We start from the raw sequence: 72,089 nt of genomic DNA, 5'->3' as shown, positions 1-72,089 counted from the left end.
CTTGAGAGTGGTATGTGGTACATGCAGCTGACGGTCCATTGACTTTCCACCGTGGGCCTGCTGCCTGGGCTGTTATACTTTACTATTCCGTATGTCACCGGTTATCAGGGAACTTTGTGAGTTGGGAGTGGACAGCCTGTGTAACGTCCCAGTTCAAGACTATGGGTGCCAAATGGTGAAAATCAAGGATATTATTGCAGCTTCTCCCCCAGAATCTGGCAAGGCCTGGTTGTTGTGGTGGAGCCTAGGCTGCCCATTGTCTGCAAGGGTTGAGTTGACTCCCTGTGAGGACAATGAGAATGATCTAAAGGCTTACACTTCATTATTGGAGCAACGTGTACCCTTTGTGGACCAGGACAATAACTCTTTAATAACTACTACTGAAGTATTATTTGATCCTGCGCCTCGACTGTCTGGTCTCCTTCATTGTTGGAGTTAGACCTCCTCGATGAATCGCCTATCACTTCAGAGATGGAATGGATAGATTCAACTACTCTAAACAAACCAAGTTCTACTAGCAAGCCCTCTCTCCCTATCCCCATATGGGTACAGCCCATATGGTGCACTCCCATGCAGAAGACCTGTTGATGGTATTCTGAGTTGAATGGTGAACCCAGAGTGGGGAGCACCCTAACAAAATGAGTTTGGCTTTAAGTGGTCATAGACATGTGAACTTTTCATTAACTTTACAAGTCTGCATAAATTCCTGGGGCATTGCAATATACAGCAACAGCAGAATTTTACAACAAAAAAAAGCTGTACCCTTTATGAATAACAAGCAGCCATTGCGCTCCAGTGAAGTGACTGTGTCTAGGTTAAGAGGAGATAATCAGTCTGCTGTAGGCAGAAGGAAGCATTTCCTCAGACTTCTCTTTACCACTGATCAGAATGTAACATCTAAGCCTGCAGCAAGTCACGATGTTAGAGGCAACAGCAAGGAGATGATCAGTGTGAGGGCAACTAAGAACTGCACAGGGACCAAGATTACAACATGTAGCGCTGAGAAAATACCCCAGTCCAGTAGGTAGATGCTAAATTTGGATGATGCTTAAACAAAAATGGATCTATCCTAGAGAAAAAAGCATAAGGAGTTGTTGTCAAGGAGGGGGCACTGTTATTTGTGAGAGAGGTTATAACCACCTGTAATTATTGAGCATAGATACAGGTAACATGAATAAATGTATCTGATGTTGAGGACATTTAGCCCTGGTTCACATTGCATCGATTTGACATATTAAATTTCATTCCAAATTGGCGGCTATTGCCGGCAATGACACCGTCCGATTCGGTGCGACTCCGCACTGGTTCCCATAAGTAGTTTCTGTACTACTTTTGGTGACTTCGGGTGCAATTTCAATAGACATCTTTGCAGAAACCCGCACAGATGTCTCTGAAATTGCCCCTGAAGTTGGGACTGACATGCGGGAATTCAATTGTGCGAGTTCAGCTGAACTTGCACAATTTAATTTCCGCTGTATTTGTGAACCTAGGCTTAAAGTTAGAGCAGAGCAGTGCTAATTTGGAGCAGCTGATGAAGGAACTTTTCAAACTGAGATCTTATGGTAAATCTGTCCTATAATCTTCCTAGTTGATTCTGTTTAAACTGCCTTGTTATGCAGAAAAGTTGACACCATTTCCACACTGTATTCTCCTACTGAGGCCTAGATTTTCATGCCACATAAAAAAAAAAAGGGCAGCACTTGAATTTTTTTTTAAATCCTGTAAAATATAATGACTACTATCATATAAACTCATCAGCCACATTGTTAGTTACACATTGCTAGTACTGGGTTCAGTGGGTTGGATCCCCTTTTACCTTCAGAACTGCCTTAATTCTTCATGGCATAGATTCAACAAGGTGTTGGAAACATTCCTCAGAGATTTTGGTCCGTATTGACATAAAATAATCACACAGTTGCTGCAGATTTGTCCGCTGCACATCTATGATGCGTCTCTCCTATTCCACCACATTCCAAAGGTGCTCTATTGGATTGAGATCTGGTCACTTTAAAGGCCATTGGAGTACAGTGAACTCATTGTCATGTTCAAGAAACCAGTTTCAGATGATTTGAGCTTTGTGACATTGTGGCATTATCCTGCTGGAAGTAGCCATCGGAAGATGGGTATGCTGTAGTCATAAAGGGATGAACATGGTTAGCAGCAATACTCAGGTAGGTTATGCCATTTAAACAATGCTCAGTTGGTACTAAGGGGCACCCGCAGGTAGGGGCAAGGGGCCAAGGGCCCCCCCCGGAATCCGGGATCAGTTTGGGGGTTCCCCACTCAGTCCTAATCATAGCACTGGCTGGCCCTGCTCGCACCTGTACACAGTTTAGCAGGGCTGGCAGGGTGACATCTCCTGGTCTATATAGTGCGAGCGAGCAGCCCAGGAGACAGATGCTGCGGGAAAGGAGAGCAGCAAGATGCCAGAAACAGTGGGCACAGCATCCCTGGCGCCTCCCAGAGCCTGGAACCCCTGAATTACTTAAACCTCCACACTGCTCCCAGGCCTGAAGGACAGACTGACCGGGGGGTACAGAGAACAAAGACAAGTAGGAAATGCAAGCAGCCAGAGACCGCTCCATGTCACATCATAGATCCGATGGAAGGAACAGAGCACCTCCTGTCCTTACCCAGAATAAAAACGGGTCTTACCAGCTGCTGGCCATCATAGACATCCTACTGGCATGCAAGGTACCATACTGAGCATTACACACACCAGTCTGGGACATAGGGGCACTAGGGGGACTGCAGACAGGGCTAGGGGTCTCTCTGACCCCCCGCTCTCTCTCTCAACCCTCTCCGTCATCCCTTCTCTCTCTCTGTCACCCCCTGTCTTTCTACCCCCCCTCTCTCTCTGACACCCCCTTCTGTCTCTCTCTGTCACCCCCCTGTCTCTGTCACCCCCTCTCTCTCTGTCACCCCCCTCTGTCTCTCTGTCATCCTCTCTGTCTCTCTCTGTCTGTCACCACCCCCTCTCTCTGTCACCACCCTTTTTTTCTGTCACCCCCCTCTGTCTCTCTCTGTCACCCCCCCGCATGTATGTAGTCTCCTACAATCTTTTGTTCCATGTCCACAGGCTCTGTTCATCTCTTGTGCCATGTCCACAGTCTTTTACAGTCTTTTGGGCCATGTATGCAGTCTCTGATAGTCTCTTGTGCCATGTCCGCAGGCTCTGAAAGTCTCTTGCACTATGTATGCAGTCTCTGATCATCTCTTGTGCCATGTATGTGGTCTCTGACCGTCTCCTGTACCATGTCCACAATCTCTGACCATCTCCTGTACCATGTCCACAGTCTCTGACCATCCTCTGTACTATGTCCACAGTCTCTGACCATCTCCTGTACTACGTCTGCAGTCTCTGACCGTGATAATGACATTGTCAAAAAGGGTCAGAGCTTGAAAGGTCCCAACTGAAAAAAGTTCTGTGGGCACCCATGGGCCCAAAGTGTGCTAATAAAATATCCCCCACACCTTTACACCAACGCCACCAGCCTGAACTGTTGATACAAGGCAGGATGGATCCATGGTTTCATGTTGTTTACGCCATATTCTGACCCTACCATCTGAATGTTGCAGCTGAAATCAGGACTTATCACACCAAGCAACGTTTTTCCAATCTTCTATTGTCCAATTTTGGTGAGCCTGTGTGAATTGTAGTCTTTTTCGGCTGTAGCCCATCTGCTTCAAGGTTTGATGTGTTGTGTGTTCAGAGATGGTATTCTGCATACCTTTGTTGTAGCGAGTGGTTATTTGGGTTATTGTTGCCTTTCTATCATCTCAAGTCAGTCTGCCCATTTTCCTCTGACCTCTGGATGCCTCTCACTGGAAATGTTCTCTTTTTCTGATCATTCTCTGCAAACCCTACAGATGGTTGTGCGTGAAAATCTTAGTAGATCAGCAGTTTTTGAAATACTTAGACCAGCACGTCTGCCACCAACAAGCATGCCATGTTCAAAGTAATTTAAATCCCCTTTCTTCCCTATTCTGATGCTTGGTTTGAACTTGGTTTAAACTTCAGCAAGCTGTTTTCACCACGTCTACATGTCTAAATGCATTGAGTTGCTGAAATGCAATTGGCTGATTAGCAATCTGTGTTACCAATCAATTGAACAGGTGTACATAATAAAGGGGCCAGTAAGTGTATATCTGTATTCATATAATAAACATATACAAGCAGTCCCTGGGTTACGAACAAGGTTCTGTAAGTTTGTTCTTAAGATGAATTTGTATGTTAATTGGAACAGGAACATTTTTTTTTAAGTGTAGCTCCAGCTCAAAAAAATATTTTTAAGTTTAAGTTAAGTTAAGTTAACTGTCCATGCAGTAATGTGGGTTTGCTGACAATCCGCCGAACAGTAAGTGGCAGCATGCGGTGAGCAGCAACATAGTTTCCGGGACCAGCGTGATGTCATGCTGCTTCCATTCTTAAATACAAGTCGTCTGTAAGTCGAATGTTTGTAACTCGGGGACTGCCTGTACATCCTTATTCATTAAACCGTTCCGGTTTGATGATGTCATTTTAACCTTCCTTTCCTTTCTCTAGCACAAGCAGAGCTGTGAATCCACACAATGTAGTAGAGGGGCTATTGCAGACACACAAGGGCTTGTTCGAAGTTCAGTTTAATTTTTGCTTCACTGCTCTCCCGATTATTTCACAGATAAGGGCTCCTTTGTTTTATAAAAGTTTCTTGAAAATTGCAATAAAAAAAGTATGAAACTTTTTTTTCTAGCACCCCTTGTTTATGGCAAAAAAGAAACCAGGAATTGCTCAGAGCAGTTTTATAAAAGGCACAATTTTTAGAAGTGATTGCTAAAATTTGAAGAAGCCAGTACCTGATTACTTCAAAGGCAGACCCATATTAGTAGAAGGGTAACATAAGCTGTGGCCTTAGATGGCAAGTAGTCACGGAAGTGCTATATGGCTTCCTTGTGTAATTCTTCAGAGAGAATACATTCCCTTTCGATTATTAAAAATGTGAGGCCACAAAGATCAGTAGTTATAGCAAAAAAGTGACCTAGTGAGACATAATTTGAAGTGTAAATAAAGGCAGGGCTTTTTTTAGTTTAATACAGTTTGGATAGAGTGGAAAGGGATTACAACACCTGTCAGTTTTTATTGCTTTCTGAATCCCTTTTAGGGAAATTCATTCTCTCTATTTGTCCCGTTTTACCATTATCATCAAAAGTGAAAGTAAAAGAAAATCCCAAATTTTGGGTTGACCTCAGAACAGTAATAGAGGGCAAATCTTCCAATGGGGATACTAGTATGGGTGACACCCTGGGTTTCCTTCACTTTAGAGGGACTTCCTCACTTCCTGTGGGACAGAAAGTAAAATCTTATAATCCTCTCTTACTCTATCCAGGATGACTAAAAAAATGTTGCCTTTAGTTACAGTTTAAGACTTTTCTAGTGGGAGGAAGGAGGACAAACTGCTACAGGTATGAAGTGCAAGTCCCTACAGGCATATACCCGCAGCAGCCCTCTAAGCTTTCTTTTTGATGCCTGCCACATTCTCCCTCCTGTGTATTCCTATTGGCCATTGTGGCCATACCTCCCAACTGTCCCTGATTTTGAGGAATTTTCCCTTATTTGGAACAAAGTTCCTCTGTGCCTCTTTGCTCCTCATTCGTCACTCATTTTGGTCTGATCTATATAGTTTTATATAAAATGCACTTTTTATCTTTCAAAAAGTGTTTTGCAATTATAAAACTTTCATCCAATTTCTAAATGACTACATTTGTAAATTTGAAAAGCAAATATAAAGGAATAGTAGTGGTAAAAAACTCCATGTAACCAGCTAAGCTTGTAAGTACAACATTGCAATTCAGATATTATTGCTAAAGTTTTGTATTTTTACATGCTAAAGCAGAGACACATTTTTTGCTGGTTTAACAATACAACCTTCTATACTCCCCTTTGTCTCCAGCCTGACAATGAACCAGCATCTTCACTATTTAGAAGACAGAATATCAACTAGATAGCATCTGATTGCTCTTCCTGACTGTGCAGTATGATAGACGTGTATAAATCATAAGAATGGCTAAGCAAAATTTTAAATGGTTTGACAAGTAAGTAAAACTTATATGTAATTTCACTGTGCAGTTAGCTGCCTGGAGTCCCACTTTAAAAAATGGTCCTATGGGAAAGGGAGTCTTTTTTTGTTTCTGCATTACAGATTTAAATATGAGAGTCATATTGTTGCTTGTCTGACTCATTTCCTCTTACTCTGTTAGGCTGTGTGAGCGGGTTTAGTCTAAGTGTTGCAGTTTCCCTCCTCTCTGATCATTCCAGTCTGGATTCCAGATGATGTATGAACAGTCATGCTTGGAATGCAGCAGTTGTACAGTCTCTTGTCCTACAACAAATTTTTGCAGGATGCTTGTAATACTTTTTGACATGTCTGAATGTTTAAGTCTCCACCTAATTTATTGTGAAGGATAAATGGGTAGGGTTTTCCTGTACTGCCCCTGCATGAAGAATGGTAAAGCTAAAGTGCTTTCTACATGCCATTCAATGGTTATTGACCTCCAAGGTTTATTACTAGACATTTCCTGACAGCCAAAAGTGAATGTTCTGTGAGCAGGAATCAAATATGGTTGTTGATAATTAATGACTTTAGCAGCTAAAGACAAATATATTATTTATCAATAACTTTATTGGTTTCTTATTCATAAAACATTTACTTTTGGCTGTCAGGAAATGTCTAGTACCAAATCTTAGGGGTCAAAGACCATTAAATGGTACATAGAATGTACTTCAGCCCTAAACTAACCTTTGCTACCGTAGTAAATGTACTCAATGAAAACTTTTAGGTGTTCAGCCAATTCATAGTTAAAGCGGGAGTCCACCGGGACTCCGCGTTTTTTTTTTTTTTTAAAAGCCAGCAGCTACAAATACTGCAGCTGCTGACTTTTAAAATAGTGACACTTACCTGTCCAGCGCGCCCGCGATGTCGGCACCCGAAGCCGATCTCTAGGTCGCCTGTCGGGTCCTGCCGCCGCCATCTTGGGTATGGGAATCAGGAAATGGAGCCTTTCGGCTTCAATTCCCGGTTCCCTACTGCGCATGTGCGAATCGCGCTGCGCAATAAGGACGCTCCCCGCTGCCTCTGGGATCTGTGTGTTTCCCAGCAGGCAGCGGGGCACTTGCGGGAAGGGGCGGGCACTTGCGGAAAGGGGTGTAAGTTACGCCCCTTTCCGCAGAGAGCTATCCCGGAAGTGGGTGCAGTTACCTGGATTATCCAGGTAACTGCACCCCCCTCCCCCCTGAAAGGTGCCGATTGTGGCACCGGAGGGGGGGAGGGTTCCGATGAGCGGAAGGTCCACTTTAGGGTGGACCTCCGCTTTAAGTTAATGAGCTATGGTAAGAGATATGATCCCACAAATAGTTGGTGAAGTCTTTATCCCCTTGTTTATGCAGTCAGCTATCTCTGCTGTGGTCTATGAAATTTTCAATGTTTGGTTGTATAATGGCTAGTACTTACTGAACTGTCTATATATACATATTTAATTTGCAACAAAAAAAAAAAACCCGTTGTTTAATCCAAAATGTATTGATAAAATCTATAGAGGCACCCAAAGATACTGTATGAGATGACAGTTGCCTGATTTGGTGCTTCTTTGGTTAGATTTGATAATAAAGAAGGATAGCCTCTATCTGGACAACCATTACCAGGAAAAAGATGCTCATTCATCAGGTGTATTTGAAAACCAGCCCCGATTGATGAGAATGTCTACAAGTGCCCCACACCACTTTTCCCTACTCCTTTACATTCAAGTAAACAAATGCCGCATACACACGTATCAGACTATCTGGCGGACTTAGTCTGGCGGACAAACCGTCGAACTGTCCGCTAGACTTTCCAAACGAGCTACCTGCCCACACACGGCACATTTTCGGCAGACTAGGTCCATATCAGACCCTTATCCGAGCACGCTACCCGGCTGGCCAGTAAAGGGAGTGGGGACGAGCAAGCGCCCCCCCTCCTGAGCCTTACCAGGCTGTGCCCTCAACATGGGGGGTGCCTTGGGGAAGGGGGGGCCCCCATCCCAAAGCACTTTGTCCCCATTTTGATGAGGACAACCCTGGCCATTGGTTGTCGGGGTCTGCGGGCGGGGGGCTCATCGGAATCCGTGAGCCCCCTTTAATAAGGCATGCGGCGACATATATAAGGACATCACCGGATGATGTCCCCGCCCATTATGATGTCACAGTCCCAGCAGTCCCAGTACCCCATACTCATTCACATAGGGTGGGGGGCCGGTATCCGGGGGCCCCCTTACTAAAAGGGGCTCACGGATTCCGATAAGCCCCCCGCCCGCAGACCCCAACAACCAATGGCCAGGGCTGTCGGAAAGAGGCCCTTGTCCTCATCAACATGGGGACAAGGTGCTTTGGGGTGGGGGGGGCCCTTCCCCAAGGCACCCCCCATGTTGAGGGCACGCGGCCTGGTACGGCTCAAGAGGTGGGGGGCGCTCGCTCGTCCCCACCCCCTTTCCTGGCCAGCCGGGTAGCGTGCTTGGATAAGGGTCTGATATGGACCTAGGGGGGACCCCCATGGCGTTTTTTCAGCGTAGGGATTTCCCCTTTAAGTCTATACCAGGTGACGGGACCAGCGACGCTTCCTTCGCTGGTCCCGGATACCTGGAGCCGCGCTCAAATTGAGCAGACTTTTCTTAGGGCGGGAAAAGTCAGTTCATTTCAAAGGTACGGTGGACTGGCACACACACGGCCGTACTGTCCGCCGAAATGCATGTCCGGCGGACAGATTGGTGTGCAAAACTCCAATCTTAGTCCTCCGGACTTTTGAGTAAAAAAAGTCAGCCGGAGCCTACACACGGGCGGATTGTCCGGTGTACTTGAGTCCGCCAGACTTTTGCACTGGATTGTTTGATCGCGTGTACGAGGCAAAACCGTTTCTATTTCTGTTTCTTTGGTATTTTTTGAGGTTTATATAAAATCCAAAACTGTTACAATGTACAAAATATAAAGAGGTAAAGTAAATCACAAGGCATACAGTCAGGTTCTTTTTACCACTCAGCTGAATAATCCAGGGGCCTGATACACCAGCTCTTTAGTAACATAGGCTGTCTCCCAGGGACAGAGGCCCCAGAAAAGAGAGAACTCTGAACAGACCATTTCAAACCTTTATCTTCTAACCAGACACAACTTCTGGGTTTACCTCCCAAGGATTGGCTGAAATCAAAATATTCATAACCCAGCGCCTAACCCTCCTACTTCATTTTCAGCTTGCATAAGAGCAGTTTGAACAGCAAACTTTGAAGCTTTTAAAGTACCATTCACTAAATGCAGGGGCGTAACTAGAAATCACAGGGCCCCATAGCAAAATGTTGTATGAGCCCCCCCCCCCCCCCCACACACACACACACACACACACACACACAAAAAATGAACTAATGCCATTGAACAACAGACTACCACAGACTACCACACCCATGTGGCACAGTACCCAGTGTGACAGAGCGAGGCTCTGTCCCTATGAAATTGGAGGAAAACGAGACACAGACACAGAGTTTGCATATCTGCAGGCTGCAAGACTACAGAGTGTAGCTTTTAAATGGAGAAAACTGCTATGTCAGTTTTCTCCAGGTTTTGCTAGTTTTGGATGGGATTCTGTAGTCTGGAGATCCCTGAGAGTCATGGGTGGGACGGGATCTCCAGCCCTGTGTCCGGGTCTTGATGTTAACGAGCAGGGTGTGTGCCCAGCTGCATATAAGCCATATAAATGAAGGGCTGTTGGTGTAGGATGGGGGAGTGTGAGCAGCTTGCTGCTGGTTGAAGAGTGGTTTGCCCTGTGGGAGACTGTAGTCCGTGTAAGGGACTGGGAAAGGCTGACAACCTTGAGAGTCAGGAAGACTAAGGAAGCCGGTGAGTCCAGGGGGCTGGAAAGAGTTGACAAATCTGTTGGGAGCAAGCAGAGGAACTGTTGACAATTGAGAGCCAGGTGGCTTGGTATGTTCATTTGTGTGCTGAATGAATTTAAACCCCTGTGTGGGATTACTGGATGAACTAATATTTTGTTTTCTTATAATAAACATGGGCTACCAGGCCCTTAACCATAAAACGCCTGCCTGATGTAGACTAAAACGTGCATCTACCAATTGAGCTAATCACCCCAATGTCACAAGTGGTGCTCGAATGCGGGCATGTAGACGGTGGAATCCGGGTCCTTGCTCCATGGTGAGTCGCATCAGGAACTACTGCTAGCTGTGTGTGGCAGCCAGGCGAACAGCATTGCGTATACGTTTATTTGATGGACTGTGTTGCATGCGGGTTGTGTACCTGTGAAGGAAGAATCAAACATCAGATTATTTTTTTTTTCTTTCTCTGCTGAGAACTGTTACAAGCTGCTGTGTGCATGTGATTGCAAGGATGGGACGGTCAAAGCAAAAAAAGGAAGCAATCCTTGCTAAAGCCAGGGAGCGGCTATTGTGGCTAGAGGGTATTTCACCACATGCCCCAGCCACACCAGAGAATTTGTCTGAGTCTGACATCGCTGTGATCTGGGGTAAATTGATCATGTCACCCCGAGTTAAAGGAGAAGTGAAAGAGGATGTTGTTCCTGGCAGCCTGAGCCCAAATGTGCCACAGCATGACGCAAGGAGGCCTCTGCGCTGCATTAGTTGTAGTGAGTGGGGACATGCTGTTGCCCATTGCCCCTTGTCACAGGAATGTTTGTGGAATAACCAAGCTGGATGGGAGGTTGATGAATTCTGGAGCTCATCTACTAATGATTGTGATCAGCTGTGTCCTCAGAAGTGGTATCCAATGGCAACGAGTGAGAGCCAGTCATGGAGGAGATGCCAAGAAGTGAGCTCAGCATGGCCTGAGAAGATGTCTCCACCTTGTAGGACCAGTAAAAAGGGGCCAGTGACATGTGAGACAGCGAATGAATGGTTCAAGCGGAATCGCAAAGAGTCGGGTGCACTGCAAGGGGCTGAGATCTTGGCCTCTGACTATGTGCAACCCATGCTGCCTACAGAGGAGGTGGGAGACTTCCTTGTAAGATTTGAAAAAGTTGCTGTAAAGAGAAAATGGCCTAGGGACCAGTGGCCAAAACTGCTGCAAACCTTATTGCGGATAGAGTTCCGGTCGGTTTACCATTTGATGGATGGGGACCAGGATGACTATCGCAAGTTTAAAGAGGAAATCCTTCTTAGAGGAGAGTTCCATCGTATCATGGGCCGCCAGCAATGCTCCAGGATGGGAGAAGTGTCGCCGGAAGTCCTAGGAATTGGAAATCCAGAGAAACATAAGGTTTTCTGTCATGGCCGCTTAGGCAAAGGGGTCAGTCCAGAAAGGAGAGTATATCAGCCTGAATCCTGCATGAGGTATAGCCAACCAGCTTTGGAGTGCAAGTCTGCAGTTACCCCTAGCAACAAGGATCTTGAGTTACCTACAGGGGGCGTCAGTGGGTCCAGAAAGGCTGCAGTTTTGCTCCATGGCCACATGGGGGAGTCAGCCTATGGAGACACCACACCAGTGAGACAACGCACTCAAGTGAAGGCTATGACATCAGCTGCAGGAACTGGTAAGACTGTTTCAGTTTATGATGCTGAACCCAGTGAAGTGGGAGTATGTCCAGTGGGGAGATCCGCGGTACAAATGGACATAGACTTTCTGCATTGTGCTACCCAGAGCAGTGGGGAGGCGCAGCGTAAAGCCCAACTAGACGCAGGGCTAAAGACTGAAAAGGACATGGGGACTCTGCATATGCCTGCTATGATCCAGCAGATGGCTGGGAAAATTGAGCTAGGGGTGACCAAAACAGTGCTGGTACCATGTTCCCTAGTGACAGCTGCTGCAGGGTTGCCCAGGGAAACTTCCAAGGAGCTTGCAGTGTTGGAGCAGAGAGTTTCCCAGGTCAGCTATGGAGCTGCCCAAATAGGCAAAAGTGCCCCTTTACAGAGAGCAGGTGCTGTGAAGAGTCGCTCAGAGGTTATGGTGGCTCATAAACAAACCACAAAAACAGCAGTTGTGTCTACATGTAATGAGAATGCTAATGATCGTACTAACAAAAGTGATACTATTGCTAAACGTGATGAGTGTAATGACATTGAAACATGTATTTCTTGTAATGTCATATCTGAGAGTGAGGTTGGTAATGTGTTCACTACCAGTGATGAGAGTAGGAGATCTCCCATGACAGGCAGAGGCACAGGATTGTCCATGGAAGTCTCATGGGGTCTCCATGTGTTGGAGTCAGAGGCTGTCCAGGATGGCTCTGGTGCTATGCTGGTGGAACAAGGGGGGACTAATTCACACAGTGAGAGAGTGTGGGCGCAGCCCCACAACCCTACGTGTAGCCCAGTGGGCAAGGGGTTAATTCAGCCTGCAAAAGCTGAGTGTACAAAGCTGGATGTGTCTGTAATGCCACCAGAAAAAGGTGTTCAGAATGGTGTGCTGCACCAAGCTTTAGGTGATGAAGCATCACCCCAATGCAACGTTGATAAAAGTATGGTGTTACAAAATGATGTATATAGAAATGACGAATGTACAGTTAAAGCTAATGAATCCCAGGGTTCTGTGTGGCTTTCTACAGCGGGTGATGCAACACTGTGGAACGCCCATGGTAGAACCACAATGGACTGGGACAGCTGGGCCAAACAATTGCTAGCCATGCTGAGTAAGGCTAGCTTAAGTAACAAGGGTGTGGACACAACTGCTATGCCAGACAGGGGGATCGCAGAGCCGCCGGTGGTTGAGGGCGTCTTGGTCCCTGCAAAGGTTGCTGCCCTCCACTCTGAGGAAACAGTTCAGGGCACTGGCATCGCAGATGTGTTGTCCACAGCCCCACAGCTAAATGATATGGAGTATCAAAGTGATAGTGTGACTTATAATGACCTGCAGAGGCTCACCAACACTGGTGCAGAAGGGATAAGTGTGAGACATGTGTCTGACAGCTCTCCAGGGGAGAAACAAGCTGTGATGATGAGTACCTCCAAGGAGGATGAGGTCTCTTCAAATGTCTCACCCTCTCAACCTGCAGTCGCTGAGCCCCTCCATGTCTTGGACAGGGTAGAAGACCCTAGAAAGTTCTGGTGTTTAGACATGGGATGTTTAGAGATGACAGAAACTTTACTGGAAATGCTAGAATTGGTAAAGATGAACTTACTGTATACTTTGGTATCTCCGCCGCAGTTGGACCAGGTGGTGCTGCGTAGCACCAATGGGTGGAGCCAAGTGGTACAGGCAGTGCTGGGAAACCTTGACCAACAGTGGAATTGGTGGGACCAATGGTTACCCATTTGGCACAGGATCTCCAGATTCTCTGTGAGCGTACTTCTAGTTATTGATTGGTATGGAAGGCACGCGAGAGAACTGCTTGAGATATCAGAGGTCTCTCCGTCTGATGCGGTGACTAGAAACATCTCTGCTGGTGTGGTCCGAGGTGCGGCGGAGCAGTTGTCAGTAGAGGGCGCAGATACTGCCTTACCCGCTAGGCCTCATGAGAAGGAACGGCCCAGAATGGACTCAGCAGTAGCAGAGATGCTTTCTGTCACTGGCCCAGAGGTACAAGTTAAGGTGCCCGGAGACACTATGGGAGAAAGGGTTAATGTTGGTTGCCATAACAATGTAATGTGTTCACATGGAAAAAATGGTTTATGCTTGGGTCAGGGTAGGTTGTTAGAACAGGTACCCATGGAGTGTTGGACAACGGGTGAGGTGGAGCTGTGCTATGGTCCCATCGGATGTAGTCCCTCCTCGGGTCTTCTTCTAACAAACACTGAGTTGGAAAGCACTGATGATATGGAAAGCTGTGATCTGTTAAGAGTTCGTTCTGTAAACGATGATTTGGTTGCAGTGGGTACCAAGAAAAACTGTTTTAAACCTGAAATACCGATGGTGAAGGGTAAAATGGGTATTTGTAAGGTGAAAAGAAGGCTCAAGGAAGGCAGAGTTCCCCCAAGAAAAGTGAATAAGCCCAGGGACCCCAAAAGAAGAGGAAGGCTGAGTATAGGAAAATATAGGAACCTGTTAAGATCCAGGGGGGAATGTTCCTGGAAGCGCACCCGGAAAAAGGGTTGGGCCTACGTGGCTGACAGCCAGCACAGAGGTGTCCCAACCATCGTGATGGGTGCTGGTGTTCCTCCCTCCGAATCGAAACAAAGGGGGGGGATATGTGACAGAGCGAGGCTCTGTCCCTATGAAATTGGAGGAAAACGAGACACAGACACAGAGTTTGCATATCTGCAGGCTGCAAGACTACAGAGTGTAGCTTTTAAATGGAGAAAACTGCTATGTCAGTTTTCTCCAGGTTTTGCTAGTTTTGGATGGGATTCTGTAGTCTGGAGATCCCTGAGAGTCATGGGTGGGACGGGATCTCCAGCCCTGTGTCCGGGTCTTGATGTTAACGAGCAGGGTGTGTGCCCAGCTGCATATAAGCCATATAAATGAAGGGCTGTTGGTGTAGGATGGGGGAGTGTGAGCAGCTTGCTGCTGGTTGAAGAGTGGTTTGCCCTGTGGGAGACTGTAGTCCGTGTAAGGGACTGGGAAAGGCTGACAACTTTGAGAGTCAGGAAGACTAAGGAAGCCGGTGAGTCCAGGGGGCTGGAAAGATTTGACAAATCTGTTGGGAGCAAGCAGAGGAACTGTTGACAATTGAGAGCCAGGTGGCTTGGTATGTTCATTTGTGTGCTGAATGAATTTAAACCCCTGTGTGGGATTACTGGATGAACTAATATTTTGTTTTCTTATAATAAACATGGGCTACCAGGCCCTTAACCATAAAACGCCTGCCTGATGTAGACTAAAACGTGCATCTACCAATTGAGCTAATCACCCCAATGTCACACCAGGCAACAGCTTATATTAATTTTGAACAACAAAGTATGTAGTATACTGTATGCAGCCCCTGAAGGGAACACATTGCAGACCTCCATGCCTACTAACCAATTTCTGTTCTGTTATATAAAACAAAATAGTTCAACTCACCATAATGCAAAATCCGTGGGATCCCTGAGCGTGTCACTTGCCATCATCGCCTGCCACATGTTGCAGATTGTCCACTTGCCACATCCCAGATTGTCACTTGCCAAGTCACCTGCCACACATTATGGATTGTCACTTGCCATGTCCTGGATTGTCACTAGTGATGGACGAACTTCCGACTGGACGTTTCGCGAACGCGGAACGCGAACGTGGCCGATAGTTCGCGAACTGGAACGTTCGCGGCGGGCCCCATTGACTTCAATGGGAGGCGAACTTCGCAAACCTACAGGTCAAATTTGCAGCCACAAAATAATTAATAGCTGTGCAAACATAGTCCCACCACATGGCCAATGACATAACACATGTATGAGGTGAATCTGGGATCGACAACTACAAGCATTCTTTTTTATATGGGAAATTGTTGTGACAATTCAGGACTGTGGAGCGCATGAAGGCAATGGAGGAGAGGGAAGGTCAGGGACCAGGGTAGGCAAAGAAGAGGGTGCAGGGGATGATCACCAGCAGCGTGACATACAGCAATAACACCTGCACCATGATAGAGTCATCTGACAGCAGCACCGTGATAGAGAGCACTGACATCAGCAGCGTGACATACAGCAATGACACTTGCACCGTGATAGAGTGATCTGACAACAGCACCGTGATAGAGAGTACTGACATCAGCAGCGTGACATAAAGCACTCACACCAGCACCGTGATATACAGCATTGACAGCAGCACCGTGATAGAGAGCACTGACATCAGCAGCATGACATAAAGCACTCACACCAGCACCGTGATATACAGCACTGACAGCAGCACTGTGATAGAGAGCACTGACATCAGCAGCGTGACATAAAGCACTCACACCAGCACCGTGACAGAGAGCACTGACATCAGCACCGTGATATACAGCACTGACACCTGCACCGTAAGCAGCCCCAGGAGGAAGTCAGCATAGCACAGGGATGGTGGGAGCCCCTCATAATGAGCATAGCACAGGGATGGTGGGAGCCCCTCATAATAAGCAGCCCCAGGAGGATGTCAGAATAGCACAGGGATGGTGGGAGCCCCTCATAATAAGCAGCCCCAGGAGGATATCAGCATAGCACAGGGATGGTGGGAGCCCCTCATAATAAGCAGCCCCAGGAGGATGTCAACATAGCACAGGGATGGTGGGAGCCCCTCATAATAAGCAGCCCCAGGAGTAAGTCAGCACAGCACAGGGATGGTGGGAGCCCCTCATAATGAACATAGCACAGGGATGGTGGGAGCACCTTAAAATATGCACAGTAGAGGTACAGCCCCAGGAGGAAGTCAGCACAGCACAGGGATGGTGGGAGCCCCTCATAATATGCACAGCAGAGGTACAGCCCCAGGAGGATGTCAGCACAGCACAGGGATGGTGGGAGCCCCTCATAATAAGCAGCCCCAGTAGAAATATGACACCGCTCAACCTCTTCAAAGAGGAGGGTATGGGCATATAGTACGGTGTGCTTTTTTTGGACAAGGAAGTGAGCCAAATGAAGAAAGAAGGTCTCTGTGCTCGATTAAAAAAATTGTTTATAGACATATACATGGTCTACTGGTCACATGTGTTGAATTCCTCCGAGATCCATGCCTCATTCATTTTTAGAAATGTGAGGTAGTTAACACTGTCGTGAGCTAGGCGAGTACGCTTATCGGTCACGATCCCCCCTGCTGCGCTCAACGTTCTTTCGGACAGGACTCTGGATGAGGGGCAAGCCAACAGTTCGATTGCAAATTGGGCAAGCTCTGGCCATAGGTCAAGCCTGCCCACCCAGTAGTCCAGTGGTTCATCACTCCTCAGAGCGTCCACATCGGCTGTTAACCCGATGTAGTCGGACACCTGACGGTCTAGGCGTTCCCTGATGCTGGATCCGGATGACACCTGTCGATGGGTCGGCTGAAAGAATGACCTCATATCCGAAGTCACCAACACATCTTCAAACCGGCCTCTTCTTGCAGGAGCTGTTGGATTGGTACCCGCAACTCCTTCTCTGGGAGTGGGAATTGCTCCTCTGCCAGCGCACGCAAAAGCAGAATGCAGCATTTCTCGAAGCAAGGCCTGGAAGTGCTGCATTCTGACAGCCCTCTGTGACGGCGGTAACATTTCCGCCATTTTGTGTTTGTACCGGGGGTCTAAGTACGTTGCCACCCAGTACTGGTCCTTGACCCTTATGCTTTTTATACGGGGGTTCCTATTAAAACACTGGAGCATGAAGGCCCCCATTTGCACTAAAGTGGAAGCGGTGTGGTGGCCTGGCTCCTGCTCATCATCCAGGATAATGTCGTCCTCTTCATTCTCCTCTCCCCATCCACGCACAACAGGGATCCCAGAAAGGTTTAAAGCATGCTCTTTTTGCTCCTCCTCATCCGCCCCGGCACCATCCTCCTGACTCCTCTTCAGACTCCTGTTGCATTGCGACTCCCTCATCTTCCCGCTCCTGCTCCTCCACAGCTTGATCAATGACGCAACGCAATGCACACTCCATAAAGAAGGCATAAGGTACCATGTCACTGATGGCGCCATGGCTGCGACTGACCAGTTTGGTGATCTCCTCAAATGGGCGCAGAAGTCTGCATGCGTCGCGCATGAGCAGCCACTGGCGCGGTGAAAAAAACCCCAGCTCCCCAGAACCTGTTCTGCCGCAGAGTTCATACAGGTAGACGTTAACTGCACGTTTCTGCTGGAGCAGCCTATCAAGCATATAGAAGGTTGAGTTCCATCGCGTCGGGCAATCGCAAATAAGACGTCTGACTGGCAGATTGTGTCACCGCTGAATGTCAGCAAGGCGAGCCATGGCAGTGAAAGATCTTCTGAAATGGGCCGAGATTTTCCTTGCCTGCCGCAATATGTCCTGGACCCCAGGGTATTTGACAAGAAATCGCTGCACGACCAAGTTTAAGACGTGTGCCATGCATGGCACGTTTATAATTTTGCCCTGTTTCAATGCGCTAAGCAGATTGGCACCGTTGTCACACACCACTTTACCAACTGTCAAATTGAGCGGTGTTAGCCACTGATCTGCCTGTGAACGCAAAGCTGAAAGGAGTGCCGGGCCAGTGTGGCTCTTGGCTTCCAGGCACAACAGACGCAGCACAGCATGGCAACGTCTCACCTGGCATGTCGAATAGGTTCTGGGGAGCTTGGGCGGGGCAGCGGAAGAGAGGCTAGCAGCGGAAAAGGAGGAGTCAGCTGAGGAGGAGAGGGAGGAGGATGGAGTAGGAGGAGGAGGAGAAGAGTCAGCCCTGCATGCAATCCGTGGCGGTAAAACCAAATCTACACGGGTGCCACGGGTTACATGCTTGACGGCCGTCAGAAGGTTCACCCAGTGGGCAGTAAAAGTGATATACCTTCCCTGCCCGTGTTTGCTAGACCACGGGTCTGTGGTCAGATGTATCTTGGCACCGACACTGTGTGCCAGAGATGCATTCACTTGCCGCTGAACATGGCCATATAGCTCTGGGATGCCCTTCTCTGAGAAATACTTCCTTCCTGGGACCTTCCATTGTGGTGTTCCAATGGCCAGAAATTTGCGAAAGGCCTCTGAGTCCACCAGTTTATATGGCAGTAGTTGGCGGGCTATGAGTTCTGACAAGCCAGCCATCAACCGTTGGGCAAGAGGGTTATCCGGCGTCATCATTTTTTTACGCTCGAACATTAGGCCCACGGAAGCCTGCCTTTTTGCAGAAAAGCGTGAGCTTGGCGTGATGGAAGGTGGAGTGGAGGACAATTGTGAGGAGAGAGGAGAAGTAGAAGACGAGGCTGGACGGTGAGAGCCTGCAGTGTGGCTTTGTGTGTTCTGTTGCTCCCACTCGGCTCGGTGATGGCTGCTCATGTGCCTTCTTAAGGCGGTCGTCCCTAGGTGAGTGTTGGGCTTACCGCGACTAATGCGTTGACTGCAAAGATTGCAGATGGCAACGCTATTGTCAGCAGCGGACACGTTAAAAAAAGCCCACACTGCGGAGCCATGTGACGGTGTCCTGGGAGCGCCAGATGTGACCGTACATGGTCGATGACTCGCTCCTGATACATTTGCAGTCTGCTTTGTCCCTCCTGTGCAATGTAAGTTATTCCTGCTTCTCCTCCCTATCTGCTGGTCCATATCTCCCTCTGAACTCCCCTCCTCTTCCTCTCTTGTGGGCACCCACGTGATATCACTAGACACGTCATCATCGACGTCACCTTCCCCACCGCTATAAGTAGAGATCTCGAGTAGGCAGCAACACCGGGGACCAACCTCCTCGGGCTGATCTGGGTACTGTCGTCAGACTGCTGAGTAGCGGTTGTTGCTGCCTCCTCTTCCTGATCCAATACTAAGAGTGGCTGCGCATCAGAAATGTCTTGATATGGATCGGAAAATAATTCCTGTGACTCAAGCGGAAGGTATGTGGTGGTGTTGTTGGTGGTAGTGTCTTTGGGGGTGCACATAGCAGAGAGTGAAGAAGAGGGTGCAGATCGAGAGGATGAGGAGGGTGCAGAAGAGTAAGGCTGAGCGAGCCACTCAACCAAGTCTGGTGCGTCCTTTAAAGTAATTGAACGCACCTTCTGCAACTTCCCACTTTGGCTCAAGCCTGTTGCTCCTGCCCTACCCCTACAACCCCTGCGGAACTGCCTGCCTCTTCCTCTGCCTGTCATTTTTTAAATGACCCTGTGACAAAACTCTCAGTCCCTATACCGATGAAGGACTGCTGCAGTATAGGGCAGCAGTCAGCAGTAGTGCACCTCAACCCTATGTATTGTGGACCAATACCAGTCCTTACAGAATGGCAGACTGTACCTCACTCAACCCTATGTACTGTAGTACCCTATACCTTACCAGTCCTTATAAGGACCTTTGTGGACCAAGTAGGTTGTGTGTGAGTGATCAGCAGACTGTACGTCAGTCCCTATACCGATGAAGGACTGCTGCAGTATAGGGCAGCGGTCAGCAGTCAGCAGTAGTGCACCTCAACCCTATGTACTGTGGACCTATACCAGTCCTTATAGAATGGCAGACTGTACCTCACTCAACCCTATGTACTGTAGCACCCTAGACAGACCAAGTTACCAGTCCTTATAAGGAGCTTTGTGGAACAAGTGGGTTGTGAATGATTAGCAGACTGCAACGGAAGGGCAGCAGTCAAGTATAATATTCTTTCTATATTTTGAAGAAAGAATATTATACGTGTACAAGCCTATTACCATACCACTGATACCAGTCCTGAAAAGAACCTTTGTGGAACTAATAGTAACAGCTACTGATTAAACTGACCCTCACTGCCTCACACACTGCTTCCTGCCTGTTCCTATATAAACTGACAAAACAGAGGCTACTGGAACAATAATTGAAATAGCACTTTTGTGGACCTGATAGTAACAGCTAATGACTAAACTGGCTGTCCCTGCAGCAGACACACCGTCCTGTCCCTTTCTCTAAACTGACAAAAGACACTCAGGCTGCTGTAACAATCACTAGCACAGCACTGCCTATCCTGAACTACACCTAACACTTATACCAGTCCTGAAAATAACTTTTGTGTACCAAATAGCTAGCGATTTGGGTCACTGTAATCTCTCCCTGCTCCACACAGCAACCTCTCCCTATAGTGACAGAAGAAAAAATGTAAAACGGCCGCCGGATCGGGTGTATTTATAAGTTAGGGGGAATGTCCAAGTGTCCATGTGCTGTAATGTCTCAATTGGCTGTCCTGTACCCCATGATGGATGTGTCATCATAGGTCAAAGTTCTTTTACACAGTAAACACGGAAGTCCGCCGGGCGAACGGCGCCAATAGTCCGCCGAACGGGCGGACCGCGAACAGCCAAAATTTGCTGCGAAACGACCGCCGGGCGAACCGTTCGGCCATCACTAATTGTCACTTGCCACACATTATGGATTGTCACTTGCCACGTCCTGGATTGTCACTTGCCACACATTAAGGATTGTCACTTGTCACATCACCTGCCACACGTTGCTGGTTGTCCACTTGCCACGTCGCCTGCCACCAGATGCATATTGTCACTTGTCACACGTTGCAGAATGTCACCTGCCACATGTTGCGGATTGTCCACTTGCCATGTCCCAGATTGTCACTTGCCACGTTACCTGCCACACATTACGGATTGTCACTTGCCACATCCTAGATTGCCACTTGCCACACATTACAGATTGTAAATTGCCATGTCCTAGATTGTCACTTGCCACACATTATGAATTGTCCCTTGCCACATCCCGCATTGTCACTTGCCACATCACCTGCCACACATTACGGATTGTCACTTGCCACGTCACAGATTTTCACTTGCCACATCCCCTGCCACATGTTACGGATTGTCACTTGCCACATCCAGGTTGTCACTTGCCACGCACCTGCCAAATATTACGGATTGTCACTTGCCACATCCTGGATTGCCACTTGCCACACATTACAGATTGTCACTTGCCACATCCTAGATTGTCACTTGCCACACATTATGGATTGTCACTTGCCACATCCCGGGTTGTCACTTGCCACGTTACCTGCCACACATTACGGATTGTCACTTGTCACGTCACCCGCCACACATTACGGATTGTCACTTGCCACATCACGGATTTTCACTTGCCACGTTACCTGCCACATGTTACGGATTGTCACTTGCCACATCCAGGTTTCACTTGCCACGTCACCTGCCACATGTTACGGATTGTCACTTGCCACATCCTAGATTGTCACTTGCCACACATTATGGATTGTCACTTGCCACGTCCCGGGTTGTCACTTGCCACGTCACCTGCCACACATTACGGATTGTCACTTGTCACGTCACCTGCCACACATTACGGATTGTCACTTGCCACGTCACGGATTTTCACTTGCCACGTCACCTGCCACATGTTACGGATTGTCACTTGCCACATCCTAGATTGTCACTTGCCACACATTATGGATTGTCACTTGCCACACATTATGGATTGTCACTTGCCACATCCCGGGTTGTCACTTGCCACGTTACCTGCCACACATTACGGATTGTCACTTGCCATGTCCCAGGTTGTCACTTGCCACGTCATTTGCCACGTCACGGATTTTCGTTTGCCACACGTTATGGATTGTCACTTGCCATGTCCCGGGTTGTCACTTGCCACGTCGCCTGCCACACATTATGGATTGTCACTTGCTCTGTCACTTTCCTGCTGTGTCACAGAGTCAGGAAGCAGATTATCAGTCAGGCAGAGAGATAAGATCGATAGATATAGATCCTGGGGGTTGTTTTGTTCTCCTACATGCAGTTATTCATAATCCTGGAAGTTGTCATAGTGGGATTGTACTTGCCTCCTCCAGCCTTGGTTCATTTACTATATCAGCTGGCATTCAGGCTCTTGTGCTATGTTACTGATAATATCATGATATTTGGGGACTTTAATATGGTCCCGGACCCTGGGATGAGCAGACTTTCCCAGACATCCAGCTCCGCCATCGAACTGGTGTCTTAGGAGTAAACTTACAATTTTATGGATGTTTGGAGGTGGCGGCACCCCAAACTGCGGGCATATACCTGCCACTCTACCACCTATATAACTTTCTCCAGAATCAATTTGGTGTAAGGGGGGGGGGGGTCTGTCCTTTCTAAGGTTCGGGATATAACTATTCTGCCCAGAGGTATCTCTGATCATGCTTCTATTTTCCTACAGCTTAGTTTGTTTAGCCCTCTGGCAGAGGGTCTGTGGCACCTCTCTAGGTTCTGGCTATCTGACTTGAGGGTTGATATACAGTGTAATGCCTTGTACACACGGTCGGAGAATCTGTCGGAATGCATCTTATCGGACCGTGTCGTCAGATAATCCGACTGTGTGTGGTATGCATCGGACTGATTCCGTCCGAATCTCCGTCCGACCCAATTTTCCAACATGTTGGAAATATTTCCCGACCAACTGGGCCGGTTGGACCTAATCCGATCATGTGTAGAGCATTTTGATCGGACCAAGTGCCACGCATGCTCACATTCAAATTCTGAGACGGAAGCGCTCGTTCGGGTAAAACTACTGCTCGTAAGCGATATAGCACATTCGTCACGCTGCAATGTTCAAAATTCTTTCATCAAGCGCATTCTCTTGTTCTTTACAATGCTGCAAGAACCAACTTCTTTTGATGCTCATAGTCACACACACTTCTCCCGAACGGATTTCATTACTCTTTTTTAACCATTTCAGCAATACAATTTTAGTTTGCGGCACATCTACACAATTTTAGATTAGGTTTTTTCTTTTTTGGATGTTTTTGGGGGGGGATTCCCTAAAAATCTCCTTTAAAGAAACTTACAACAACAACATTATTCGATTTTTTTAGATTTTGTTTTTCTTTTTTAATCTACAGGAGGTTGTTTAGTGTTAACACCCCTTGTTATTTATTTCACTTTGTTTTTTGGAAATGTACCTGCCTGCTCACAAATAAACTGGCCTTTTGGAAGGAAAACACATACGCAAGTATTTCATCCAAACAAAAAATACCTTTATTTCGGTGTCAGTAACAGATAAAGAGGGAGGCAGCGATGTTGAAACTGGGGAGATTTGTGAAGCCTTTGGCCCCCAGGGCACACATCAAATATTTCAACGCAAAAATTGGTGGCCTGAGGAGCACATATCTGGGGGAGAGAAGTCTGGTCCTGAAGTCCATGAAAGCCGGAACAGCAGCAGATGACATCTATGTTCCCAGGCTGTGGTACTACAACAGGCTGCATCTTCTGGCAGACCAGACTGAACCCAGGTCATCACACTCTGGTCTTCCTTCCACGCTTCCTTCCAGGCTGTGGCTGTGGTGCTGGAGGTGTGGCAGAAGGAGGAGGAGGAGCAGGGGCATGGGCCAAATGACACAAGTGTGTTTCTGGTGTCATTTGGCCCAACAGACCTGTGTTGAGGGTTTGGATAATAACCTGCTCACACAAGATCTGTTGCCTCTGCTCCATTTTCTCAAGCTTGCATGCAACCAAGGCGGCCAAGGCCTCTTGGTAGGTTGGTTTTGCTTGGAGTGCCACAGAAGCCTCACCAGTCAGCCTCAGGGCCGACTCCTCAGCATTCCCCCCCTTTCTCGCCCTTCTGCGTGAAAGGCGGAGGGGAGGGACCTGGCATTCGGTGAGGCTCCTTTGGCTGCCCACCGCCTGGCTGCCGTCTACCCCCGCCTCCTCCTGGCTGCCACTTTCCACAGCCACCTCCTGGCTGCTGCATTCCACACCCTCCTGGTCCTGGCTGAGTTCTTCCTGTGTATGAAAAAGGGACATAGTTTGAGTTTTTGGTTCATCAAACACACACAATTTTCACATCAATACTGTTGCAAATTGTTAACCAATAGAAAAGACTATCATTCTGAGCCCAGCATTTTTCTTTCTTGTCCCAAAGGTTTTGGCCACTACTGTCTATTGATATGTGAAACACTTTCTAAACTCACCAATTAGGGAGCAGAAATCAAGTTAACATCATTAATTTTGACTCCACAAATATGTACAGCAATACTATACCTGGCACAAGCTGGGCTCCTCCAGTTCTTCCTGAGTGGAAGGCCCAGGTTGGGCGTCGGAAGACTCATCAGGTGTGGAATGGAGCATAGCACGCATGGAAGGAAGAGTAGAGAGGGATTCTCTGGACTCAGCCTGGTCTGCCAGAAAATTCATCCTGTCATAATACCACAGGGTGGGAACATAAACATCAGCTGCTGAAGCTCCAGATTTCATGGACTTCAGCACCTTATTCCTCTCCTTCATATATGTACTCCTGAGGTTCCCAATTTTCTTTTTGATATATTTGTCATCTGCCCTGGGGACCACCGGCTTCACAAACTCAACCAGTTCCAACAGTGCTGCCTTCCTCTTTGGTCTGCTACTATAGAAAGGGTGGGTGTTTTGCCACAGGACTGGCATGTCTTGATATTTATCGATGAATAGAGGGAGGAAGCTGTAGTCATTAAACCCGTCCATGTCTGCAAGACACAACACAAGACAAACCCTAATGTCAGGCTAAACTCCACTAATGCAGGCCTCAATCTAGAAGCAGTGTAGCCTAGTGATGTGCCAAGTTCAAAATTTTACCTTCGTTTGCGCGTTCGTCGCCTCAGCTTCTCCCTCTGTTCACAGATCGTATGGAAGACACACGTGTGTTATGTTTTATATACAGTGCGCATGCGTGCAACTCCGCCCGCCCCTGACGTTCTTTCCAGACTATTCCCTGCCCCTTCGCTTCCGGCGCAGTGGGGAGAGCACATGGCGGAGAGAACACAGCTGTGCACTAATAAATACACTAACGAGGAGGAGGGTGAGGAAAGGCCGGAGCCTGAAACGTCCCAATCCAGGAAGACAAGATTTAAGGCCGCAAATATGTCTTTTGGAGAGATGTTAGAGATGGTGGACATATTGAACAGGACCGACTATGATGGGAAGTATGGACCTTACCCAAACCCAAATATCAGAAAGTCCAAGTTCATGAATAAAGTTGTGAAGTGTCTTCTGCCTAATTTTGGGGTACACCGATCCATGGATCAACTGAGAAAACGCTGGTCAGACCTGAAACTGAGGGAGCACGAGCAGTACATAAGGATCAAGCGTGTTCTTGCCAAAAGTAAGTAGTTGTCGTGTGTTCATATGATTATTATTGCTTGCATACTGCTCCATGTGCTTTGAGTTCATGTTGTGCATTTTAAAATGGCCACTTTCAAGTTCATGGTTTCATTCGTTCGTAGGAAACATCGTTCTTCCGGTAAGTATTCTAGCTGAACACAGTGTCTCCAATAATGTTATGACCTTGAAGCTCGGCCAAAATAAACAATTGAACAACACTTCCAAACAATGTTTCATATTGTTAATTCTTCACTCTGTGTTCATCCTTTATTTTTTCTAAATATCATAAGGGAGAGAAGACTCGGCAAGTATGAGGACACCAGGGACCCCACCCCTCATAAAGAAGGACAACTTCCAAAAGCACAAACAGAGGAGCAGGAGGAGGAGGAAGGAGAGATCGTGCAGGTTGGGCAAATTGTCACCACAACAGGTGAGTGTCGGAGAACACAGCTTCCGGTAAGCTCATCAATGTATGTCACCATATTTATATTACATGTTTTTTTTTGTTTTGTTTTGTAGGTGATGTGGAAGAAGATTTCCGTTTTACCAGTGAAAGTGCCCAGATCGGGGAGATAATGGGGTGCAATGGGGATTGGGAACATATCCTGCAAAACATCAATGATGTTAATTTAAATTTGAAAAACATCATTGATGTTTTGGGGAGAGTGTGAAACACCCCAAACTAGATAGGGTCTTATTTTTGGAATTTTACTAACAAAATGTTGTAGTTCTCCAAATTCGACATTTGGAAGATGCACAGAGTGTGTAAACATGCATTATCTCCCATCATGGGGGATCAATGTATGTGTTTTGTGCTTAGTGTCTGAGATGAAGGGGTTGCAGCCCCAAAGCATGTACATTGATCCCCCATGATGGGAGATCGCACATGTTGACACACTGTGTGCATCTTCCAAATTTGGATTTTTCAGGGGTGACACCCCATGTGATGAACGCAAGATCAGACCAGTTTGTACATACTCATGTCTGATATTGTCTTCACTTTTCAAAGTGGAACTTTGTAAGTTCCTGTGTTCTGTATTTTACAGTTAGATACATGCCTGTTTACACAAAAACACCAATTAAACCAAATTTTGAATAAACTCAGTTTTGGAAACACACAATTTCTTGGTTGGTTGTACAAAGCTTTTCAAAACGCACATGTGAATGTGGTTGGATTAAACAGTTCAATTAGCAACAATGTGTGGCTTTTTTTTTCATGGCAACAAAAATGTATTTGGAGTACAATTTAAGTTTGTGCTGAGAAGGAGTGTGATTTAATAAAGGCAACTCCACTTTGCACTTCCAGGGCAGTTTCAGGTGTACTTTTGCAGTGCACTTGTAGTGCATAGTGGATGTGCCTTTACTAAAAAAACACCCACAGTGATGTGTAAATTTGGACAATCATGCCATTTTCCTGCCATGGTGCTGAAAATGAGCACGATTTGGGTCAGTAATGCACTACATATATTAGTTACCAAAAAAGAAGGTGTGTGTGTGTAGCAGACCCACAACATAATAACATTATCTGAAGAAGAGACTGTCCCCTGATCTCGCTCTGAACATGGGTTTGCACTGTTGGTGAAAATGGCACAACTTGATCAAACCTAATTATACCTAGGAGACACATAAAACCAAGCCAAGCAGTAAATGAAGGAGTTTCAGATAAAAATTTAATTTTATATATATTTGGCATATCAACAAAGCTACAAAGTAGTCCATGTATTGTGTTCTAACCTCACGGGCGCTTTGGGGGGGGGGGGGGGGGGCAAGCCAGGATGAGCATGTTGAAGGCCCGTGAGGTTATCTGCATTGTCCATCAAGTCTGCTTCTTGTTGGCCAACTGAGATCGCATAGTTCGCAGAAACTTTTTTCAAATAATTGTGAAGAACACAGCACGCCAGCACTATGTGATTCAGTTTGTATTCTGTCATGTGAATAGGCGTAAGAAAAAGGCGGAACCGGCTGGCCAGTATACCAAAAGTGTTCTCCACCACTCTTCGGGCTCTGGACAGGTGGAAATTGAAAATCCTCTGCTCTGGGGTGAGGGTCCTCATGGGGAAAGGACGCATCAGATGGCAAACGCCTCATCCGCGACGAAGACGGGTGGCAAGCCCAGACTGCCACTCTGGAGACGCCAGTAGAACTCCATTCATGAGAACACTCCACCATCCGACATCCGTCCGTTTTGCCCCACGTCCACATACAAAAACTCATATGTCGCAGACATCACCGCCAACATCACGATACTATGAAACCCCTTATAGTTAAAATAGTATGACCCCGAGTTGGGTGGTGGGACGATGCGGACGTGCTTCCCATCTATTGCTCCTCCACAATTGGGAAAGTCCCAACGACTGGCAAAGTGGGAGGCCACAGTCTGCCATTCCTGTGGCGTTGAAGGACACTGTGGATTGAAACAAGAACAAAAATTATTAATTTGACCAATCAACATTCCAAGCAGATTACACACAAACATTTTGTGACAAAATTAGTTAAACATTTTGGGAACTGAGTAATTAAAGCCTAAAGTCTAATGTCCCCTTATGAGAGTCATCACCTCCCCCACCCCCCCCATCTGATGGGCCCTTGATAAAAAATGAGGGGGGGATGTTTAGGACAGGTAACCCTCTCCACTTGATTGAGAGCTGAATGGCTAAATAATGTGTGATACTTTGGGAAGCCCCTCCTTAGTTACACTATTGGCAGCCCACCGGACAGGTAAGAAGTGTCAGAATACCAAAAATGTATCAAAATGTAAGCACTTTTTGACATTCTCATATTACATATCCAGATAATTAATAGGTTAAAAAAAAAAAAAAAGGTTAAAGTATTGAGGCAGGCCCTTACACTACATGCTTAGGTGAATTCATCCATAAATGTGAGCATCAAAAAGGTAGGTACTGAGTTTGGTAAAGTCAACAGATAGAGGATTGGTATCAGCTGAGCTAGCAGTTGGGGGGAGGGGAGTTCCTAATGAGTTTGGCACAACCCACCCCCCCCCCCCCAAAAAAAAAGAAAAAAAACACTCTGCATGAATTGAAGCACACACATCACATTTGTAGACATTTTAGGGGGTGTTTAGGGTAAAGCAATACTATGGAGCTGACAAAAGACATTGTTAAGTGACTAGACTCTAGTTTTATGGGCCAAGAAAAGCATGGTGGGGAAGTTAGTGAGGCAAATATGCTTGAGGACAAAGGGGCACAGCATATAAATTAGAGCATATTGCAATGATGGTAATTAGGGAATGAGGAAAGAAATTCAAGACATTAGCAATCATGAAATAGATAGAATGTGATGTTAAAGGATAAAACTTACCTTCATATAGTCCTTCTGCAGGACCTGAATGATGGCAAAACAGGTCTCTGGAATAATGATCCCCAGAGCCTGGGGGGAGATGCCTGTAGAGAACTTGAGGTCCTGAAGGCTTCTCCCAGTCGCCAAGTAGCGCAACGTGGCGTTGAGCCTCTGCTCCGGAGTGATGGCTTGCCGCATGCAGGTATCCTGCCTGGTGATATAAGGGGTCAGCAAAGCCAGCAGGTGAAAAACGGGGTCCGTCATCCAGAGATAATTACTGAAATCATCAGGATTATTCTCCTGGATCTCACGGAGCAAAGGCATGTGCGAGAACTGGTCACGCTGGCGCAACCAATTCTTGGTCCACAAACGCCTCCCCTCCCTGTTCATGGACCAGGCTTGTGTCAAAGTAGCAACCCCAACACGAAACCCATGCACAGCACGTAGAGGAAACATGGTTTGAAAACGGTCGGCTGGTCAGAACGGACACCAGAAAGCACAGATAAACAGCAAAGCCTGAAAGAACGACCTGAATAGCAGAAGCAAGTAGACAATAAGAACTGCCTTTCAAAGCGTACTATACCAAGATATAGTCCACAATGATTAACAAATACTTACTGATTGCACGCACTGTTTATCAGATACGCACCGACAAGGACAAACTGAAGAGCTGTAGGGATCTGAATCACAAATCTGAAAAGCGCGAATCGTCTCTCACCAAACTTCTACTAACACGCGATAGACACGAGATCACTAGAAGGAGCCCAAAGGGTCCCGCACGTGGAGCTGAACTTCCTTTTTCTAGTCCCGCCGTGCACGGCTTACGTCACCGCATTCTTGGCCACCTGCAAAATCAGACAACTTGGCCTGACCGTGTGTATGCAACAGTTTCGGACACAATCCGTCGGACTAAATCCGACGGGCAAAATCCGATGGATTTGGTTGCCAAAATCTCTGACCGTGTGTACGTGGGCTTAAAGTGATATGATCCAATTTTAGATGTATTTAAAGGGGTTGTAAAGCTTTGTTTTTTATTTTCTAAATAGGTTCCTTTAAGCTAGTGCATTGTTGGTTCACTTACCTTTACCTTCGATTTCCTTTCTAAATTTTTTTTTTCTTTGTCTGAATTTCTCACTTCCTGTTTCTCTTCAGTAAACTTCACACCATCATCCGAGTGGTGTTTAGTTAGCCAGAACAGCTTAAGCCCCATACACACTATCAGTTTTTCTGCTGAGTTTTTCCTTCAGGTATACCAAAACCATGTAGTGCAAGGGCCTGCCTGATTGCATACAAGTTGAAACTCCTAAGGTTTGACCTCATATTAACCTATACTGAACAGCTTACTGAGGAGGAACAGGAAGTAAGAAATTCAGACAAAGAAAACAAAGAAAAAAAATTTGGAAGGGAAATTGAAGGAAAAGGTAAGTGAACCAACAATGCACTAGCTTAAAGGAACCTATTTAGAAAATAAAAAACAAAACCTTTATAACCCCTTTAAGGCCTGTATAAGGGGTAACTTCCAGGACCACATTGGGAGGTAGCGTAAGGGAGCCCATGAAGAACTACATGGGGCAGAGAATAAGGTGATGGCCTTGGAGACCGTATATACTTGAAATCGTGATCCCCTGGTGTATTTCTCTCTTCAGGCAGCTTTGAGGGATGTCTCACTTATTCGCATTTCCACTACAAACATTTATTTATTGCATCAGAGTCAGAGGATCTTTGAACAAGGGAGGAGGAATGGTCGCTTGTTTACCTGGTTGTCGTGGGAGCATTCCTCCCCGGGTTATTTCCCGCATTCAGTCTTTCACAGGGGAAATTTTAGTAGACCCAATACAAATTAATACACAGTTTGCCTCATATTACCAGGAGTTCTATTGCTCTCGGGTGTGGTATACGGAAGGGGAAATGCACGTATACTTGGACTCTTGATCTGCCCTGTCTTACAGACTTGGCCAGGGAAAGATAGTCCCCTTACCGTAAAAGAGATCCAACTGGTGGTCAAGTCTTTGCAAGCAGGAGAGACCCCAGGCCTGGACGGGTTTCCGGCGGAATTCTTTAAACATTATGCTGAAGCTATGCTTCCCACATACCATGAAATGCCTTTAAAGGCCTTGGTGGGTGACACCTTGCCCCTGTCTATGTCCAAAGCAGTGGTGGTGGGCCTCCCTAAGCCTGGCAAAGATCCTGAATTGTGTTCCTCCTACTGCCTGATATCCCTCCTGAATGTAGATTTAAAAATTCTTGCTAAAGTTCTGGCCGGCTGCTTGAACTCTGTAATTACTGCCTTAATGCATCCTGACAAGTCTGGGTTTACACCAGGCAGAGGGGCCGACATTGACATAGGCAGACTTTTGATGCAAGTGGACAGGGCAGCGGAGGACAGCCCAACGGTGGTCTCACTGGACACAGAGAAAGCTTTTGACTCGGTGGAGTAGGCATACCTCTGGGTTGTCCTCCAAAAATTTGGGCTCGGACTTGTTTTTATCAAGTGGCTACATTTAATGTATGCTTTTCCTAGAGCTCGGGTGCGTACAAATTTTCCATGGCCTTCCCCTTGGCCTGAGGCACCAGGCAGGGGTGTCTGCTTTTCCCGGAGTTGTTTGCACTAGCTGTGAAACCCTTGGCTTCACGGATACAAACTGCATCTGCGGTTAAGGGGATCCAAATGGGGGGTGGTGGAGGAGAAAATATCCTTGTATGCAGATGACACTATCATGTTTTTAAGTGATATCTCCTCTTCCCTCTCGGCAGCCCTGCTGATAATCAATGACTTTGATTCTCATTATGGAGTTAAGATTAACTGGGACAAACACCTGATATATCATTTGCACACCGCGCATCCTAGACCCATCATGCATACCCCACTGGTCTGGGTTAATAGTTTTAAGTCCCTGGGGATACGTATATGCACACCGGCCACCACATACTTTGAGCTGAACCTGCTGCCCCTGCTGACTTTGTTCTCACGGAGGTGTATGAGTTGGAGATAAATTTAATAAAAATGATTTTTGTTCCCTAGGTTTCTTTACCTTTCCAGTTGTCAAGTTTTGCTCCCGGCATCGTACTTTAACAGACTTAAGGCCATTGTTTTCTCCTTTATATGGTTGGGGAGGGTGCCTCTGACTGGCAATATCCACATTGCAGTTACCAGTAGGCCAGGGCGGACTGGCTTTCCCAAAATTCCAGCAGTACTACTGGATGGCTGTCCTTGTGACTGTCTGATGGTGGTTCTCCCAGCCTGGGGACAACCCTACGGTGAATTTGGAGGCGGCAATTCTGGGGACATACGATACATTGCTTAATCTGGTGTTCCGAGGGGTAAGGGCCCACTCTGAGATAACAAATTTAATGCATACTACAATAACGGTTTGGCAACATGATAGGGCGACTCATCGCTCCCCGGTGTCCTTCTCCATTTACACGCCTTTGTGTGGTAACTCCAACCTCCCACATATGCACAGTATACCCGATACTCAGTTGTAGGCCTCTAGAGGCATAGTGGGGTTGAAACACTTAACAGAGGGTAAGTTGTGCACTTTTTCATAAAAAAAACTCCAGAGGTTATGCTGTTAAATTGACGACCCCACTGTGAGAAAGTATTCAAAGCTGTTCCTAATACTGTATATGCCACGTACTATGCTCGCAGGGACTCTTACTTAAATGGAAGGTTACATCCACTGTTTCTACCTGGAGAAATACCCTAAATATTGTCTTACCTTTGTATAAAAAAAAGTATGCTAACAGAAACTGTCCAAGTAAATTTGACAAGATCTGGTCCTCTTGGATAGATTCTTGGGGTTCTTTGAAGATGGCGATTTCTCCACTCAGCCCGGAAGCGGACCCTCCTATTTGAACATTATACCTAGCTAGGTTACCCCTAGACTCTACTCCTCTGCCTCCCCTCCCCTCCCCTGTGCATTACCCTTTTGCTCTCCGTTGGTTCCCCTTCTCTGTCCGCCATCCCTCCTTACTGCTCGCCCTGCTTTCCCTTTTTTCTCTCCCTCCCTTACTCTATCCTCCCTCTCCTTTCACACCCGCATTTCCCCTTCTTTTTATTTCTTGTTTCCCTTCTCTCCTCTTCTGTTCACCTCTCTGCTTCCTACTGGGGATCCTCTTTTGACTGCTTAAAGACTCACTGGTTCAAGTGAGATTATTCTCCTGGTCTATGTCCATACTCCATTTTAGTTGTCTATCCTGTTGGATACATCTGACTGTTATCCTTTTGTAAACACTTTCATGAGTTGCAAACATGTATACCTGTATTTCTAAAATATATACTGCATATCTTTCTGTTACTGACATGTAAATGTTTTCAATAAAGTTCTTGCATTTGTAGTCACAATGGTCACAATGGTAGTCACACCAAATATTGATTTAGTTTGATTTGGATTTCTGTTCTGCTAATTTATATTCCAAATATTTAAACTTCTATTTCTGAAAACATTCTTAATTTACAGAATTTTCATACCTGCCTCAAACTTTTGCATAGTAGTGTATTATCTCTTGCCTCTCTAGATTTAGCCAGCGTGACTTGATCACCATGAATCAATGATGGTAGATAGGGTAGCAGGCAGTTGGTTATCAATTTTGCAAAAATTGCAATATTAATGAGGGAACTTTGCAGCAGAAGCAATTTTGCTTGGTTTGAGCGTAAGGGAGCTAGAATAGGTACAAATAGTATGAGTGAGATTGGGGACTGGCCTTCCATGTAGTTTATAAGCAAGCCAAAAGCCACATTTTTTTCCAGCATATATATAAAGTGCACTGTAAATGGTCCGTCGCCACCAAGTAAAATTGCTCTATAAGTTGGCGGTGGAGCGATGGAGAGATGGAGAAGCGTCTGTGTAGATCTAGGTGTTTTATGATTAGATTCCAGGTTATGGCTGAGATTGTACAAGACAGTAATTCCATTAGCTGACTCTCGTTTAAGAGGGGCCCCATGAAAGACGAAAACCCCTCTCAGAACGCATTTTAGCACTTCATACTGGATGATAGATTGGGTGATGTTCTGAAAACAAGAGGGATCATTTAAAAGATTGTCATTTAAATGCCAAGAGCCAAAGCAACGAGGCCTACCGGGCACATCTACAGAAACACAAATAGGTGCATGGTCAGACCAAAAGAATGGAGTCAATTTGGGCATTTGGAGAACAGTTTAGTAAGTCTGGGGGACTAAAGATATAGTCCAATCTACTATAAGTGTTGTAGGGGACAAAGAAGAAACTGCAGTCCTTACCTTTGGGAATTAACAGGCACCAAATGTCACAAAGATTAGTGTCATAAAGAACCAGTTTCAGTTTATTGAGGGCGGCATGTGAAAGAGGGGACTTCCAGCTAACCCCTTTTAATTAGTTACAGGAACAGTTTTTTTTTTGTTTTGGGAAAAAGGTTTTAACTATATGAATGAAAGCTGGCCATTGTAAGGACCGCTATTCAGGGCTGTCTTTAAGGCAGGGCAAAAGGGGCAGCTGCCCTGGGCCCTGTCATTGTTGTGGGGCCCAAAGCAGCTAGATCATACTTGCCAACTATCCCAGTTTAAATTTTCTTGTCCCTTGAAGTTTTAGTCCTGTGCTGTGTCCAGATATCTCAGTGTGAAGTGCTGCTACTAATGCTACCCAGCTCTGCCCTATTGTGTACAGATGCCTCACCTGGAGACCCTGTGTTTACATGTAAATAACTGGCATTGATATGTAAATAGTGGCTGTATTCATATGTAAATAGCCATGGACCAGCAACATTCATATGTATATCATGCCCCCCTGAGGTCATATCCACCATCCCCTATATTGAATGCTGCCACTGGGGAGATAAAGGGGCATGCTTGAAAGCCCTTCCTATAACTGTGGTCATTCTGCCTAACATCATCCTGTTCTGCAAAGGTAAGTAAATTGGTGGGGGGAATGTAGTGTGGGGTGTGCAGAGGTAGGCAGAGAAGGAATTACAGTTTGGGTGCACAGGTGAGCAAGGAGGGGATGTATAGAGGTAAGGAAGGTGCAAAGATGAGCAGAGGTGGCAGGTAGAGTTAAAGTGGTGGAGGTTTGGAGTGGAGAGGATGGGAGAGGTTTGGGGTGCAGAGGTTAGAATGGGTTTTAGGATGCAAGGGTGTACTGGCAGGGTGGATAAAGATGTAGGCTGCGTGCTGGGCAGCCCAATTATTTGCTAGGGACTTTCTTCAGCATTTCTAATGCTTTTTCAAAATCACACATGCCAGCAGATGCATGAGGGTGTCATTAACAAATAATGGCAGTGCTGTATATCTAAAGGGCAGTACGTTTCTGTGGTGTCAGGAAAGGGATTTTGCATGCATTCCTGACACACAAAGAAAATGTTTTCCCTGGGTCCAATCAATAATAAAGATGGCCCTGCTGCTATTATTAAATGTCTCCACTCTCTAAGTTTGCTAGACATCTTGGTCTGTTATGCCGCGTACACACGGTCGAACTGTTTGACGTACTTAGTCAGTTGAAACACATTTCAGCGGACAATCCGCTCGTGTGTGGGCTTCAGCTGACTTTTTCAGCGTGCAGTCCGGAGTACTAAGAATTTCGTATTTTCCAAAAATCTGTCCGTCGTACTTTGGTTTCAGCGGACAATACGGTCGTCAGTATGCTAGTTCGACGGACTAAGAATGGCGCATGCCCAGAAAGGATTTACACGGCGGAAGGGTGCTTTGCTGTGTCTTGGACTTCCTATTTCTAGTCCCGTCGTACGTGCTGTACACGTCATCGCGCAAGCTTTCGACGGACTGTTTGTGCATCCGTGTGTGGTCAAGTCCGTTCAGTGGAAAGTACGATGGATTGTCCGTCGGATTGTATGACGGACTAAGTACGTCAAACAGTTCGACCGTGTGTACGCGGCATTAGAGGAAGTTTAATACTAACAGATTTATTTGTGAGATCAATGGATAAAAAACATGTTACAGGGTGTTTAGAAAAACAGATTGCTCTGGTAATTCTATATGGTATAGCTAGATTGAATCTCAGATACCATTTAAAAAATTTGCCCATAGTTATGTTTTAAACAATAAAAATGGTTTAGTGGTCTATTGTATCAAGCAAAATAACATGACAATAATAAAACCTTAATTTTAATTATGTTTTGCAAATGTTTGCATGCTACTTGCAGAGTACTTGGAACTAGCATGTATAACTAGATGTACAAGACTGTGCAACTAATCTATATAAAACCAGGCTCATTTCCAGGGATACATATTTTTACCTGTTCCAGGAAAGTAGTGACAGCTGGAAGCTATACATGTGATACATGTACTGCCTTGCTGGTGATCTGCACTGTGATATCATGTACTGTGCTAGTCAAGTACCTCAATACAGCAAATATACATTTTAGTATAGCACACCCGAAGGTGTTGGCTTTAATAAGTAGATATAGCTCCTCCCTGAATCTGGTGACACCCTCGAAATCACCTGATATAATAAGACAGACAAGGCTAAATAAGCAACTTTATTTAGTGATGGCTGCACACTGAAAATTAAAAGAAAATATTGCAAAAAGAGCAACACGTGCAATAATTAAAAGTGAAATGACAGTATTAGAGTATAGATACAAGTGTGCAATCTCTTTAAGATGAACCACCATGAAAAATTTATTTAACTAGACACTTTACGTTATCCAACAAACACAACTGCCAGGGAACTGTCTGTATTTATCCTCTGTATTATGCTGATAGACTGTATTGTGTAGTCAAGGAAAGACTATCACACTAGTTCCTGATGTCCATGATGTCCAGTAAGGAATCATTGTCTTTAAATAGACAGTTCAGTTGGCCATACAATGGTTGAAGCAGGGGCTGGCCTATTTTTGCTCAGGATATGAGCTTTGCCGCGCAACAGAAATTAATTGTTCATTCGACTTCTGTCAAAGGGACATGTTGGAAAATGTTCTGCCAGTCAGGAGCTGCAGCTATTTAGCTGCTGTTGCCGATCAACCATGTCTGTCTGCAGCAGGTGTCGCTGTCAGGATCCAGTGCCCTGGCAAGATTCCTCCATCCACCTCATTTGTGTAGAATGGAGGAATCTGTTATTTTTTTTTATTTACTGCAAAAACTTACTTTTCATTGTCTCTCTTTTTTAACAGTAAAAAAAAAAAAAAAAAACCTTGCCCAATCGCAAAAAACAGATTGTGGCGTAAGTATATGCCATATGCAATATAAATGCAGTCTAATGTATCATAAGGTCAAAGGTGCAAAAAGTAGGGGAATCAAATAAAGAAACTGATTGGGGGAGGGGGTAGAATTCTGGAAGACAATATGTTAGGTAATGATCTAGTGAGGGGAAAGGGGTGGGAGAGAGGTAGACGGGGAATAGGTAGAGGGAAGGGATAAAAGTTGGGTTTGAGTAAAGTAGTCAGGGGAACCAGGGGATGAGCTCTGACTTGCAATGTCAGTGCTTAGGATGAATCCCTATAACTAGTAAACAGTTCCAGCCAAGTTCAATTGGTTGTGCCCAACTTGCCAGAGTTAAAGGATCACTAAAGGCAATTTTTAAAAAAAAATAACAAACATGTTATACTTACCTCCACTGTGCAGCTCATTTTGCACAGAGTGGCCCTGAACCTGCTCTTCTGGGGTCCCTCGGCTGCTGTCTTGGCTCCCTCCCGCAAGGACTCCACAACTTCATGCGAGCTCCCTCGCATAGTGTGGAGTGCTTGTGGGCACACTCCCATGATACAGCTAGCGGCCGGAGTCATTGGATGTGATTGACAGCAGTGCAACCCATTCACTTTAGCCAATCAACGGCCAGGGTGAGCAGCGAAGAGGATGTCGGAGGCGAGTGCAGGACTTTCGAGGGGTCAGGTAAGTAAAACTGGGGGGCTAAGGGGGGGGGGGGCGCCACTGTCAGATGTTTTTTCACCTTAATGCATAGAATGCATTAAGGTGAAAAAACGTTTACCTTTACAACCCCTTTAAGGACATTTCAAAAGCTGAAATAATTTAAACATAATCCAGGCAGTGCTAATGAAAAAACAAAATAATTCATAGCAGACCTTCCTCCACAATTTTAAATAAAATGACAAAACCGTACCTGTAAAAAATATTAGCAATTATTTTCTGCTAATGCTGCTTCTTTGAGAAATTGCAATGATAGCTGACTTTGCTACATGCGGGCTGTACAGTGTCACAGGACATAATCCAGTGGGCACCAAGGCTGCATTTTCCTCTATTTGAAAGATATACAGTAAGTACTAACTGCTTATAGCAAGCATCACACATTTTCATTTGGGGCATTTACTCCCTGATGCCTTCCTCCAATTCTTCACTCTGTAAAAGCTACCTTATGCTGGAGACCTTTTAAAATAAACATTTAAACTTGTCTTTGTGTAAAAAGAATTAAAAAACAGATTTGCCTAAATAATATTCACAAAGGTAGTTAGCAGTGGCGTCACCAGGGTTGGTGTCACCCGGTGCTGAAAAACATGGTGTCTTCCCCCCACCAACTATAGTTCCCCCTTACGGAGAAGCACTCTCCATAGTGTGAACCGTGTCAGTTGTTGTCTGTATCGCTTTGCTGTGGCTTGTACAGTGTGATCCCAATTTTTCAATAAAGGCAAAAGTTATTTATTGTGGAGTGTGGCTGTCCAGAGTTTTCCCGTTCATCTTCATTTGCTATAGTTCCCCCACTAAGTACCGACCCCTCTCCTGCAGTATAGATGCCCCCCTTAGTACAGACCCCTCTCTCTCAGTATAGACCCCTCTCCATCAGTATATACCTCCCTCTCTCAGTAAAGACCCCTCTTATTAGTATATACCCCCCTCCCTCAGTAAAGACCCATCTCATCAGTATAGGCCCCCCTTCCCCAGTACAGACCCCTCTCATCAGTATAGGACCCCTTCCTTAGTACAGACCCCCTCATCATTATAGGACCCCTTACGTCGGTACAGACCCCTCTCATCAGTACAGACCCCCCTCCTTCTGACCCCACAACAATGATGTCTGCCTGTCTTAACCACTTCAGCCCTGAAAGAATTTACCCTCTTCCTGACTTTAACTGACAATTGTGTGGTCGTGCGACGTGGCTCCCAAACAAAATTGACGTCCTTTTTTTCCCACAAATAGAACTTTCTTTTGGTGGTATTTTATCACCCCTGTGTTTTTTATTTTTTGCGCTATAAACAAAAAAAGAGCAACAATTTTGAAAATTGGACATTTTTGACACATTTTTGGGACCATTGTCATTTTTACAGCAATCGGTGCTATACCAATGCACTGATTCCTGTGTAAATGACACTGGCAATGAAGGGGTTAACCACTAGGGGGCAATGTAGGGCTTAAGTGTGTCCCGGGGCGTGTTTCTAACTGTGGGGGGGGCGTGGCTACATGTGACATGTCACTGATCTCTGCTCCCAATGACAGGAGCACAGATCAGTGACACTGTCACTAGGCAGAACGAGGAGATGCTTGTTTACATTAGCATCTCCCTGTTCTTCCTCGAAAAATCGAGAAAACCGTTTGTTTGTGTGCTAGTCCGATGGACCAAATATGAAGCAAGGGAAGCTATTGGCTACTGGCTATGGAGCTATGGAACTTCCTTGCTAGTCCCGTTTACGTGATCACATTCAAAACGAATGGACTTTTGAACGGACTTAAGCCGCGTACACACGGGCGGACTGTATGGCCTACTTAGTCCGCCGAAACACATTTCAGCGGACAGTCCGCTCGTGTGTGGGCTTCAGCGGACTTTTTCAGCGTGCAGTCCGGCGTACTAAGTATTTCGGATTTTTCGAAATACTGTCCGTCGTACTCGCATTTCGGCGGACAATCCGCCCGTGTGTATGCCAGTCCGCCGTACTTTTGAAATGAGCGGACTTTTCCCGCCCGGAGAAAAGTCCGCTCATTTCGAGCGGGTATCCAGGTAGGCGGGTCCCGCGAAGGAGACGTCGCTGGCCCCGCCGCCTGGTATGGACTTAAAGGGGAACCCCAACACCGAAAAAAATCGGCGTGGGGGTCCCCCCCAAGTCCACAACAGACCCTTGTCCGAGCACGCTACCCGGCCGGCCAGGAAAGGGGGGCGAGCGAGCGCCCCCCCCTCCTGAGCCGTACCAGGCCACGTGCCCTCAACATGGGGGGTGCCTTGGGGAAGGGGGGCCGCGCGGCCCCCCCACCCCAAAGCACCTTGTCCCCATGTTGATGAGGACAAGGGCCTCTTCCCGACAACCCTGGCCGTTGGTTGTCGGGGTCTGCGGGCGGGGGGCTTATCGGAATCCGGGAGCCCCCTTTAATAAGGGGGCCCCCGGATACCGACCCCCACCCTATGTGAATGAGTATGGGGTACAATGTACCCCTACCCATTCACCTGTAAAATAAAAGTACAAAAAAAAACACAACACACGAGATAAAATACTTTATTGCACAGCTCCGGGGGTCTTCCGTCTTCGGGGGTCTTCTCGCCGGACTCCTCCGCTATATTCTTGTAGCTCTTTTGCTAGCGGAGGAGTCCGGCTTTCTTCCTCGCCGCCGGCCTCTTCTCCCGACTTCGGGGGTCTTGTCCCCCTCTTCGGTTCTTCTGCCGGGCCACCGCGCCTTCTTATAGCTCTTTTACAGGCGGTGGCCCGGGCGAAAGAAGACCGGGCCACCACCTGTAAAAGAGCTATAAGAAGGCGCGGTGGCCCGGCAGAAAAACCGAAGAGGGGGACAAGACCCCCGAAGTCGGGAGAAGAGGCCGGCGGCGAGGAAGAAAGCCGGACTCCTCCGCTAGCAAAAGAGCTACAAGAAGATAGCGGAGGAGTCCGGCGAGAAGACCCCCGAAGACGGAAGACCCCCGGAGCTGTGCAATAAAGTATTTTATCTCGTGTGTTGTGTTTTTTTTTGTACTTTTATTTTACAGGTGAATGGGTAGGGGTACATTGTACCCCATACTCATTCACATAGGGTGGGGGGCCGGTATCCGGGGGCCCCCTTATTAAAGGGGGCTCCCGGATTCCGATAAGCCCCCCGCCCGCAGACCCCGACAACCAACGGCCAGGGTTGTCGGGAAGAGGCCCTTGTCCTCATCAACATGGGGACAAGGTGCTTTGGGGTGGGGGGGCCGCGCGACCCCCCCCCTTCCCCAAGGCACCCCCCATGTTGAGGGCACGCGGCCTGGTACGGCTCAGGAGGGGGGGGGGGCGCTCGCTCGCCCCCCTTTCCTGGCTGGCCAGGTAGCGTGCTCGGACAAGGGTCTGTTGTGGACTTGGGGGGACCCCCACGCCGATTTTTTTCGGCGTTGGGGTTCCCCTTTAAGTCCATACCAGGCGGCGGGGGAAGGGAAGTCTCCTTCGCGGGCCCCGCCTACCTGGAGACGCGCTCGAAATGAGCGGACTTTTCTCCGCGTGTGTGGGCGAGTCCGTTCATTTCAAAAGTAGGGCGGATAGTACGGCGGACTTAGTACGCCGTATTAGTCCGCTCAAAAAGTGCCGTGTGTGGTCAAGTCCGTTCATTCGAAAGTATGACGGACTGTCCGTCGGATTGTATGACGGACTAAGTAGGCCATACAGTCCGCCCGTGTGTACGCGGCTTAAGTCTGGGAAGACCATCGGACCTAGTCTGTTGAAAAGTCTGGTCGTGTATACACAGCATTAGCCATCTGTTCCTGGTGATTTGTTCACATTAAGTTTTTTTTTTTTTTTGTCTTTTTTGAACACTGGTTTCCTTCAGCCACAAGGGTACATTCAATATACTGTTCTTGGCATTACTGTCTTGTTTATTATACTCCTTTTCATTTGTAAAAGCTGAGTAGAAGAATGTATTTAATAGGGTTGCACCAATACCACTTTTTTTAAAACTGAGTACAAGTACCGATACTTTTTTCAAGTACTTGCCGATACCGATTACCAATACTTTTTTAATTTCATGTGACAGTTTTCAAAGCACAATTTCGTAAATAAGTAATTTTTCTCCTTCACTGATGTACGTTGATGAGGCTGTACTGATGGCCATCAATAGGCTGCCCTGATGGGCACTGTTGAGGCAGCACTGAAAGGAGAGTGACACCCCATCAGTGCCTATCGTCCAATTTTGATGAGCTTGTGCAAATTGTAGCCTCAGTTTCCTGTTTGTAGCTGACAGGAGTGGCACCTGCTGTAGCTCAGCTGCTTCAAGGTTCGATGTGTTGTGCATTCAGAGATGGTATTCTGTGTACCTTTGTTGTAATGAGTGGTTATTTAAGTTACTGTGTTGCCTTTCTATCATCTCAAGCCAATCTGCTCATTCTCCTCTGACCTCTGACATCAACAAAGCATTTTTGTCCACACAACTGCTGCTCACTGCATGTTTTCTCTTTTTTCAGACCTTTCTCTGTAAACCATAGAGATGGCTGCATGTGAAAATCCCAGTAAATCAGTCGTTTTTGAAAAACTCAGACCAGCCCTTCTGGCACCAACAAACATGCCATGTTCAAAGTCACTTAAATCTCCTTTCTTCCCAACTCTGATGCTTGGTTAGAACTTCAGCAAGCAGCAAACCCCCTTATACTTACCTGAGCCAGATCTCAATCCAGCTTTGTGCAGGAGAGCAGCGACTTACCCAGCTCTCCTCTCTCTCTTAACTGGGCAAATTGATAGCAGTGGGAGCCATTGGAAAGCAGAAAGCAGCTTTCTATGGGGGCACTTGCCAGGAGGTCCGGCGGGGGAACCCAGTAGAGGAGGATAAAGCTAATCTGTGCAAAATCATTTCACAGAGCAGGTAAGTATGACATGTTTATTATTTTAATTAAAAAAAAATGGAAGCTTCACAATAACTTTAAAATTACCTTTGCGCCATAGAATTTGTATGAAGTGTAGACATACAGAAAACAAGTAATATAATATAGCAACCGGGGTGAAATGGCGCTGCCTAAAACCAGGCTCTCATTCCATCTGGACTCATAAAGGGTAGATGTAGGTGAAAACCAGGGTTTTTATCCAAAGAACCCAGTAGCCTCCCTAAACCTTATACTAATGGACCCAGGAATAAATGCAGAAAAAACAGCTGCACCCAGAAAATGTTATAGCAAACAATATGTGTGATATGTCTCCAAAACAGCAGGAATACTGGTTTAAAGAACTGAAATTCTAATATCAGGGACTAATAATCAAACAAATTAAATAATATGTCTCCAAATCAACGGAGATTCTGATGTCAAAAACTGTTAATGCTAACTGTGATTCATCACAGAAACATAACAGTGCTGAAATAAGCCAAAAACCTCCCCACTGAGTATAATGCAACAACCTCAATCCCAAAAAACTCCAAAATTTAACCAAAAAATAGTAAGATCCCACGTGTACCAAACTCCATGTATGACCTACTGCGATTATAACTCAAGTCGCATCTATACAAACATATATATAAAATGTGTCATTTAATAATAAACCTAGTGACCTAAGATCCCATAAGTACACTACACCAGTGTTTAGTAACAAAGTATATATGTAATGTATCAGTCAATAATAAACCTAAAAACCTGAAATTACATAAGTACACTATATCAGTGTTTGGTGACAAAAATCTATACCCAATAACTAAATGTGAAAAAATGTGCAAACACTCAGAAACCCAAAAACATGACAAACCCAAAATAAAAAATGTGTATATCTATACACACAAGGGGTTAATATGATACTTGATAATATAATACGACCCCTAGTGATGAAAACCCAAAAAGATGCTCTAAAACATAAAGACCTTATAAATATGTGAAAAAATACAGAATAAATAAAATTTTTATTTTTATATTTTTTTATATTTATTTTTATTTCTATTTGTATTCTGTATTTTTCACATATTTATAAGGTCTTTATGTTTTAGAGCATCTTTTTGGGTTTTCATCACTAGGGGTCGTATTATATTATCAAGTTTCATATTACCCCCTGTGTGTATAGATATACACATTTTTTATTTTGGGTTTGTCATGTTTTTTGGTTTCTGAGTGTTTGCACATTTTTTCACATTTAGTTATTGGGTATAGATTTTTGTCACCAAACACTGATATAGTGTACTTATGTAATTTCAGGTTTTTAGGTTTATTATTGACTGATACATTACATATATACTTTGTTACTAAACACTGGTGTAGTGTACTTATGGGATCTTAGGTCACTAGGTTTATTATTAAATGACACATTTTATATATATGTTTGTATAGATGCGACTTGAGTTATAATCGCAGTAGGTCATACATGGAGTTTGGTACACGTGGGATCTTACTATTTTTTGGTTAAATTTTGGAGTTTTTTGGGATTGAGGTTGTTGCATTATACTCAGTGGGGAGGTTTTTGGCCTATTTCAGCACTGTTTTTTGGCTTATTTCAGCACTGTTATGTTTCTGTGATGAATCACAGTTAGCATTAACAGTTTTTGACATCAGAATCTCCGTTGATTTGGAGACATATTATTTAATTTGTTTGATTATTAGTCCCTGATATTAGAATTTCAGTTCTTTAAACCAGTATTCCTGCTGTTTTGGAGACATATCACACATATTGTTTGCTATAACATTTTCTGGGTGCAGCTGTTTTTTCTGCATTTATTCCTGGGTCCATTAGTATAAGGTTTAGGGAGGCTACTGGGTTCTTTGGATAAAAACCCTGGTTTTCACCTACATCTACCCTTTATGAGTCCAGATGGAATGAGAGCCTGGTTTTAGGCAGCGCCATTTCGCCCCGGTTGCTATATTATATTATTTTCTTAAAAGAACCCCTATTAGGGGATTCCTTTTCTTCGGGGGGCAGCAGCCTACATAAAGTTTTACATACAGGTATACTAGACATATAGAGTATTCATAACTATCCGGCTAAGGCTTGGGTTTATCTACTCCTGGTGGTGAATAGCGCGGTTCTTTCATTTTTATACAGAAAACAAGGCCCAGAAACAAATCAGTAACTTACTGTCTGTAAATTTGTCTCTTACAAAACTCTAAAAATTTAACACTATGCAAACTAACTGATGAGATAAAATATGATGTGAGAAATCAGCACTGCATAATTGCTGAGTAACTACAGGGTAGTCCTGGCAACAAGATGGAAGAAAGTTAACTCATTCCTTGTACTATAGCGACATCATGTTTGTTTATTCACCAACAAAGGCTTTGTTCAATGAGATGGAAAGTAAAAAGGCTCCAGCTTTCTCTTAGATATTGGAGTGCTGTTCACCATCCTCTCATCTGTTATATTTTCAGCTTAGACAAAGAGCAAATGATAAGTGCATTCACTCACAGTAGCCAATTAGAATGAATCTTTTTTTTGTCTGATAAGGTGCTGTTGTTATAGGTACTGCCCTTTGAACATCGTCATCAGGCATTTTGCTGTATAATGAACAATCATGTTTGCTTGAACAAAGTTTCCCACCCTCTGCAGCTCAGAAAGTCTGATGAGGCAGAGGTGTCTGGGCATGTCACCTGCAGTCAGATGAACAGTCCTCCACCATTAGTCCAGTTATGCCACCAGCTGGGTAGCAGTACAATTGCATGCAGCTCCCATGGAAGACCCAGCCATAGCAGATAACACTGCATTCATGTTACCAGAAAACTGTGCCAGCCCTGAGACTCTTAAATCTTGTCACCTGTGGTACCAGCCCAGAGATCCCACCAGCTGTTTGCCTGTGTGCCCAGTCTTGCCTTGGACGGCACAGGTGAGGGACACTGTTGCATAGGCTAAGCACATGTAGCTGCTTATGTACTGCACTGTTTAAGGAGGAACTGGTTGTTCTCTAGTATGCGTGGCTACAGAAATTTATAGAGATTGTACTGTAGTGCCACGTGATATCCTTACTGAATTGCAGCAACATTGTTCTTTTAAGCTACCTGTGTCTGATCATTCAGCCATCCTGTACAATAATATGTCATGCTGAGGAGAGGAAAGTACTGCACATGAAAATCATGGCAGAACATTACCTAAACTGGTGGTATGATGCTAGCTAGTTAACCACATCTACTGTCTTCAATTATTTATCCTTCCACAGTTAAAACTCTATTTATTAGAGCTGCCTTACCACTGAAGATTTTCATAGACTTGTTTTTGTTTTCATGCTGTTGGTGTGTAGCACCCACTGGGTCAGCAGTACCTTTTAGCTGCCCTACACTGGCTGCACTGCAGTCTGAACTAAGTCTGTTTCTGGTAATGGGGCAGAAATGAATTCCCAGTTGTCATCTTGTGACAAAGTATCTATCTCACCCATTGTTTGGTTTCCAGGACCTGCAAGGAGAGTTGAGCACAACCAGGCAGCGTGCATAGAGAACCTGGGAATAGATGGGGTCATTGTCTCCTTTGCAATGCTGGAACTTGCCCAGAGCATGTTCCAGGACACAAGGCTGCCTGGAACTTTGGAGTAAAGAACTCAACAGCTAGCAAGAGTGCCCAAGCTCCATTCAATTCATTATGTGAGAGTGTGGAAGGGGAGGCCTGAGCCTCTTCTAATATGATTGCCTCTTCTCTCATTTATATAAAATATTCAATGATTCTGCTTAGGTTTGCTAAGTTTTAGGTCTGAAGGTTTGATATCACCACGTTTTATTAATAAAAAGATTGCATAAGCACTACTCACCCTCTCAAAACTCTAGCGCTGCACTCTGTGTTCTCCTCTGTACTCCAGTGACGGCCCTGTTCTTGGTGTAATGTCAACGTATTAGCTGTCAGATGGGAAGGATAGATGCAATGTGGGTTACAATTAGTGATGGCCGAACGGTTCGCCCAGCGGTCGTTTCGCAGCGAATTTCGGCTGTTCGCGGTCCGCCCATTCGGCGGACTATTGGCGCCGTTCGCCCGGCGGACTTCCGTGTTTACTGTGTAAAAGAACTTTGACCTTTGATGACACATCCATCATGGGGTACAGGACAGCCAATTGAGACATTACAGCACATGGACACTTGGACATTCCCCCTAACTTATCCGGCGGCCATTTTACATTCTTTCTTCTGTCACTATAGGGAGAGGTTGCTGTGTGGAGCAGGGAGAGATTGCAGTGACCCAAATCGCTATTTGGTACACAAAAGTTCTTTTCAGGACTGGTATAGGTGTTAGGTGTATATAGGTTTGCTGTGCTACTGATTGTTGCAGCAGCTTGAGTGTCTTTTATCAGTTTAGAGAAAGGGACAGGACGGTGTGTCTGCTGTAGGGACAGTCAGTTTAGTCATTAACTGTTACTATCAGGTCCACAAAAGTGCTATTCCAGTTATTGTTCCAGTAGTCTCTGTTTTGTCAGTTTATATAGGGACAGGCAGGAAGCAGTGTGTGAGGCAGTGAGGGTCAGTTTAATCAGTAGCTGTTACTATTAGTTCCACAAAGGTTCTTTTCAGGACTGGTATGGTAATAGGCTTGTACACGTATAATATTCTTTCTTCCAAATATAGAAAGAATATTATACTTGACTGCTGCCCTTCTGCTGCAGTCTGCTAATCATTCACAACCTACTTGTTCCACAAAGCTCCTTATAAGGACTGGTAATAACCTGGTGTAGGGTGCTATAGTACATAGGGTTGAGTGAGGTACAGTCTGCCATTCTATAAGGACTGGTATAGATCCACAATACATAGGGTTGAGGTGCACTACTGCTGACCGCTGCCCTATACTGCAGCAGTCCTTCATCAGTATAGGGACTGACGTATAGTCTGCTAATCACTCACACACAACTTACTTGTTCCACAACGGTCCTTATAAGGACTGGTAACTTGGTCTGTCTAGGGTGCTACAGTACATAGGGTTGAGTGAGGTACAGTCTGCTATTCTATAAGGACTGGTATAGGTCCACAATACATAGGGTTGAGGTGCACTACTGCTGACCACTGCCCTATACTGCAGCAGTCCTTCATCGGTATAGGGACTGACATACAGTCTGCTAATCACTCACACAACCTACTTGTTCCACAAAGGTCCTTATAAGGACTGGTAAGGTATAGGGTACTACAGTACATAGGGTTGAGTGAGGTACAGTCTGCCATTCTATAAGGACTGGTATAGGTCCACAATACATAGGGTTGAGGTGCACTACTGCTGACCGCTGCCCTATACTGCAGCAGTCCTTCATCGGTATAGGGACTGACATACAGTCTGCTAATCACTCACACACAACCTACTTGTTCCACAAAGGTCCTTATAAGGACTGGTAAGGTATAGGGTACTACAGTACATAGGGTTGAGTGAGGTACAGTCTGCTATTCTATAAGGACTGGTATAGGTCCACAATACATAGGGTTGAGGTGCACTACTGCTGAGCGCTGCCCTATACTGCAGCAGTCCTTCATCGGTATAGGGACTGACGTACAGTCTGCTAATCACTCACACACAACCTACTTGTTCCACATAAAGGGTAGATGTAGGTGAAAACCAGGGTTTTTATCCAAAGAACCCAGTAGCCTCCCTAAACCTTATACTAATGGACCCAGGAATAAATGCAGAAAAAACAGCTGCACCCAGAAAATGTTATAGCAAACAATATGTGTGATATGTCTCCAAAACAGCAGGAATACTGGTTTAAAGAACTGAAATTCTAATATCAGGGACTGATAATCAAACAAATTAAATAATATGTCTCCAAATCAACGGAGATTCTGATGTCAAAAACTGTTAATGCTAACTGTGATTCATCACAGAAACATAACAGTGCTGAAATAAGCCAAAAACCTCCCCACTGAGTATAATGCAACAACCTCAATCCCAAAAAACTCCAAAATTTAACCAAAAAATAGTAAGATCCCACGTGTACCAAACTCCATGTATGACCTACTGCGATTATAACTCAAGTCGCATCTATACAAACATATATATAAAATGTGTCATTTAATAATAAACCTAGTGACCTAAGATCCCATAAGTACACTACACCAGTGTTTAGTAACAAAGTATATATGTAATGTATCAGTCAATAATAAACCTAAAAACCTGAAATTACATAAGTACACTATATCAGTGTTTGGTGACAAAAATCTATACCCAATAACTAAATGTGAAAAAATGTGCAAACACTCAGAAACCCAAAAACATGACAAACCCAAAATAAAAAATGTGTATATCTATACACACAAGGGGTTAATATGATACTTGATAATATAATACGACCCCTAGTGATGAAAACCCAAAAAGATGCTCTAAAACATAAAGACCTTATAAATATGTGAAAAAATACAGAATAAATAAAATTTTTATTTTTATATTTTTTTATATTTATTTTTATTTCTATTTGTATTCTGTATTTTTCACATATTTATAAGGTCTTTATGTTTTAGAGCATCTTTTTGGGTTTTCATCACTAGGGGTCGTATTATATTATCAAGTTTCATATTACCCCCTGTGTGTATAGATATACACATTTTTTATTTTGGGTTTGTCATGTTTTTTGGTTTCTGAGTGTTTGCACATTTTTTCACATTTAGTTATTGGGTATAGATTTTTGTCACCAAACACTGATATAGTGTACTTATGTAATTTCAGGTTTTTAGGTTTATTATTGACTGATACATTACATATATACTTTGTTACTAAACACTGGTGTAGTGTACTTATGGGATCTTAGGTCACTAGGTTTATTATTAAATGACACATTTTATATATATGTTTGTATAGATGCGACTTGAGTTATAATCGCAGTAGGTCATACATGGAGTTTGGTACACGTGGGATCTTACTATTTTTTGGTTAAAATTTGGAGTTTTTTGGGATTGAGGTTGTTGCATTATACTCAGTGGGGAGGTTTTTGGCCTATTTCAGCACTGTTTTTTGGCTTATTTCAGCACTGTTATGTTTCTGTGATGAATCACAGTTAGCATTAACAGTTTTTGACATCAGAATCTCCGTTGATTTGGAGACATATTATTTAATTTGTTTGATTATTAGTCCCTGATATTAGAATTTCAGTTCTTTAAACCAGTATTCCTGCTGTTTTGGAGACATATCACACATATTGTTTGCTATAACATTTTCTGGGTGCAGCTGTTTTTTCTGCATTTATTCCTGGGTCCATTAGTATAAGGTTTAGGGAGGCTACTGGGTTCTTTGGATAAAAACCCTGGTTTTCACCTACATCTACCCTTTATGAGTCCAGATGGAATGAGAGCCTGGTTTTAGGCAGCGCCATTTCGCCCCGGTTGCTATATTATATTATTTTCTTAAAAGAACCCCTATTAGGGGATTCCTTTTCTTCGGGGGGCAGCAGCCTACATAAAGTTTTACATACAGGTATACTAGACATATAGAGTATTCATAACTATCCGGCTAAGGCTTGGGTTTATCTACTCCTGGTGGTGAATAGCGCGGTTCTTTCATTTTTATACAGAAAACAAGGCCCAGAAACAAATCAGTAACTTACTGTCTGTAAATTTGTCTCTTACAAAACTCTAAAAATTTAACACTATGCAAACTAACTGATGAGATAAAATATGATGTGAGAAATCAGCACTGCATAATTGCTGAGTAACTACAGGGTAGTCCTGGCAACAAGATGGAAGAAAGTTAACTCATTCCTTGTACTATAGCGACATCATGTTTGTTTATTCACCAACAAAGGCTTTGTTCAATGAGATGGAAAGTAAAAAGGCTCCAGCTTTCTCTTAGATATTGGAGTGCTGTTCACCATCCTCTCATCTGTTATATTTTCAGCTTAGACAAAGAGCAAATGATAAGTGCATTCACTCACAGTAGCCAATTAGAATGAATCTTTTTTTTGTCTGATAAGGTGCTGTTGTTATAGGTACTGCCCTTTGAACATCGTCATCAGGCATTTTGCTGTATAATGAACAATCATGTTTGCTTGAACAAAGTTTCCCACCCTCTGCAGCTCAGAAAGTCTGATGAGGCAGAGGTGTCTGGGCATGTCACCTGCAGTCAGATGAACAGTCCTCCACCATTAGTCCAGTTATGCCACCAGCTGGGTAGCAGTACAATTGCATGCAGCTCCCATGGAAGACCCAGCCATAGCAGATAACACTGCATTCATGTTACCAGAAAACTGTGCCAGCCCTGAGACTCTTAAATCTTGTCACCTGTGGTACCAGCCCAGAGATCCCACCAGCTGTTTGCCTGTGTGCCCAGTCTTGCCTTGGACGGCACAGGTGAGGGACACTGTTGCATAGGCTAAGCACATGTAGCTGCTTATGTACTGCACTGTTTAAGGAGGAACTGGTTGTTCTCTAGTATGCGTGGCTACAGAAATTTATAGAGATTGTACTGTAGTGCCACGTGATATCCTTACTGAATTGCAGCAACATTGTTCTTTTAAGCTACCTGTGTCTGATCATTCAGCCATCCTGTACAATAATATGTCATGCTGAGGAGAGGAAAGTACTGCACATGAAAATCATGGCAGAACATTACCTAAACTGGTGGTATGATGCTAGCTAGTTAACCACATCTACTGTCTTCAATTATTTATCCTTCCACAGTTAAAACTCTATTTATTAGAGCTGCCTTACCACTGAAGATTTTCATAGACTTGTTTTTGTTTTCATGCTGTTGGTGTGTAGCACCCACTGGGTCAGCAGTACCTTTTAGCTGCCCTACACTGGCTGCACTGCAGTCTGAACTAAGTCTGTTTCTGGTAATGGGGCAGAAATGAATTCCCAGTTGTCATCTTGTGACAAAGTATCTATCTCACCCATTGTTTGGTTTCCAGGACCTGCAAGGAGAGTTGAGCACAACCAGGCAGCGTGCATAGAGAACCTGGGAATAGATGGGGTCATTGTCTCCTTTGCAATGCTGGAACTTGCCCAGAGCATGTTCCAGGACACAAGGCTGCCTGGAACTTTGGAGTAAAGAACTCAACAGCTAGCAAGAGTGCCCAAGCTCCATTCAATTCATTATGTGAGAGTGTGGAAGGGGAGGCCTGAGCCTCTTCTAATATGATTGCCTCTTCTCTCATTTATATAAAATATTCAATGATTCTGCTTAGGTTTGCTAAGTTTTAGGTCTGAAGGTTTGAGATCACCACGTTTTATTAATAAAAAGATTGCATAAGCACTACTCACCCTCTCAAAACTCTAGCGCTGCACTCTGTGTTCTCCTCTGTACTCCAGTGACGGCCCTGTTCTTGGTGTAATGTCAACGTATTAGCTGTCAGATGGGAAGGATAGATGCAATGTGGGTTACAATTAGTGATGGCCGAACGGTTCGCCCAGCGGTCGTTTCGCAGCGAATTTCGGCTGTTCGCGGTCCGCCCATTCGGCGGACTATTGGCGCCGTTCGCCCGGCGGACTTCCGTGTTTACTGTGTAAAAGAACTTTGACCTTTGATGACACATCCATCATGGGGTACAGGACAGCCAATTGAGACATTACAGCACATGGACACTTGGACATTCCCCCTAACTTATCCGGCGGCCATTTTACATTCTTTCTTCTGTCACTATAGGGAGAGGTTGCTGTGTGGAGCAGGGAGAGATTGCAGTGACCCAAATCGCTATTTGGTACACAAAAGTTCTTTTCAGGACTGGTATAGGTGTTAGGTGTATATAGGTTTGCTGTGCTACTGATTGTTGCAGCAGCTTGAGTGTCTTTTATCAGTTTAGAGAAAGGGACAGGACGGTGTGTCTGCTGTAGGGACAGTCAGTTTAGTCATTAACTGTTACTATCAGGTCCACAAAAGTGCTATTCTAGTTATTGTTCCAGTAGTCTCTGTTTTGTCAGTTTATATAGGGACAGGCAGGAAGCAGTGTGTGAGGCAGTGAGGGTCAGTTTAATCAGTAGCTGTTACTATTAGTTCCACAAAGGTTCTTTTCAGGACTGGTATGGTAATAGGCTTGTACACGTATAATATTCTTTCTTCCAAATATAGAAAGAATATTATACTTGACTGCTGCCCTTCTGCTGCAGTCTGCTAATCATTCACAACCTACTTGTTCCACAAAGCTCCTTATAAGGACTGGTAATAACCTGGTGTAGGGTGCTATAGTACATAGGGTTGAGTGAGGTACAGTCTGCCATTCTATAAGGACTGGTATAGATCCACAATACATAGGGTTGAGGTGCACTACTGCTGACCGCTGCCCTATACTGCAGCAGTCCTTCATCAGTATAGGGACTGACGTATAGTCTGCTAATCACTCACACACAACCTACTTGTTCCACAACGGTCCTTATAAGGACTGGTAACTTGGTCTGTCTAGGGTGCTACAGTACATAGGGTTGAGTGAGGTACAGTCTGCTATTCTATAAGGACTGGTATAGGTCCACAATACATAGGGTTGAGGTGCACTACTGCTGACCACTGCCCTATACTGCAGCAGTCCTTCATCGGTATAGGGACTGACATACAGTCTGCTAATCACTCACACAACCTACTTGTTCCACAAAGGTCCTTATAAGGACTGGTAAGGTATAGGGTACTACAGTACATAGGGTTGAGTGAGGTACAGTCTGCCATTCTATAAGGACTGGTATAGGTCCACAATACATAGGGTTGAGGTGCACTACTGCTGACCGCTGCCCTATACTGCAGCAGTCCTTCATCGGTATAGGGACTGACATACAGTCTGCTAATCACTCACACACAACCTACTTGTTCCACAAAGGTCCTTATAAGGACTGGTAAGGTATAGGGTACTACAGTACATAGGGTTGAGTGAGGTACAGTCTGCTATTCTATAAGGACTGGTATAGGTCCACAATACATAGGGTTGAGGTGCACTACTGCTGAGCGCTGCCCTATACTGCAGCAGTCCTTCATCGGTATAGGGACTGACGTACAGTCTGCTAATCACTCACACACAACCTACTTGTTCCACAAAGGTCCTTATAAGGACTGGTAAGGTATAGGGTACTACAGTACATAGTGTTGAGTGAGGTACAGTCTGCTATTCTATAAGGACTGGTATAGGTCCACAATACATAGGTTTGAGGTGCACTACTGCTGACCGCTGACCTATACTGCAGCAGTCCTTCATCGGTATAGGGACTGACATACAGTCTGCTAATCACTCACACCCAACCTACTTGTTCCACAAAGGTCCTTATAAGGACTGGTAAGGTATAGGGTACTACAGTACATAGGGTTGAGTGAGGTACAGTCTGCTATTCTATAAGGACTGGTATAGGTCCACAATACATAGGGTTGAGGTGCACTACTGCTGACCGCTGCCCTATACTGCAGCAGTCCTTCGTCGGTATAGGGACTGACGCACAGTCTGCTAATCACTCACACACAACCTACTTGTTCCACAAAGCTCCTTATAAGGACTGGTAAGGTATAGGGTACTACAGTACATAGGATTGAGTGAGGTACACTCTGCTATTCTATAAGGACTGGTATAGGTCCACAATACATAGGGTTGAGGTGCACTACTGCTGACCGCTGCCCTATACTGCAGCAGTCCTTCATCGGTATAGGGACTGAGAGTTTTGTCACAGGGTCATTTAAAAAATGACAGGCAGAGGAAGAGGCAGGCCCTTCCGCAGGGGTGGTAGGGGTAGGGCAGGAGCAACAGGCTTGAGCCAAAGTGGGAAGTTGCAGAAGGTGCGTTCAATTACTTTAAAGGACGCACCAGACTTGGTTGAGTGGCTCACTCAGCCTTACTCTTCTGTACCCTTCTCATCCTCTCGATCTGCACCCTCTTCTTCACTCTCTGCTATGTGCACCCCCAAAGACACTACCACCAACAACACCACCACCACCACCACCACCACATACCTTCCCCTTGAGTCACAGGAATTATTTTCCGATCCATATCAAGACATTTCTGATGTGCACCAACTGCTACTCAGCAGTCTGACGACAGTACCCAGATCAGCCCAAGGAGGAGGTTGGTCCCTGGTGTTGCTGCCTACTCCGAGATCTCTACTTATAGCGGTGGGGAAGGTGACGTCGATGATGACGTGTCTAGTGATGTCACGTGGGTGCCCACAAGAGAGGAAGAGGAGGGGAGTTTAGAGGGAGATATGGACCAGCAGATAGGGAGGAGAATCAGGAATAACTTACATTGCACAGGAGGGACAAAGCAGACTGCAAATGTATCAGGAGCGAGTCATCGACCATGTAGGGTCACATCTGGCGCTCCCAGGACACCGGCACATGGCTCCGCAGTGTGGGCTTTTTTTAACGTGTCCGCTGCTGACAATAGCGTTGCCATCTGCAATCTTTGCAGTCAACGCATTAGTCGCGGTAAGCCCAACACTCACCTAGGGACAACCGCCTTAAGAAGGCACATGAGCAGCCATCACTGAGCCGAGTGGGAGCAAAGGAACACACAAAGTCACACTCCAGGCTCTCACCGTCCAGCCTCGTCTTCTACTTCTCCTTCTCCTCTCTCCTCACAATTGTCCTCCACTCCACCTTCCATCACGCCAAGCTCACGTTTTTCTGCAAAAAGGCAGGCTTCCGTGGGCCTAATGTTCGAGCGTAAAAAAATGATGACGCCGGATAACCCTCTTGCCCAACGGTTGACGGCTGGCTTGTCAGAACTCATAGCCCGCCAACTACTGCTACTACTTTCGCAAATTTGTGGCCATTGGAACACCACAATGGAAGGTCCCAGGAAGGAAGTATTTCTCAGAGAAGGGTATCCCAGAGCTATATGGCCATGTTAAGCGGCAAGTGAATGTATCTCTGGCACACAGTGTCGGTGCCAAGATACATCTGACCACAGACACGTGGTCTAGCAAACACGGGCAGGGAAGGTATATCACTTTTACTGCCCACTGGGTGAACCTTCTGACGGCCGTCAAGCATGTAACCCGTGGCACCCGTGTAGATTTGGTTTTACCGCCACGGATTGCATGCAGGCCTGACTCTTCTCCTCCTCTTCCTACTCCATCCTCCTCCCTCTCCTCCTCGGCTGACTCCTCCTTTTCCGCTGCTAGCGTCTCTTCCGCTGCGCCGCCCAAGCTCCCCAGAACCTACTCGATATGCCAGGTGAGACGTTGCCATGCCGTGCTGCGTGTGTTGTGCCTGGAAGCCAAGAGCCACACTGGCCCGGCACTCCTTTCAGCTTTGCGTTCACAGGCAGATCAGTGGCTAACACCGCTCAATTTGACAGTTGGTAAAGTGGTGTGTGACAACGGTGCCAATCTGCTTAGCGCATTGAAACAGGGCAAAATCACGCACATGCCATGCATGGCACACGTCTTAAACTTGGTCGTGCAGCGATTCCTTGTCAAATACCCTGGGGTCCAGGACATCTTGCGGCAGGCAAGGAAAATCTCGGCCCATTTCAGAAGATCTTACACAGCCATGGCTCGCCTTGCTGACATTCAGCGGCGACACAATCTGCCGGTCAGACGTCTTATTTGCGATTGCCCGACGCGATGGAACTCAACCTTCTATATGCTTGATAGGCTGCTCCAGCAGAAACGTGCAGTTAACGTCTACCTGTATGAACTCTGCGGCAGAACAGATTCTGGGGAGCTGGGTTTTTTTTTCACTGTGCCAGTGGCTGCTCATGCGCGACGCATGCAGACTTCTGCGCCCATTTGGTTGAGATCACCAAACTGATCAGTCGCAGCCATGGCGCCATCAGTGACATAGTACCTTATGCCTTCTTTATGGAGCATGCATTGCTTCGTGTCATTGATCAAGCTGTGGAGGAGCAGGAGCAGGAAGATGAGGAAGTCGCAATGCTGGATGAATTCCCGGGGGGGCTACTCTATCTGAGACAAGTGAACAACAGGAGTCTTAAGAGGAGTCCGAGGAGGATGGTGCAGGGGCGGATGAGGAGGAGCAAGAAGAGCATGCTTTAAACCTTTATGGGATCCCTGTTGTGCGTGGATGGGGAGAGGAGAATGAAGAGGACGACATTATCCTGGATGATGAGCAGGAGCCAGGCCACCACACCGCTTCCACTTTAGTGCAAATGGGGGCCTTCATGTTCCAGTGTTTTAATAGGGACCCTCGTATAAAAAGCATAAGGGTCAAGGACCAGTACTGGGTGGCAACGTACTTAGACCCCCTGGTACAAACACAAAATGGCTGAAATGTTACCGCCGTCACAGAGGGCTGGCAGAATGGAGCACTTCCAGGCCTTGCTTCGAGAAATGCTGCATTCTGCCTTTGCGTGCGCTGGCAGAGGAGCAATTCCCACTCCCAGAGAAGGAGTTGCGGGTACCAATCCAACAGCGCCTGCAAGAAGAGGCCGGTTTGAAGATGTGTTGGTGACTTCGGATATGAGGTCATTCTTTCAGCCGACCCATCGACAGGTGTCATCCGGATCCAGCATCAGGGAACGCCTAGACCGTCAGGTGTCCGACTACATCGGGTTAACGGCCGATGTGGACGCTCTGAGGAGTGATGAACCCCTGGACTACTGGGTGGGCAGGCTTGACCTCTAGCCAGAGCTTGCCCATTTTTCAATCGAACTGTTGGCTTGCCCCTCATCCAGTGTCCTGTCCGAAAGGACGTTCAGCGCAGCAGGGGGGATCGTGACCGATAAGCGTACTCGCCTAGCTCACGACAGTGTTAACTACCTCACATTTCTAAAAATGAATGAGGCATGGATCTCTGAGGAATTCAACACATGTGACCAGTAGACCATGTATATGTCTATAAATTTTTTTTTTAATCAAGCACAGAGACCTTCTTTCTTCATTTGGCTCACTTCCTTGTCCAAAAAAAGCACACCGTACTATATGCCCATACCCTCCTCTTTGAAGAGGTTGAGCGGTGTCATATTTCTACTGGGGCTGCTTATTATGAGGGGCTCCCACCATCCCTGTGCTGTGCTGACATCCTCCTGGGGCTGTACCTCTGCTGTGCATATTATGAGGGGCTCCCACCATCCCTGTGCTGTGCTGTGCTGACATCCTCCTGGGGCTGTACCTCTGCTGTGCATATTATGAGGGGCTCCCACCATCCCTGTGCTGTGCTGACTTCCTCCTGGGGCTGTACCTCTGCTGTGCATATTTTGAGGTGCTCCCACCATCCCTGTGCTATGCTCATTATGAGGGGCTCCCACCATCCCTGTGCTATGCTCATTATGAGGGGCTCCCACCATCCCTGTGCTATGCTGACTTCCTCCTGGGGCTGCTTACGGTGCAGGTGTCAGTTCTGTATATCACGGTGCTGATGTCAGTACTCTCTATCACGGTGCTGCTGTCAGTGCTATATATCACGGTGCTGGTGTTAGTGCTTTATGTCACGCTGCTGATGTCAGTGCTCTCTATCACGGTGCTGTTGTCAGACGACTCTATCACGGTGCAGGTGTCATTGCTGTATGTCACGCTGCTGGTGATCATCTCCTGCACCCTCTTTGCCTACCCTGACCTTCCCTCTCCTCCATTCATGGAGCTCCACAGTCCTGAATTGTCACAACAATTTCCCATATAAAAAAAGAATGCTTGTAGTTGTCCATCCCAGATTCACCTCATACATGTGTTATGTCATTGGCCATGTGGTGGGACTATGTTTGCATAGCTATTAATTATTTTGTGTCTGCAAATTTGACCTGTAGGTTTGCGAAGTTCGCCTCCCATTGAAGTCAATGGGGCCCGCCGCGAACGTTCCGGTTCGCGAACTATCGGCTGCGGTCCGCGTTCGCGAAACGTCCTGTCGGAAGTTCGTCCATCACTAGTTACAATTACGTTACAAGAAAGTTCCTAAAAATAAAACCCTTAAAGTTAACCTAAAAAGGAATGCTTTTTGAAAACACTGGTGATGCTACCCCCTGGGGAGCTGCTGGATGTTTTATCTAAAGGCAGTATAATGAGGAGCCTGAATGGCCACTGTGACAGAAACCACTGTCTCTGTGTGTTTTGGAGGGGGCTATGGGCTGGCCTCCTATCCACAGATTATGGCCCTACAGAGAACGGGAGATTTGGAGGGCTATTTGCCGTCTCCCACCACCAGGAGAAGACGCCACCTCAAGACATTTGTGTCTGCGGTCGCCAGTTCATTGGAACCAGGTGAACGAAGGTCCCTATAGTTTCTGTTTGAATGTACAAGTGTTGGTTCTTCCTTGTCCCCTACCCTCTCTATGACAAGGCTGAGATGATTGTCCCTATCTGTGTTTAAAGGTGCATGTTTTGTACTTAATAAACAGTTTATGCTCTGCATGTTTAACCCTCAACATCTGTGTGGTTTGCCTCGTGATTGGGGGTTAAGGACTGGTTATAGTGAGTCTGCCAGCTACGTGTGTTTGGAGAACAGGAGATACAGGTCTGGCGGAGGTGCCCAGCTGGAGTATCTGGCATCCGTCTCATTGGTAGCAGCAGTGGGATTTCTCCTGCAGTCCGGGACATCCAAACAACCCCCGGAATTCAAGATCCGGGCAGCCAAAGAGGAGTGGTACAGGTATCGGCCAGCATGAGAGCAGAGTTCGGAGAGGAGGCTGCAAGGCATGGGGAAGCAACATAGGGGACCATGGACAGAGGGCCCCATGCTCGGCTGAGGGGATGTGATCCGTCTGCAAGTCTGGCAAGAGATGCTAAGCAATGAGCGGCACCATCAGGGGAAGATCCTTCCCTCCACAGAGATGTATTGGATGCGGTGCCATGTGCGAGAGGTGTTCCTGAGGGAACGACCACAAGACAAGTGGAAGATGGAGCATGGAAGATTGATCTGGGAGGAGATGAGGCTGGATGCCAGCCACAGAGCCCTCCTGTGGGTCGTGGCTGAACTGTGGCCCGGTACAGCAGATGGCAGCCTGACAGACGTGGGGCTGCTCCATAAAAAAATGTACGTAGACCCAGACTTTGGGAGTGACAGGGAGTAGCTGGAAGACATCCTGGACTTCTGAGATGAGGTGCTGGACCTCCCCGAAGAGGCATGTGACCTGGAGGAATTGCAGTTTCTGGTCGAGCAGGAATGGGAGCTCGAGATTGCCTACAAGTGGCTTTTGATCAGCAGCCTGGGACTGTCTTGGAGAAGTAGCTGACAGTCGCAAAGATGTGGAGGAAATGGGGCCGGGGTGCCCTTACGTTTTTCTGTCCTAACCGCAATAGAAGAAGCAGTGATGATACAGAGGGCACAGCGAATGCTAGAATGCCAAAATGAACCGGAGGTTGCCCAGACAGCGAGACAAGCTGGTAGCATAAAGGTCTCAGAAGGGGGAGTTGAGACGGGCGATGGAAGGCTGTTAGATGGTGATCAGCAGCAAGCCCAGAGTATCGCATCCGGTGTCCCAGCAGCTACGGGGCAGAGCGCCGCTGGCCTCTGCCCACCCTCAGAATTTGAATCCAGAGAGTCCAAGAAATGATCTCCGTGAGCTGTTTCCCCAGCAGCAGATATCCCCACTGGGAGTGGAGAAAGACATTCACCCTCCCCAACATTTAGACACATGGACACTACCCCAGTGTTCATCTACCCAGCAGAAGTGTTGGCTATGGGGCAGAGTGCTGCTGGCCTCTGCCCATCCTCAGAGTTCGATCTTCAGAGTCCGAGAATTGATCTTCGTGAGCTGTTTCCCCAGAAGCCGATATCCCCACTGGGAGTAGAGAAAGCCGTTCTCCCTTCTCAGCAATTAGTCACTACCCCAGTGTTCATCTTCCCAGCAGAACCACTGGCTAGGGCACAGAGCGCTGTTGGTCTCTGCCCAGCATCAGAAAAAGAGACAGAGAGTCTGAGATAGTCGCCGCAAGTTACCTACCCAGGGCCGGTAACTACATCAGGAGGAAAGCAAGTACCTTTTCATCCCAAATGGCTTAGCACTATCAGCCTACGTTCCCTACGAGCTAAAGTTCTGGCATCGGAGCAGAGGATTATTCACCCTCCCCCAATACCTGTAACCCAAGCCCCGCATCAGGGGAGTGCGGACAGCCGTTCCTATTCTGCAGCGGCTTTTTTTATTCACGGGAGACCGTATATGCGGTTTTGCTCCCCAGTGCCAGAGACATACTTTTACTTTTGCTGTTTGCCTGGGGTGGGAGTTTGTGACTAACACAGGTCCAGACCAGTTGAGGGTCAGGGACCTGGTTAGTCTGTTTTTAAAAGGGGGGAGATGTGACAGAACCCACTGTCACTGTGTGTTTTGGAGGGGGCTGTGGGCTGGCCTCCTACAGACTATGGCCCCGCAGAGAATGGGAGATTTGGAGGGCTATTTGCCATCTCCCACCACCAGGAGAAGACGCCACCTCCAGACATTTGTGTTCACGGTTGCTGGTTCATCGCAACCGGGTGGACGCGGTATCTGTGGCCGGGTCCGTGGAGTCGTTTCCAGCTACTTAAACCTACTGGCCCAGCTGTGTTAAATATATACTTCTATTCCACAAACCATGTACTTTTAGCTGATAAAGGCATATACAATATGTCGGTATGCTCAAAGCGTGGGACTATGAGACTTGGGACAAAATGGCGTTGGGATAATGTAATGAAGGTCCCTATATCAGTTGCATCCCATCTCGCCCTCTTTTTATTGTGTTTAAGTATGTTATGTCATGGCATGTAGACAAAAGCTGTGGAGACCAGTGGAGGATGTGTAAGTAGGGGCTGCCTGCTTATCATAATCTCTTTATGTGTTTCAACTATAGTTTCTGTTTGAATGTACAAGTGTTGAGTTCCCATTGGTTCTTCCTTGTCCCCTACCCCCCCCCCCCTATGACAAGGCTAAGGGGAGTGTCCCTAACTGTGTTTAAAGGTGTATGTTTTTTACTTAATAAACAGTTTTATGCTCTGCATGTTCAACCCTCAACATCTGTGGGGGTTTCCTCGTGATTGGGAGATGAAGGGCTGGTTATGGCGTGTATGCCAGCTGCTGGTGTGCTTGGAGAACAGGAGACACAGGTTTGGCGGAGGTGCCCAGCTGGGGTATCCAGGATCTGTCACAGTCACCATAGACAAGGGGTCTATCAGCTAGACAGGAAGTGTGGTAGAAATGTTTGAATGCATACCTATTTTCTTCTACTGCTTTTAAAGTGATTCTTCATTATCTGACTGATGAAACTTGGTACCAAATCAGGTGTCTTTAATTGTCTCTCTAAGGTGTTGGCGAAGCTTTACTGATTAATTTACCAGGAATATTTACTTTCATGTAATTTTTATTATGAGCACTATGTCTTTCTTGCTTTAAAAAAAAAAATAACACTGTTTGCAATATGGTATGCATGACCTTCTGTATAATTGACTGGATTCTAAACACGTCATGTAAGTTCAACACAGATTTTCCACCGTGTACTTTTCAAGCATCTCCAACATGTGTCAAAATATCCGGTGTCACTGACTTAAGTGTCTTCAGTTAGTGGCTGAAGAAAGTTTTGTTGTCATTCTAAAACCATATGGTACAGTGGGCACATGAAAGGGTGAGATGTATGCTATTCGTTTTTGGGAAGTAGGTACTTATAGTTTTGTTAGTAATTTGCAAGCAGTTCTGCGCTTGAGCAGTGCCTAAGATTAAAACCTAAACCTACAGTACATCAGTTTTTAGTGGACACGGATGCTTTTAGTTATCCAATATCACTTTGCAACCAAAATATCCAGTGGGTAGCAGTGTCCTAAAGACAATAAAATTACATTTTGGACAAATCTTTCTGCTGTTGATAGAGATACATTAAGATGCATTAAGTACTATGTCTACTACTAGTACTTCTGCCAAATTTTTCTATTTTGGATGGCTTTGACATTTTAAGTCCAATTCTGACTAATGTGTATTTCTAAATAAATGTCTGGATTTTTTAAAGTGTATTTCCACTTTTGCAGACAAATTGAGATACTACCTACCCATTCACATAGCACAGCTTGTGTTGTTGCCGTGTTGGCCACAATTTACCCTGTCTATACTGCGCTGACAGATCTCAGTACCACTTGTGAACTGGATTTGAACACTGTCAGTCCAAAACACTATTCACCCTCTCAAAACTCTAGTGCAGCACTCTGTGTTCTCCTCTGTCCTCCAGTGGTGGCCCTCCTCTTGGAATGTCAACACTTGCTGTCAGCCCAGGCCATCATGGAAACACCTTCTAAGAGTGCTTCATCAAGTCAGCCTTAGCTCTCAGGAAAATTCTGTAGAGAACGGTGCTCATGGCCTAATGTATCAAGGTCTGCCTGCTCGTCCCATGTACATCTAAGGGACAGATTGTGGGAATTTTTTTTAAACTACCTTGGCAAAAGGGCCAGATTTGTTATTTTTTTTCTCTCTTTCTCCCTGTCATCCCCCCATGAGAACTGTTTTGGGTGCTGCCACCCCAAAACATATACAAACAAAATCGTCTGGTGATGTAGTGAGGGTCTTATAGATAAGGGAGGGTAGTGAGTCATATGGGTCACAATACAAAATACAATTTTGAAAAGAGAGAGAAGTCTATAGAGTTGGTTTTGGTCTGATATTGAGCTTAGAAAGTATTGAACCCGGAATGCAGGCAAAGAATCTAGTGGTGGTTCTTATGACTTAAGAAGTCCCTTGGAGTCACAAAATACAGACATCTGAATTGGGATGGGTTTATATTTGACTTTGAGTCCAAGGGTGAAATCATTGGATTACTGGCGAATGCTAACAAACTGCTTAAGAATGACAGCATAAACAAGTGATGGAGCTATTAAGCATCAAAGACGGGGGCAGGGGCAATAATCCAGAAAAGATTGTATGGTGAAGAATTTGGAACTTGGTAGAAAAGTCTACTAATAAAATAAAATACAATGAAAGGTTTTATTTCTCTTTGCTTTGCTAAAGCTTATAAAGATGGGAAGGATGGACACAATGTGGTCTACATAGTGAAGTTCCTAATAATAAAAGCCTTAGGCCCCTTTCACATGGGTGGATAGAATTCAGCTTTTAGCTGCAGATAGATCAAGTTATCTACTGCAGCTAAACTCAGACAATGCTTTCCTATGGCCCCATTCACACACTGCATTTAGCAACGGTTTCGTTAAATGGGGTTTTGTGTGATTAGAAAAAATTTATTTGACTGCGTCCAGGACCCATTTATTTCAGCTATCTACCGCTATCTGCACATAACTGCAGGTAATCGCAGTGTACTATTTCACCTGCAGATAGCAGCGGCAACAAGGAAAGAAAAACAACAATGTGGGTCACCACATCCTACAGACAATAAAATGTAAATTTTGGAAAAATCTGCTGTTGATTGAGATGCATTAATACTAATGTTTTGCACATGAAAAATGAGCATCTGCCAAATTTTTCTATTTTGGATGGCATTGAGATTTTAAGTCCTATTCTGACTAATGTTTGTTTCTAAATAAATGTCTGGATTTTTTAAAATGGATTTCCACTTTTGCAGACAAATTGGGATGCTCCCTACCCATTGACATAGCATAGCTTGTGTTGTTGTTGTGTTGTGTTTGCCACAATTTACTCTGTCTGTACTGCGCTGACAGATCTCACTATCACTTGTGAACTGGATCTGAACACGGTCTGTCCTAGCAAAGAGTTACAAGTTTAGAAGCTGTCACTTTACATTGTATGGCATCAAGAGGAAACTCAGCCAGTCCTTGGGAAACACTCAATTTTAAATTGTTCAGAAATGCTTGCAGTCTGCCATGAGGCTTTCTCCTGAGAAACATCTAAAAGGTAGGAATTATAAAAAAAATAGAGAAAATATTTAGTACTGCTCTGTGAATGAGAATACATGACAAAAATACATAGGGGTTTTCTAAAATGTAAGAATTGTATTTCCAATTCTGCAAATGTGGAAATACACTTATAGCGCTGGCTCATGACGAGCATATGCTATATGTTTTTCAAAGTTAAACTTCCTGAGACCGCAGTTTGGTTTTGGGGCTAATTTGCTAAATGTATGGTTTCAGTATCAGTCCAGTTGAGTAGCACTGGAATCTCCTTGGCCGCAGGTATCGATGTCACCGCCGGCAAGAGTAAGAACGCAGTCTAGCTGGGTGTATTGAATGCCACGTTTCTTTCGGAACCAGCCCAGTGGGAGTGTTCTCCTGCTGTACATTCTGGGAGGTGGTATTTAAGGTACTGAGATCACGAGGCCAGGGGTTACATAGATTATTTTCTGTCTGTTTGGTTCTGGTCCTCCTGACCAGCCCCATGGCCCTCCTGGCCTGGGGTGTGGAACCATGCATTTCCAAGTCTCGGGGCTGGCTAGCTCGAGGCAACGCAACTGCAGGCACAGGCCTGAATGGATCTCGGGGGCCTATTGATTCAAAGGTGGTCCGGTGCCGTCTCATCTAAGGGAGAGGCCCAGCAACTGGAGAAACCCAAGGGGAGGACTCTTCCAGGGGAAGGCCGTGCACAAGGCTGTCTTCTCTGAAGGAGCCTGGAGGCTCAGTTGAAGGACATTTCATGGATCTACTCTCATACGGTATCGCCGGATCGGCTGAGAGATACTGGTACTGTATGATAGCGCTTTAAATTTGTCCATGTCCCTCAGTTTCTCAAGTATTCTACGCTCAAGTATGTGGCAGAGACTTTACTTAACACCCTACCACTGCTAGGCCTAGTGAGAGGAGGTCTATCCGGGGGTTGTAAAATCCAGCTGTTAAACGTTTGTTATTCTATGGATTTTTTCTATAAGAGACTTTCCATTTTTGCAGTCCAAAGTACCCAAACTTATTACTAACCCTCTACTTTAAACTGAGAGACATTGTTTCAAATAAATAACCCAAAAGAGGATTCAGTGTCAGTTTCCACATTTCGTTGGGCCATCTACCACGGGAAACCCTAGACAGAGAAGCATTCAAAAAGATAACGGTAAGCCCAATAAAGCTCCTTCGGGGGTCAGTGCTACATGTGGGGGCTCGAGTCCGTGATTTACCGTTACCTCTCACAACTAAAAAGGAGCTGTCCGTGTGAAAGCTATATGGTAGAGGGTTGTGTTTTTTTGAACTGCGCCATTTTTGCAATGAATTATTGATGGCCACTGTTGGCGCGTAAACTGTGGGCGGAGTTGGAAAAAGCCAGCGAGTTGCGTGACCGGAGGAACCAGTGGGAGGAGTCTTGCCTGTTTCTTTTTCCTGCATGAGGCACTGCGTAAGTGTGTTGTAGGAGAAAGAGGGAAAGAGGTTGCATTTCCTTGCAGAAGAAAAAGAAAATCTTCCGGGTGCCAGGAACATCGTCCATCATGGGACCCAGGATGCCTTTGGTGGGAAATCCCACAAGTGTGGGACTGCCTGGGACTTTATTAATGGATACAGGAATTCACCTGAGACTGCACGGGAGGTTTGTAATGTACACGACGGGAGATGTTGAGGCGCTGGGAAAGCTCTGCAGCAAGTGCGAGGGACTGGTCGCAAGTCTCCGGCCATTTGTCTCCGTTGTCTGCAGTGTGGAGAATATTTGTTCAAAGTGGAGCAACCCACCGTGCCGCCTTGAGCGTACCGAATGGACTGGGCCACGGGCGTTGCCACAGAGGAGTCTGCTGTGTATGCTCCTGTGGCGAACCCTACAACTTCTACGCTGATTACTACAACCAGTGTCCCGGAGGGAGATGCTGTCACCACTATTACTGGAGGAGCCACTCCGGATGTCATGGACACTACCTCATCTATCATTATTACAATTACTGTGTCTACTCTAAAGGAAAGTGGGGTACGTCAAGGCCTCCTGTGGCCACAGTAGAGGCTCAGCTCAGAACTTGCCTGGATCGGATCGGGGAAGGAGATCACTCCCAAGGAATCCGCTACAGATACAGGTGAGAAATCTGGGGAAATTGTGTTAAGTGGGACTGTACATAACTATTTGACAGCAGAGGAATTGCGGGACTCAGAGATAGATTCCCTGTCTGATCTATCAGGGGATGACGATTAGTTTGAGACTTTGTCCAAGAGATTTTGTGGGCCAATGCAGATGATATGGCCGCAACCTGCAATGTTTCTGGCTTGTTAACCTTATATTCGGGGAGTGCATCGCCTCGGGCGGGAACCCCTACAACTATTGATTTGACTTTGCCTAAACCTGTGACTTTGCCTAAACCTGTGACTTTGCCAGAACCTAAGAAAATGTCCTTTGCAATGGTGCACAAATCACCAAACTCCTGTGTGCCTCCCGGGGATGGAAGTGCTCGAGCTCTGCCTAGGCTCGCACGGTCCCTGCGGCTGCTGAACAAGTGGGTGGCTACAGAGTACAGTTTGGAGTTCCCTTACATTCCCAAGGAGATTATGAAAGAAATTGAGGAAAATCAAGAGCATTGGTATGCCAGTGACGTGTGGGACTATTTGAAAGTACCTAAACCCTTCAGGAAGCAAGGATGTTCCCTGCTATGTATGAGCGTTTTACCGGGTTTCTTCAGCATTGGAGCTTTGGAAGACACATTTACTCTGACAAGGTTGTCATTTTCCGGCCGGGAAAGGACAATGTTGTCTATTTTATTACTATGGTGGACGCTAAATGGAAAACACTAACTTTGCCTGATCCAAGGTTTTATTGGTGAAACAATTATGGAGACTGTTTTTTTTTCTTTCCTTTGCTTAAAAGATTTTTGAAGTACAAGGACTGTGGGGCTTGTTAGCAAGTGTTAGGTCTACAGTAAGAGAGAACTTTGTGTCAAGGTCAACTACCAGCCACAGCACTTGTTTAAAAGGACTTGCATTTTGTTACTCTTGCCACTAGGTGGTGTGGGTCTGCACAAAAACGTTTGGACTGATGCACGCAAACATGTAGGGTTTCAGCACTGGAGAGAGAGTCTCATTTTCTGATGAGAATGAGATTCTGCCTTCTAGGATGATAGCCATAGTATGTGTTTTTGTTCTTTTTGTGTGTTTCTTTTCAGGAACTATCAAGAGCGTCTATCAAGCTACCGGAGAGTGGGTGGTATAGATAGTCAGGCATTGGGGTTTGTGTACTATGTGACTTGTTTGTGTCAATTGTTAAAAGGATTACATGTTCATTGTTTGTGTTTCCTTTCCATTTCCCATTCCAAACTATAAGTTCAGGTACTCAACTTTTAGGACTGAAAGTGATTTTTTTCCCCTTTCTTCCCAGACGAATGAGGACATCGTCTAAATGGGAGGGGGGAGTATGTAGCGCTGGCTCATGACGAGCATACGCTATGTTTTTCAAAGTTAAACTTCCTGAGACCGCAGTTTGGTTTTGGGGCTAATTTGCTAAATTGATGGATTCAGTATCAGTCCAGTTGGGTTGAACTGGGTTCTCATTGGCCACAGGTGTTGCTCGCTGTCACCGCCGGCAAGAGTAAGAACGCAGTCTAGCTGGGTGTATTGAATGCCACGTTTTTTTCTGAACCAGCCCAGTGGGAGTGTTCTCCTGCTGTACATTCTGGGAGGTGGTATTTAAGGTACTGAGATCAGGGGTTCCGGAGATTATTAGTTTCAGGGCTAGCTAGCCAGAGGCAATGCAACTGCAGGGACAGGCCTGAATGGATCTCGGGGCCTATTGATTCAAAGGTGGTCCAGTGCCGTCTCATCTAAGGGAGAGGCCCAGCAACTGGAGAAACCCCAGGGGAGGACTTTTCAGGAGAAGGTCATGCGCAAGGCTGGCTTCTCTGAAGGAGCCTGGAGGCTCGGTTGAAGGACACTTCATGAATCTACACTCATACAGTATCGCCGGATCGGCTGAGAGTTACTGGTACCCTATGATAGCTCTTTAAATTTGTCCATGTCCTTCAGTTTCTCAAGTATTCCACGCTCAAGTCCGTGGCAGAGACTTTTTCAAGTATTCTACACTCAAGTCCGTGGCAGAGACTTTACTTAACACCCTACCGGCTGCTAGGCCTAGTGAGAGGAGGTCTATCCGGGGGGTTGTAAAATCCAGCTGTGAAACGGTTGTTATTCTCTGGATTTTTCCTATATGAGACTGTCCATATTTGCAGTCCAAAGTACCTGAACTTATTCCTAACCCTCTACCTTAAACTGAGAGACTCTGTTTCTGTTTCAAATAAATAACCCAAAAGAGGATTCAGTGTCAGTTTCCACATCTCAAGAAGGTAACGGTAAGCCCAATAAAAACAGCAGCTCTTTTGGGGCTACACACTGATTGCAATATTCATCTTATATCCAAAGTTTTACTTTTTCTGACTTAATAAACACTGTGAGTACAGGGCATCATGGCTCATCTCCTGAATTGGTGTAGAGAGCAGCACTAATATCATCTGTAGTGCATTTTCCAGGATCACCTACTGCTAGGAGGAGACCAGCATGTCACATGACCAGCCAGAAGATATGAGAAAAGGGTACATAAAAAACAAACAAAATAAATAACATACTGCTGGTGGGGGGCCTCAAGGGGAGATGGGTCCATCGGGGGGTGCCTGGAGTAGGGCTTTAAGCAGGTAAGACACTGAAATCTATCTAGTTTATCCACAGATCTGTAGCACTATCCCCATAGGTGTTGTTGATTTCTAGGTCCCCACTGCTGCACAGCCAGTCACACAGCATTTCCTTCATTCACTCAAACACAGTAAATAGTCCTTGGCATGTTTTTTTTGTTGCTTTATCATGGGATGATAACTTGGATGGGGTAGGGAGTTATGGGATGCCCAACTTGAAAATGTCCAAAACAAGGAACAAAAAGGGGACAACTTCCTCCCTATTTACACAGAAGATTCTCTTCTTCCTTCCTCCTGCACAAACTTGGTTCACTATGTACATCTCATGCTGATCACTCTGGTAGAAGTAACAGTCTTTTGTCAATCCAGCAGCAGCCAATTCTGGGTTAGGAACACCCCATCCCTTTGTGGATTATTTAGCACATTGTGGAGTGAACACCATCTCCTTCTGCCTCCCTGTAGACACTGATCCCAGGTCTACCATTTCAGAAGACTATCAGCCACCTGGCTGCCACCAGCCCACCTGGATGCTTGCTTCCCCCAGACCTTCTGACTGGTACACACACATGAAGATTCCCCAGGGCAAGGTTAGGTGAAGACTTGTCATACTGCGGTATTCAAGAGAGCACAGTTACAGCTTACAGTCTCTCCCCTTGTCTTTTTCCCTGCACTGTGCTGATCTACTCACTGTCTCTGATTGCTCTCTCCTGATGCCTTTCCTGGTAGAATCCCTCCAACTGCCTCCTGTGGTGGAATCCTTCCAGGCCAGATTTCCTGAGCTCCAGGTAAAAACCCTTCTGGCAGGGGTCCCTAAAGGGCCAAGACAGCCTCTCCTCAGTACTGCTTCTCCATCTTCCACTCAACTCCTCTACTGGCATGGCCCATGTCTATTTATGCGTTTGTTAGTCCCGTGCCAGACCCACTCCTGAGGATTGGCTAAGGGCCCATAAATATTCAAGGCAGCCCCTCCTAGCCTCTGCCCACTATTTTCTAGAATGTTCTTCAACATTTTAGATATGGCGGGGGGGGGAGGGGGCACCAGAGAGCTGCCAGGATGAGTCATCCAGACCTGAACTCTTGTAACCTTGACCCAATTACTGACTCGCCTGGTAACACGAGTCAGAGTATAGTTTGCCACTACTATTAGCACACACTAGAGGGTGCTCCAGATCATTTTCTCTAGCTTATCATGATCACAGGATCTTAGTGTTCCTTTTTTAAATGTACACATGCATATAAGCAATTGGTAGATCTGATATTATGTCTGCTACATTAAGTTTACAGCAGAAGATGTACAGCAGAAGATATTGCTGAGGATTAAGCAATGTTTCCATGCTGTCACCGATTTCATCTTATTATTTAACAGCTCAGTCTATTCACAGCTGTCCCAAGTAACACTTCTATTTGCAGGTTTCTCTGGCTGCACTGTCTATTTTAGTTCAGGGGTAGTTACAGGGCAACAAAACATAAGTAAACAAAAGATACCCCATTGAGATAAAAATATATTGACTAAAAAGCTTGTTCCTCCTGGAGCAGCATGCAGTAATTTCTTAAATGGATGTTTAAAATTGGTTCAGCCTATACAAGCACAGCATGTCCTTTATGTAGTGCACGTTTACTGATTGTTTTGTAAGATATGATTAGATTGTTAAAAGGCAATACTGTAATGTTTCCATTTTCTCTCAACAGCTGCACATTGCTATAGATGTGGAGGGATCTGTGATTCATTGACCTAATGTAACTTACATGATTGTTAGTGTTATTGAGCTATGTTGAATGGACAGGTAATTCTCTAAATTAATGTGCAGCCCTTCCCGATGTGCTATAGTCACTGTGCTAAGGTATGTTTGCCATTATTAAGGCTAAGTATAATCTTTGGATACAATACAATATTTGTGCAGGAAATGCAGAAAGACCCGTGGCAATTAACCTTTTAATTAACCCATATCGGCTAATATACCTCCAAAAATAGTTTTAGTAAAAACAGTTTACCTATATTGCAGATCGATCTATCTCTCTATCTATCTATCTATCTATCTATCTATCTATCTATCTATCTATCTATCTATCTATCTATCTATCTATCTATCTATCTATCTATCTAATTGAGGAACAGTGTGACGTACAGTTTATAGCAGTGGTCTCCAAACTGCGGCCCGGAGGCCAGATTTGGCCCTATGCTTGCTTTTATCCACCCCCTGGGGCACTATTTCATCCACTCATACTAACAATGGGGCATAATCCCTCCCAATAATGCCAATAATGGGGTCCAATTTCTCAAAATGACACCAACGATGGGGCCCAATACCTCCCATTGGCACCAACAATTGAGCCCAATGACACCAATGATGGGGCTCAATTCCTCCCTATGACACCAATAATGGGGCCCAAAAACACCAATGATGGGGCACTATTCCTCCCAATGATACCAATGATGTGGCATAATTCTTTCCACTAACAAACAACGAGGCACAATTCCTTTCACGGACACCAAAGATGGGGCATTGTTTTTTTCCCACTGACATCAGGACCTTTTGTAAACTGACCCTTTGTTTCAAAAGTTTGAAGACCCTTTGTTTATAGCAATAAACCTCAATGAATTCTCCCTATCTTAACACATCTAGGAAACTTTGAGACAAAGCAGGAATTCAAGCCCAGACCCTATTTACAGTTCTGTTGTGACCAGACCTGGTTCTGTAGCTGTTAACCAGTTGTAGCATGATGGAAATTCACAAATCTGTAACACAAGGACATGTGACTGTCATTTTCAAATCTCATTGGACTCAGATGGAAATAATTGTCGCTTTGATGAAAATGAGGCCAACGAGGACTGAAGGGGAATTTAAATTAAGCCCGCTATAAATTATACAATTTTATTCAATTTCCTTTAGATTCACCTGTGTTAGGTTTGACCTCGTATTATATGTTTTTTTCCAGGGGCATACTAACCATTGGGCCACTCGGGCACTGCCCGAGGGCCCCGAGCCACTAGGGGGCCCCATCAGGGTTGCCAGCCTCAGTAAAACCAGGGGCAGTATGTAAAAATCTGTGTTTCTTTACATCTGTCTCTGAAATGTCCCTTACCGACATCCTTTTGGTCTAAAAATCAGAAGATTATAGTATGATTCAGCAGTGTTATGATCTTAGTTTACCCCAGTTATATCATAGGAAACTGACTACAGGGGTCACATTCATCTGGAACCTCCTGCAAATAGAACACATCTTTTA

Source organism: Lithobates pipiens, unplaced genomic scaffold, assembly GCF_037356315.1.
Source record: "Lithobates pipiens isolate NorthernLeopardFrog02 unplaced genomic scaffold, aLitPip1_a1.2 Scaffold_16, whole genome shotgun sequence".
Lineage (NCBI taxonomy): Eukaryota > Metazoa > Chordata > Amphibia > Anura > Ranidae > Lithobates > Lithobates pipiens.
Note: the sequence above shows the minus strand (reverse complement) of the source record.